General features: G+C 42.7%; 4 protein-coding genes across 10 annotated transcripts in view; 2 read left to right on the forward strand and 2 right to left on the reverse strand.

Annotated features, from left to right (window-relative positions):
• Window positions 1-30,185: 30,185 nt before the first annotated feature.
• LOC110525916 lies at window positions 30,186-40,476 on the reverse strand. Of its 3 annotated transcripts, XR_005052095.1 has the most exons (12): window positions 39,194-40,475; window positions 37,778-37,896; window positions 37,410-37,577; window positions 36,983-37,087; window positions 36,573-36,695; window positions 36,205-36,372; window positions 35,863-35,920; window positions 35,508-35,608; window positions 33,619-33,779; window positions 32,952-33,077; window positions 31,425-31,512; window positions 31,158-31,239 (listed from the first exon to the last, which is right to left on the reverse strand). XR_005052095.1 is itself a non-coding variant. In XM_036980072.1 (11 exons), exons 1-11 carry the CDS (start codon window positions 39,261-39,263, stop codon window positions 31,109-31,111), a joined length of 1,257 nt encoding a protein of 418 aa, XP_036835967.1. In that variant the 5' UTR covers window positions 39,264-40,476; the 3' UTR covers window positions 30,186-31,108. The 3 variants fall into 3 exon arrangements, 2 of the variants coding, with proteins under 2 accessions (XP_036835967.1, XP_036835968.1); XM_036980072.1 differs by lacking the exon at window positions 33,619-33,779 and having other exon boundaries at window positions 30,186-31,239; window positions 39,194-40,476; XM_036980073.1 differs by lacking the exons at window positions 31,158-31,239; window positions 31,425-31,512; window positions 32,952-33,077 and adding an exon at window positions 33,086-33,425 and having other exon boundaries at window positions 39,194-40,476.
• Window positions 40,477-41,666: 1,190 nt separating this feature from the next.
• pnpla7b (patatin-like phospholipase domain containing 7b) lies at window positions 41,667-58,406 on the reverse strand. 2 transcript variants are annotated; one of them, XM_036980074.1, is made up of 35 exons: window positions 58,199-58,406; window positions 57,122-57,174; window positions 56,888-56,974; window positions 56,514-56,610; window positions 56,171-56,244; window positions 55,726-55,823; window positions 55,451-55,591; window positions 54,965-55,124; window positions 54,647-54,727; window positions 54,272-54,400; window positions 53,013-53,093; window positions 52,782-52,908; window positions 52,291-52,383; window positions 51,965-52,068; window positions 51,144-51,302; window positions 50,800-50,877; window positions 50,276-50,481; window positions 49,939-50,070; window positions 49,456-49,579; window positions 49,144-49,333; window positions 48,272-48,421; window positions 48,053-48,116; window positions 47,751-47,919; window positions 47,036-47,218; window positions 46,395-46,513; window positions 45,636-45,792; window positions 45,303-45,419; window positions 45,007-45,076; window positions 44,653-44,769; window positions 44,228-44,376; window positions 43,805-43,957; window positions 43,449-43,565; window positions 43,063-43,147; window positions 42,845-42,969; window positions 41,667-41,874 (listed from the first exon to the last, which is right to left on the reverse strand). In XM_036980074.1, the coding sequence occupies exons 2-35, from the start codon at window positions 57,170-57,172 to the stop codon at window positions 41,830-41,832; spliced, it is 4,032 nt and encodes a 1,343-aa protein (XP_036835969.1). In that variant the 5' UTR covers window positions 57,173-57,174; window positions 58,199-58,406; the 3' UTR covers window positions 41,667-41,829. The 2 variants fall into 2 exon arrangements, with proteins under 2 accessions (XP_036835969.1, XP_036835970.1); XM_036980075.1 differs by lacking the exons at window positions 56,514-56,610; window positions 58,199-58,406 and having other exon boundaries at window positions 57,122-57,156.
• A 230-nt stretch (window positions 58,407-58,636) lies between these two features.
• Window positions 58,637-60,169, forward strand: LOC110525918 (39S ribosomal protein L41, mitochondrial). The gene is made up of 2 exons (XM_021606432.2): window positions 58,637-58,688; window positions 59,520-60,169. Exons 1-2 carry the CDS (start codon window positions 58,652-58,654, stop codon window positions 59,963-59,965), a joined length of 483 nt encoding a protein of 160 aa, XP_021462107.2. The 5' UTR covers window positions 58,637-58,651; the 3' UTR covers window positions 59,966-60,169.
• Window positions 60,170-67,132: 6,963 nt separating this feature from the next.
• The window catches only part of hsd17b3 (hydroxysteroid (17-beta) dehydrogenase 3), a 26,233-nt gene continuing 21,840 nt past the window's right edge, over window positions 67,133-71,525 (forward strand). The window contains exon 1 of one of the 4 annotated variants that reach the window (XM_036980078.1): window positions 67,133-67,416. In XM_036980078.1, the coding sequence (XP_036835973.1) occupies window positions 67,266-67,416 (151 nt within the window). In that variant the 5' untranslated portion in view covers window positions 67,133-67,265. Of the gene's footprint in view, window positions 67,417-67,993; window positions 68,137-71,525 lie in introns of those variants that run through there. The other 3 variants (XM_036980076.1, XM_036980079.1, XM_036980077.1) reach the window with 3 other exon arrangements.

The following is a 71,525-nucleotide window of genomic DNA, read 5'->3' on the forward strand; positions in this document are numbered from 1 at the left end:
GTCTGAAGTCGGTAACATCGATCTGTCAACTTCTGTCTGTAGAGTCCAAAACACTTTTGGCTACACACTAATATGGAAAGGTGAGACTCTCACAAACACCTACATACCCCACAAGCCTCACAAGACTCATCTGAAGGTAACACAGTACCAGTTTTTTTTTAAATATGGAAGTATACACTGAGTATACCAAACATTAAAGTGCCTGTTCAAAGGCACTTAAATCTTTTGTCTTGCCCATTCACCGTCTGAATGGCACACATACATAATCCATGTCTCAGTTGTCTCAAGACTTAAAAATCCTTTGTTAACCTGTCTCCCCTTCATCTACACTGATTGAAGTGGATTGAACAAGTGACATCATTAAGGGATCACATCTTTCACCGGGATTCACCTGGTCAGTGTATGTCATGGAAAGATCAGATGTTCTTAATGTTTTGTACGCTCAGTGTACAGTGAAAATAATAGTGATATCTTTCCCACAGAAAATATGTAAATCAGGCAAAAACTTGTCGGCGTAGACCATTTACAGTTTCCAATCTCTCCAAAAGAATGTGGTGATCAATGGTGTTGAAAGCGGCACTAAGGTGAAGGAGCACGAGGAAAGAAGCAGAGTCTTGGTCTGATGCCATTATAAGATACAGGGGGTAAAAATTGTGTCTCCATTGATCCGAAGTCCTGGCAGTTCTGGACAACTGAGTTTTGGAGAAATACGCATAGTCCGTAATTTGCTTTCTAATGATCATGATCTTTTCGTCGAAGAAGTACATTAATTCATCACTGCTGATGTGAAGGCCATCCTCACTTTGGGAATTTTACTTTTTAGTTAGCTTTGCTACAGTATCATAAATATATTTTAGATCGTTTTTATTTTCCTCAATCAGGTTGGAAAAGTAAGCTGATCGAGCAGCAATAAGAGCTTTTCAATATTGCACGGTACTCCTCTTTCCAAGCTAGTCAGAAGACTTCCAATTTGGTGGGGCGCCATTTCTGTTCCAAATCAAACTTTAGTCACATGCGCTGAATACAATCGGTGTATACCTTACAGTGAAATGCTTACTTACAAGCCCTTAACCAACAATGCAGTTTTAAGAAAAAAAAGAAAAAGTAAGAGATAGCAGTAAATAACAATCGTGGGGCTATATACAGGAGGTACCGGTACAGAGTCAATGTGTCAATGTGTGGGGGCACTGGTCTCGAGGTAATTGAGTTAATTATGTACATGCAGGTAGGGTTATTAAAGTGACTATGCATAGATAATAACAGAGTGTAGCAGCAGCATATGGGAGGGGGTGCAAATAGTCTGATTAGCCATTTGATTAGCTGTTCATATGGCTTGGGGGTAGAAGCTGTTTAGAAGCATCTTGGACCTAGACTGGGCACTCCGCTTGCTGTGCGGTAGCAGAGAGAACTGTCTATGACTAGGGTGGCTGGAGTCTTTTACAATTTTTAGGGCCTTTCTCTGACCCCGCCTGGTGTAGAGGTGGATGGCTGGATGGCAGGAAGCTTGGCCCCGGTGATGTACTGGGCCGTACGCACTACCCTCTGTAGTGCCTTGTGGTCGGAGGCAGAGCAGGTGCCATACCAGGCAGTGATGTAACTTGTCACGATGCTCTTGATGTTGCAGCTGTAAAACCTTTTGAGGATCTGAGGACCATTGCCAAATCTTTTCAGTCTCCTGAAGGGGAATAGTTTGTGTCGTGCCCTCTTCACGACTGTCTTAGTGTACTTGGACCATGTTAGTTTGTTGGTGATGTGGCCGCTAAGGAACTTGAAGCTCTCAACGTGCTCCACTACAGCACCGTTGATGAGAATGGGGGCATGCTCGGTCCTCCTTTTCCTGTAGTCCACAATCATCTCCTTAGTCTTGATCACATTGAGGGAGAGGATGTTGTCCTTGCACCACTCGGTCAGATCTCTGACCTCCTCCCTATAGGTTGTGTCATAGTTGTCTGTGATCAGGCCTACCACTGTTGTGTCATCAGTGAACTTAATGATGGCATTGGATTGGTGCCTGGCCGTGCAGTCATGAGCGAACAGGGAGTACAGGACGGGACTGAGCACGCACCTCTGAGGGGCCCCTGTGTTTAGGACCACCTGGGGGTGGCCTGTCAGGAAGCCTAGGATCCAGTTGCAGAGGGAGGTGTTTAGTGCCAGGGTCCTTAGCTTAGTGATGAGCTTTGAGGGCACTATGCTGTTGAACGCTGAGCTGTAGTCAATGAATAGCATTCTCACATAGGTGTTCCTTTTGTCCAGGTGGGAAAGGGCAGTGTGGAGTGCAGTAGATATTGCATCATCTGTGGATCTGTTGGGGTGGTATGCAAATTGGAGTGGGTCTAGGGTTTCTGGGATAATGGTGTTGATGTGAGCCATGACCAGCCTTTCTAAGCATTTCATGGCTACAGACGTGAGTGCTATGGGTCGGTAGTCATTTAGGCAGGCTACCTTAGTGTTCTTGGGCGCAGGGACTATGGTGGTCTGCTTGAAACATGTTGGTATCGTCTATGTTACAAATTTGCAGAATATACAATATTATATACGAATTTGAAAAACATATGATATGTTACGAATTCCAATTTGTTGTGGCTAACGTTAGCTAGGTAGCTAGGTGAAGATTAGATGCTCAATCCAATCCACATCGCAGTATTTACGCAGTAGCTCCTTCTCCAATGGTCAAATTAACTCACAGATTGGTCTTGGGTACTGTATAAAAACCTACAACTACTACCAGGGCGACCCATCTCACAGGTATGAATTCACTTTTCAGAATTAGAAGTGTGTGGGCATGGGATGAACATAGCCGCAGGATATGTGGATGAAGATTGTAAATAAAGGATTTGAAAGGGATATCTGTCCCATGTGGGATAAGAACTCATAACCATTGATGTATTAAACAACTGTTTTAGCAACTAGTTGATTTGACCACCATTTTCATCTATTTCTTTTTACAATGGATGTACAGTACCAGTCAAAAGTTTGGACACACCTACTCATTTAAGGGTTTTAATTTTTCTACATTGTAGAATAATAGTGAAGACACCAAAACTATGGAAAAGCACATATGGAATCATGTAGTAACCAAAAAAGTGTTAAAAAACAAATCAAAATATATCTTATATTTGAGATTCTTCAAAGTAGCCACCCTTTGCCCTGATGACAGCTGTCATGAATGGCCTGTGAGATTCAGGTTACAGTGGATCACAGTTCTACAGAGATATCTCTCCATCCCGCAGAGGGGGGACGGTATAGAGGGATTGATGGGGGCGGGGGGGTGTTATGACACTTCACGTCCATCGTAAATTCTAAGGCAACAGAATGGAAATGACAGCTGGAATATGAAAATGAATGTCGATTTTGTGATGTCATTAAAAGTTAAATAAGGACGTTATAATGGAAACATTATAACTTGAAGAGTTTCATAATGTGTGTATTTTTGTGACGGAAGAGGCTGATTTTAGTTGTCTAACAAGATCATAGTATATTGTGAGACTTTACCTCATAACTAGCTAAGCCCCAGGGAACCCAGAAAGCGTGTCATAAACACGGAAATGCCCCTTTCTACCCTAGGGTAGAAAACATGTGAGTTAAGAATTTACATATCAGACTAGAGGACCACGCACTGCAGCCAGGGTCCACGATTAGTCACGATCCCAAAAGGCAACACAAGGTTGAGGAAGACAAAGGAACCTCTTAACAATCAATGCTACGGTTGATTACAGTGTCTAGGAAGAGGTGAATTCAAGCAGGAGCACCTGGTTATTCTTTTCAAGTCACCGGTTGTCTACACAGCCCTCCTACCCACGCTAGGAGCATCGACACAGCTGATTAGCCTCCTCAGAAGCCCACTCTCACAGAACGAGTTCCCCATATATCACCAGTAGAACATTTACCATGAATTCCTAGAACTTCTAATCTACAATGTTTGTTACTTTGGTTAAGGTAATTTATTTTAACGCATTCAATATTGTTCCAATCTTCCTGTTCTCATTGTCGGAGTTGACACATTGTTTGCAGATTGCATAGTGGCGATTTTAGCATGTAAATCTTGGTGGGGCAATTTTATTGGGGATGCATGCCAGTAAAACCTCTACACAACACAACACTAAACAATACATGAATTGCACTATAACAGTGAAAAACGGTGCCCACAAACTGTTAGGGCCTACATAAAGTTATCCCAATAGCAGAGTCGCAACAGCAGTCCCATCATCTTACCACTGCTACACCTGGCTCTCAGCAGAGTCTTGTCTGGCAGTGAAACAGTTCATTCAGCCTCATTTACTGCCTTTAAAAAAACACAGCTGATATGGCTGACTTGCTTAAACAAATGTGGTTTCTACTGACAATTGAGATGTACAAACTACGGCATAAGGGGACGTCGAGCGGAAACGAGGCAATCCATGATTTCGATTAAGACATTAATAAGCGAGATAAAATGGACGTAGTCAATATAACTATTTGTTCAGCACTTTTGAAATGTACAGCGAAAGAATTCAGAACATTCCTTTCTTACAGTGTTCTCCCTGTACACCAAGTCAGAACCGTAGGATAAAGAAAGAGGCAATGAAAGCTCTTACAATATTCGATGATTACATTTCTCTAAAACAGGTTAAAGACTACATGTGCACCACCAAGTCAGAACAGAAGGCGAAATGAAGAGGGGAAAATATACCAAATTATTAGGGTGAGGCACATGGGCTACTAACAGTTTACTACACAACATATACTTAGTATTACTTTCTTAGCTGCAGTATACATATCTCACTGGCATATTACATCATTTTTTCAGCAACATACAAAACATTTTTGGACTCACCTTGTTGTGCTGTGCCCACTTGAACAGGAAGGTGGTGCCGAGCTCCTTCGTGGCATCAAACTTTGTCATCAAAGTCTGGCTTTCTCTGGATTTATGCTGCTTCCAAGACAACTGGCAACTCGGAAAAAAGAAGGTTGAATCATGATGACGTCAGTGATCTTCAGATTGTAGCTCTAGAAAGAGGCCCAAGTTCACAACTTACAATTCCTAGTTAGATGACCATTCAAAGTGTATTTTCCCAGTCCGAGCTGTTTTTTTTCCTGAGTTCCCAGTTATCTTGAACTCACTGAAGTCAAATTTCCCAGTTCGGAGTTGTTGTTTTGAGCGTGGCAGGAATCCTGCTGGATGGACAGCATGGCCAATGTTGAATGTTTATAATTTTAAACTAAGAAAAGAGAACCTTAAACCGAGAATTGGGACCACACACCCACTCCACTGAATAGCAGGCTAGTGATTGCTTTGTAATGCTTGCAGTTAGTCACTGATTCCTTCAAAACCACTCATTGTTGAATTTGCGATTTCTAACTTGTTGTGTAATATTCATGTCCATTGGCTGATGAGCACCGATACATTTTATCTATAATTTCTCTTCATTATTTCTCTTCATATAACAAGGATTAAAAAGGATTTGGCAGTAGATTGTCGACTTGATTCACGATGACTGCAAGCTAAGATTTTTTTGTGCATGACACAAGTCATTTTTCCAACAATTGTTTACAGACAGATTATTTCACTTATAATTCACTGTATCACAATTCCAGTGGGTCAGAATTGTACATACACTAAATTGACTGTGCCTTTAAGCAGCTTGGAAAATTCCAGAAAATTTTGTCATGGCTTTAAAAGCTTCTGATAGGATAATTGACATAATTTGATTCAATTGGAGGTGTACCTGTGATTGTATTTCAAGGCCGTCCTTCAAACTCAGTGCCCCTTTGCTTGACATCATGGGAAAATCAAAAGAAATCAGCCAAGACCCAAAAAATAAGAATTGTAGACCTCCACAAGTCTGGTTCATCCTTGGGAGCAATTTCCAAATGCCTGAAGGTACCATGTTCATCTGTACAAACAATAGTACGCAAGTATAAACACCATGGGACCACGCAGCCGTCATACCGCTCAGGAAGGAGACGTGTTCTGTCTCCTAGAGATGAACGTATTTTGGTGTGAAAAGTGCAAATCAATCCCAGAGCAACAGCAAAGCACCTTGTGAAGATGCTGGAGGAAACAGTATCTATATCCACAGTAAAACAAGTCCTATATCGACACAAGCTGAAAGGCCGCTCAGCAAAGAAGAAGCCACTGATCCACAACCGACATAAAAAAGTCAGACTACGGTTTGTAACTGCACACGGGAAAAAGATTGGACTTTTTGGAGAAATGTCCTCTGGTCTGATGAAACAAAAACAGAACTGTTTGGCCATAATGACCATCGTTATGTTAGGAGGAATAAGGGGGAGGCTTGCAAGCCGAATAATACCATCCCAACCGTGAAGAACGGGGGTGGCAGCATCATGTTGTGGTTGTGCTTTGCTGCAGGAGGGACTGGTGCACTTCACAAAATAGATGACATCATGAGAAAGGAAAATCATGTGGATATATTGAAGCAACATCTCAAGAAATCAGTCAGGAAGTTAAAGCTTGGTCGCAAGTGGGTCTTCCAAATGGACAATGACTTCCAAAGTTGTGGCAAAATGGCTTAAGGACAACAAAGTCAAGGTATTGAAGTGGCCATCACAAAGCCCTGACCTCAAGAAAATAGAACATTTGTGGGCAGAACTGAAAAAGTGTGTGTGAGCAAGGAGGCTTACAAACCTGACTCAGTTACACCAGCTCTGTCAGGAGGAATGGGTCAAAATTCACCCAACTTATTGTGGGAAGCTTGTGGAAGGGTACGTGGAAGGCTACCCGAAAAGTTCGACCCACGTTAAACCATTTAAAGGCAATGCTACAAAATACCAATTGAGTAAACTTCTGGCCCACTGGGAATGTGATGAAAGAAATAAAAGCTGAAATAAATAATTCCCTCTACTATTATTCTGACATTTCACATTCTTAAAATAAAGTGGTGATCCTAACTGATCTAAAAATTTTACTAGGATTAATTGTCAGGAATTGTGAAAAACTGAGTTTAAATGTATTTGGCTAAGGTGTATGTAAATTTCCAACTTCAACTGTATATGTATTTGACATTGTTTGCAAACTGATATGTGACACGTATTAATGGCAAAATAACATGCAAAACAGGCAGCCACCCCCCCAAAAATGTTTTATTAAGGGTCGCCACTGAGAGTGCACAACCTGTGCTACACTTGTGATAAACAAGTTTTGGCTTATTTATTGACAAGTTCTGTCAATTTAGTCATTGTCTTTTGTTTGGAGAGCTCCTGTCGATGTTGAGTAAGGACACACACGCATAGAAATTAGGCCTATAGACTACCTGGCCAGCGTGGAAATGTAGGAATAGAAATGTGCCCATATCGGTATCTGATAGTATTTCTGATTGGCTTAACGCACCACCACTAATGACTTGTGGAGCTTCTCAAATGAATGTTTTCTTAACCTCAAACAGCAAGCAAACAAAGTCTGTTTTTACATCCATTGAGAATTACAATAGTTCCTCAAGGTATTTGAAAAATCTTTCCAGCTTTCCCTTTCGATAACCACTCAACATGAGGAGGGAAAAATGTAAAGCTCTGATCCGGTGGAAACGATCCGGTGGAAACGGTGGAAACGTCATAAAGTGGCAGTGCTTGACTTGGACTGAAATAAGTTCCCGTACTTAGTTTGGTTGCTGGTACTGTTTATATGGTGCAGGAGCTCCACAATACTTTTGAGCTAATATTCTATAAGAGATACAGGGGCTCAAGCAGTAGAACCTTTGAGATGCTGCTACTCAGCTCCAGTGAGCTCCTGCCTAAGTCAAGCACTGCTTCTTATCCCTTGTGCAAATAGTCTACAGCTGTGTCTGTCCCGAGCACACTAGCCCAGGAAACTGTGTGCCCAGAATATTTTATACAATGTTGCAAACTCGCTAGTGCAAACAGTGGGCCGAACACAAGTTAATAGTTGATTCAATGTTTCAAGTTCGTTGCAGACAGGCCATGTGAAACCAATGTGATTCATATGATATTTATTTTTAATCAGGATAAAGCTGTCCCAACAGCTTTATGGCTTTATGGCTTTAAGTTGGCTTTTTTAACATAGTTGGCAATAGAAGTTACTTTTTAAGTTTGAATCATTTTCATTTAGATTTGGATAAAATGTTGATTAACCACATGACAATGATTTTGAGATATGAAGATTTTATTATAAGTTAAAGGAAACTGTTTCATGAAAATGTGCATATGAAAACTACAACTGGCACGCAGATCGGTAGAAATGGTAAGTTAAATTGGCATTCCAGATGAGAAGGTTTGCCGACTCCTCGTGTAGTCTATTATCGGCAACTTCAGGGGAGTAATGGCAGAATCTGCGAACGCCAGCACAAGCTAGAGGAGAATAGTTGGGTCAGGTTAAGTATTTTTTCTTCTGCTTCTCTCGAGGCATCAAACTGTAAGTTTAAAGCATCAGACAAGCTCAATGCACACAGTTGATTACACATTTAAACATTTCAAGCAATCGATTGGTCAAAAGAACAGACAACTTTCGGTCCACCAATATTTTTTTAGTCGGGACAGCCCTGATTTACACTGAAAGTGTTTTTCTATCCCAAAAATGTATTCTCCCTCACAAAAACATCTATCTTCAACAACATCATTTGAAGACGCTCCAGCGACTCCATTTGAAAGGAGGAAAACTTTTCAATAACTCATGGAATTAATTATACTTTCATTGGATAGCAGTCTAATTCTACAGATGGATATTAGCTAATGGAACCCGAGACTGATGTGTTTGTCAAACATGGGCCAGAATGGGAACAAGATGGAACCTGTTGACATTTACTGCAAGTGCTTGTTTGTTCATGCATTGATTTGGTGAAAAGGCCAAGCAATTAGATCAGTGGTCACCTTTTATGAGTCAAGATCACTTTCTGAATCAAAATGCAAGCCGAGATCTACTGCTCAGACTTTTTTTTAAAACATGACTTAAAAAATGTAAGCCTATGCAACATTAATCTATTAAAATTAGCAATGAGGTTTGTAGTAAACTATCTGCCCAATACATTATCACTGCATGTTGGCTATGCTGTTGGCTATGCTTGAATTGCCCTGCCAATGTTGTTCTTTGCAGACTATTTCGAAAATATATATATTTTTTAAATGTAGGTATACGATCACACTTGTAATAGATCATTTGTTGTATTACTTTTGAGTGAGCGTAATAATTGTTTTGTTTTATTTTACTGGACTGATGGCCTGCATCTGATGGTCTGTTTGAGGGGAGGGAGAGAGCAGAGGCTGCCTCACTGCTTTCCTTCCATTGAAAATGAATGTGAAACAGTGTTTCACCGCGGGGTGCTGCCAGTAGTATACCTTACCATCCCTCCGCTGAGAAAAGGGGACACTGTCTTCCAGCTGATAGCGAAATTAACACTGTATTATTTCTGCCTCTTAAAGACCTAGTAATATTTTACATCAATAGCAGTCAATATTAATCGTCATCTTAATTCAGTCTCATCTGAAAGTTGTAAATTCTTGGTTGTCTTCACGAACCCTGGCAAACAAGTTGAATCAGCAATACAAAATTGGGTTTCATTATTAATTTACTAAATACCTAACTAATCACACAGAATTACACATACACATAATTAAATCATAACTTGATTACAAATTACGTCATAAAGGAAAACGTCCCTGGCGGGCGGAACAGATATGACAGCTTGTTACACAAAAGAAAAGGGGCTGGGTTTGAGTGAAAGAGCGGGAAGACTGGGGAGAAAAGGGAAGAAGCTGTGCTATCGTAAATACAGTATCTTATGCATTCTAAATTACCGCCCATTTGGAAAAGGAAAATGTAATAAATATTTACTCTGAGCTGCGCTTCGTTAGTTTGGTGGTAGATGGAAGGCCGTGTTGCCCAACCGAGTCCGACCGAATGTCTCTGGTTGTCAATTGGATACGTTGTAGTAACGTCGTTAGGTGATAGACGGGATACTCTGTCTGTTCCTTCCTAACCCTCGTTTGCATCTCCTGCTGCTAACTCAACGGCTAGGAGGTATCACTTCTGTAGTGAATAAGAGTTCAAAGTTCAAAGTTCCTACCATTCGCAATCAAAGCTCACGCTGATGTTGGCTTCGTTCTGTAGGTATTATCTGAACCATTCTGACATCAGACCGTCGTCCTCACATCCCCGGAACAGGAGGTTATATTGTCGTCAAGGCTTTATATAGGAAGGAAGAGGAGGGCGTGTTTGAAAAGTTTTATAGCCCATGTCCCTTCACAGGGGCGGGCCACTGATTGACCAGAGCCCTATCTTATAAAAACCCAAATCTCACATTTTAGAAGCTAAAATCACATTTCATCCCATCACAAATAATTTCATATTCAAACATTTAAATTGAACAACAATTCCATGTGAATCCGATAACTCTGATGTGTAGACTTTCCACTGTAGAGTTTATGTCATCTGATCATTGATGAGAATGTCTCAGATGACAACCGAACTGACATCATATTCATTAAGTACCACCGCATATGTTTCATTGTTCAGATTACCAGAGTATAGTTCATTTCCCCCCACCTTCTGATGTTCCCAGAATCTCTATGTTATTAACCAAGGGTTTTGCAAATGTAACCTCAGTAGGGTAGAGAGAGGAAAAGGGGGGGGGGATTTATGACTGTCATAAACCTACCCCCCCAGGCCAACGTCATGACAACAGGGTGACACAGCTCTATTGTGTGCAAGTAAAAAGAGCTTTACAGTACTATTAGACCTATGATGTGAATTATATGGTGGATGTACTGTTTCTATGTGTTAATGTTTAGGTGTATGCATTTTAATAAACTTCTGTTTTCTAAACCTTGCCCTTGAGACAAAAAAAAAGTGGGAAGGAAACTGTGTTGGGGAGAGAGTTGAGTTATTGACTAGACTGGTGAGGTCGGGCATCCAGGCGGCTCGGGCTGCCTGAAATTTGACATAGAGGATGTCTTAATAAAGACAATCTAACGATAAGTCTTTGTACTTTATTTGAAAGAGTTGTTCATTTGTTAGGCTACTGGCTAAAGGTGCAACACAATATTGACTATTGAATTACCTTTGATCTAGTTCAGTCTGACTTTAACATATTTAATAATGACCTCTTACCTAGCTTGATGACTGTGGGCATTTTTGCTAACTTTTTGTTGTTCTAAATATAGATGGCTAGAAGGGCCATATTAGATTGTGTTGGAATGCAGGAAATGAGTTTCATATAAACCAAAAATATTATGCGGGAGGACCCCAGAAAATGTATGGCTCAGACACTCTTCTGCTTGGCAGAAGGCCTATCTAATTAGCCATTCCAGTAATCCAATTAACTGCCTACACATGATCTGCAGCCTACTCACTGTCTAACCCCCCAACGCAACACAGCCAATGCTGCCAAACATCACCTGATGATACTGATAATATTCCCTCTCCTATCTACCTCCACCTCCTCCATCCTTTCACCTCTTCCTCCATCCCTCTTCTCCTCCAGCCCTCCTCTCCTCTTTCATCCCTCCTCCACTTCCTTTCCTCCACCAGCTCACCATCCAATATAACCCCATGTGATCATTAAACAGCTAAATGACTATCTCAACAGGAGTGTCATCTCATTGGAGGCAGCTGAATGTTTGTATTGTCAGTTTGCCCTTTGATGCCATATTTAAATGGCTTCTCATTACATTGCCGCTGGTGAATTATTGGTATCTTGCTATATATTTTGAGCAAGGTCGGAATACTAATGAGCAATATTGCAAAGCTGCTTGAATGTGCAAATTATACCATAGCTTTGCAATGTTATCATAATACGATATGGTAATTCCCATAGTGGCAGTAAATGGATTCAAGGTCAAGATTATACAATATTTGTATTCTCCTATTCCCTGATATACAACTGACAATGGTTAAGGTGAGTGTGCATGTGTGTTTGTGCGTGTGATTGTATCTGTGCAATTTTTCTCTGTGTGTGTACGGGGCTGGTTTATTGGCTCTCCAGCGTGCGTTTGGCAGGCATGGACAGTGAGTCACAGAGCTGAGTCATGTCATTGCTGCTACTGTACACTACCTTCCAACACACACACACAAATAAAATGTCAGTCCCCCAGAGTGCAGTTATGGCTGCTCTGCTGATGTCAGACATTACTGTTAGGGTGATAGATGTGTGTGTGTGTCTTGGCTCATGTGGGACAGTGCTGTTAGCGTGCTGGATGAACAGTAGCACATGTCCAATGGACACAATGGCTGCATGCTAAACAACACAGAGCCCGAGCCAGCCATAATGGAGGAGCTTATCTAGTATGCAGTACTGCCTGCCTGGGACTACTGTATACCAGACCTGTGTTCCAACACTATTGGGAACCATTTCAAATACTTTAGCTGGGTTTGACTGGTACAATGGAACCAATACAATAGTTGCAAAACTGCAAACCCTGCACATCTGTCACTCCAGGCTGTCTAAAGCAAATGCTTAAAGTCATTTGAAAGATTTCAAATAGTGTTTGAACACAGGTCTGGTATGTAAAGAGAAAGCAGGGAGCAGATTATGTTCCTTCCTACCTCTATTCTAATTGGGTCTGTCTCCATCCATCACCTCTGCACATTACTGGTACCTACAACCTGTTGGGTGGCACACAAATCCTACTCAGTAACAGCTGGTCAGCAGTATTACAGTACAATTGATCCTCAAAGTGCATTTCACAGCTAAATGTGTGGAACACTCACTGCTCTGTCCTCAAGTTTTGAGGAAGTGTGCATTCTAGTGATGCACAAACAAACACTCTTATTGTTGTCATTTAGTTTACTCCAATTAGGGGAGGGGTGGTAGAGTTATGGGAAAAAGAAGGAAAATATATTTAAAACAATTATTTAAAAACATTTATGGGGGATTTGAAATAATGCAGACAATTGATTGATATAATTGATATAATCCGCAATATATCTGCAATATTAAAGCTGATCTACCCTCTAAAAACAAAAACACTCCGGTACTTTGAGAGTTATCTATTGTGACTTGATAATGTGATAGGTCTGTCAGTACAGTACAGTACAATACTGTCATACATTTCGTTTACTGGAGTTATCTTCTTATCCACGCATGCTTGCTAGCTTAAGCATAGACCTCTTTTCATGGATATAAGATACTCACATGGAGACTTGGACCACTCATGACACAACAGTTTAGATTTCCGAATTCATTGTTTCATCTCTGTAGTTATTGATTGAAGTTGTAGGTGCAGTCTAGCTCAGACAGAACGGGAATATCTTGACCGTCCTGACCAGCCAATTTGAGTGTACATCATACAAAGCTATAACAAACCGGATATTATACAGTACATCCTTATATACTCTTGGCTAACAGGAAACGGTTACCAGTAACCATAGTAACCCAAACTAATCCTTGTTACAATACTAAACAGTACAGTAGGTCCATCCTTTCCAACACAAACTGAAGACATTAAATCAGAATATAATTTAAATATTATTGAGAAGATAAAATATAAATGAAAAGGAAACGTTTATGTTCAAACTACAATAATTATTTCATAAATCCTTAAGCCTTCTCTGAAGGTGTAGAAGGTTCCCCACTGCCCTAGAGGATTCCAAAGCTTGCCAAGAGGCATTGGCAGGTTTCTCGGAAAGAGCGTGTCACGGTCACCTCTCTCCACTCTATTCTGTAACAACTGAGGGGGGGAAAGGTAAACAAAAGTAATTCAGGTCTAGCATCTGTAGAATTTGATTGAATCCTAACAGAGTTAGAATTCATTCTATCCGACATTGAAGTGAGTTCAGTTCCGCATGTATTTAAATGCACCTTTATAGTCATAATGTCTCAGAGTCACCTCACCTCCAATGTATTCTGCAACAACAGAGGAGAAAGGCAAACAAAAGTCATTCAGGTTTATGTAAATTACCACAAAATAATCATCATCCTCACCTCTCCTTTTCCCTGCAAATTCAAGTGAGCCATGAAATGAGAGAGAGAAATAGGGATTCTGTAAACAAAAAGGGGAGAGGAACCAGAAAGCGTAACTGTATTGTTTATAAACTGTAGAATAACCTGCCAAAATGTCTTCTTTCCATACATACATTTGAATGCTTGAATTACTGAGATGCAGTTCTGATTGCAGTATGGTTATTACACTCATTCTCCATTTCCAATTAAAGCATATGAGAAGGCATGAAGGACATTTCCCACAGCACGCAACCTGGAGAGTGACAGGGAAGTGTGGAGCCCTGGAGAGTATGTAGGAGAGAGAATGTCAGCGGTGTGGGAGAAGGACACTGCAAATCAGTGTGAGAGATGGTGAGAAAGGATGGAGGAGAGGGGGAAGAGGAGTGTGATGATGACAAAGTATGACCTTTTGAACTTCCATCAAGACCCACAACAATGAATGTAGAGAAAACTAGCCATATGTTGAGATTTCTAAATGTCGTGGATTGTGTCTCCTAAATGTCACCCTATTCGATAGATAGTTTACTACTTTTGACAAGAGCACTATGGGCCTTGGTCTAAAGTAATGCACTATGAAGGGAACAGGGCATCATTTTGGATGGATCCAAATAGAAATGTGAAGAAACGACTGCAGGGTGCAATGAGGAGGAAGAGATTCCCTCCCGGCATATAGCGTAGATGTTTACATTACGTGCCATAGCCTACTAATCAGTATGAGGGTGAGTGTTCACTCATGTGTTGATCACATGGTCCAGTGGGTATATCACATCCTCTCCCCATCATTAAGCACTTTGAGAGCACAACTTGGCCATGTGCCATCGCAGGGCAGAATCCATCTAACCCGAAGAGAATTACATACACACACACACACACACCTACACACACATACGCACACTGGAACACCATCACAGGGCAGAATGATCCCTCTACCATAACATAATCTATCAAACCAACCTTTCCAAACCATTCATCACTCAAACTAGGATATATTTCAGAACCTATTCTATAAAATTGGTTCTGAGTTGCTGAGATGAATAACATACCAATCCCATATGGGCCTTTCTCTGAATTGAATGCACATATTAAGCGCATTATCATAGGGGTTCCATCCTAATTATCTGTACAGTTGTGCGGTAGTATGCACATTGCTCATAGTTTTTACTGGACTTGTAGGGGTGTAAAGCTCAGTGCCCTCCCGGAGTGCAGGAGCTGTTTTTAGAAGCTTCACTGCTCGCTGACGCACATCAGAGGTACATTAACACATACCCTCCCACTCAGCAAACAGCAGCAGACAGAAATAGCTGCACAACGGGACTTAGGTTTGCCCTACAGGCCCAGGCCAAAAGTAGTGCACTATATAGAGAATAGGGTGCCTGTCACGACATCCGCCGAAGTCGGCTCCTCTCCTTGTTCGGGCGGCGTTCGGCGGTCGACGTCACCGACTTTCTAGGCTTTCTAGCCATCGCCGCTCCATTTTTCATGTATCCATTTGTTTTGTCTTGTTCCCTTCACACCTGGCTTTCATTCCCCAATCAATCTATATATGTATTTATTCCTCTGTTCCCCATCATGTCTTTGTGTCAGATTGTTTGTGTTACGTGTATTTTGGAATTGTGGATATTGTTACGCGCATGACTTTGTCTATGTTCCGTGTTTGGGCACATTTTATGTTACTTTGTGCTGTCATTTTGGAACGGAATAAAAAGTGTGCCTGTTCACTACACTCTGCTCTCCTGCACCTGACTTCGCCTCCAATACACACTCCTTACAGTGCCATTCGGGATGCAGCCTCAGTAGGTGCTATTCTTACCTGCAGATCCGTCCATCATCACTCCCTAATACTGGACCAATCAGACCAGCTCCCTTACTGTCAACAAGAGGCCAAGGCTCAGGCCCCGATAGCACCCTACAGTCTTTAAGAATAAAAACGTGCTATCTAGAACCTAAAAAGGTTGTTCGGCTGTTCCTTTAGGAGAACCCTTTGATGTAACTATTTTTGGCCATAGCATCATCACCTGCCAAAGCATTCCATCTGCACTGTAGAGTCTTAAAAAGCTTTAGCTCCATAACTAGACAATCTGCCTTTCCTATTCTGGGAATGTATGTGTGTGGACACCTAGTTCAAGGCTGAATCTCTATGAAAGTATTTATTTCTATATACGGTATAAAAAATGCTGGATCAAAATGGATAATCAACTGCGCTTGCTTCGTATTCCCCATGTCAAGTTCAATAATAGATATTTCAGATTGGTGTTGTCCTTGAACTCCTCATAGACTCTTGAAACATAAGATTCTGTGTAGACAGTCCACACTTAAAATCAAGTTTTCAAAGGTCCTTATATACTCCATCAAAGAAAAACGTTTTATTGGTCGAAAGTAGTGCACTATGGAAAACACTCTTAGGTTATTTTACCTTTATTTAACTAGGCAAGTCAGGTAAGAACATATTCTTATTTTACAATGACGGCCGACCCCGGCCAAACATTCCCCTAACCCGGACGACACTGGGCCAGTTGTGCGGCGCCCTATGGGACTCCCGATTGGAAAAAAACATGCTTATTTTATTTCATAATATACATCATTTAAAACGGCCAAGTTCTATTCACAACGGTATTCAATTGGTAAGAGACAGGCATTCAGTAAATACTAGGAATAGATTGTCCACCATCTATGCGTTATTCAGACAGACAAGAGAAATAGGCAAAAGAACATTTCGATTTAGAGCAATAAAGAAATTGAATAAATTAACTGAGCAAACCAGAAACCTTTCAATATATAAATGTAAACATTATTTTAAAATGATTTAAATATAATACATAGAAATGTTGTTGGACTATAGTAGATGAAGAATCAATATTTTTTAGATTGAGTATTTATTGGGTCATTGTGTTAGTATATATATATATTTTTTATTTTATTTTTTTCTTGGGCCTCTATAACTATATCTATTGTTTTTTTGTTTTTTTTCGTTGTTTTTTTTTCTTTTTCGAATTGGATTCATCCCCTCTACCACACGGAACCCCACTAATCCTACCGATGGAAACGCACGAGGTGGCTAATAACAGACCTCCATCCTATGCTAGCTTGCTACCGATGGCCCGGCTAGCTGTCTAAATCGCCGTGACCCCAACCAACCTCACTACTCACTGGACCCTTTTGATCACTCGACTAAGCCTGCCTCTCCTTAATGTCAATATGCCTTGTCCATTGCTGTTCTGGTTAGTGTTTATTGGCTTATTTCACTGTAGAGCCTCTAGTCCTGCTCACTATACCTTATCCAACCTATTAGTTCCACCACCCACACATGCGATGACATCTCCTGGTTTCAATGATGTTTCTAGAGACAATATCTCTCTCATCATCACTCAATACCTAGGTTTACCTCCACTGTATTCACATCCTACCATACCATTGTCTGTACATTATACCTTGAAGCTATTTTATCGTCCCCAGAAACCTCCTTTTACTCTCTGTTCCAGACGTTCTAGACGACCAATTCTTATTGCTTTTAGCCGTACCCTTATCCTACTCCTCCTCTGTTCCTCTGGCGATGTAGAGGTGAATCCAGGCCCTGCAGTGCCTAGCTCCACTCCTATTCCCCAGGCGCTCTCTTTTGATGACTTCTGTAACCCTAATAGCCTTGGTTTCATGCATGTTAACATTAGAAGCCTCCTCCATAAGTTTGTTCTATTCACTGCTTTAGCACACTCTGCCAACCCGGATGTTCTAGCTGTGTCTGAATCCTGGCTTAGGAAGACCACCAAAAATTCTGACATTTTCATCCCAAACTACAACATTTTCAGACAAGATAGAACTGCCAAAGGGGGCGGTGTTGCAATCTACTGCAAAGATAGCCTGCAGAGTTCTGTCCTACTATCCAGGTCGGTACCCAAACAATTTGAACTTCTACTTTTAAAAATCCACCTCTCTAAAAACAAGTCTCTCACCGTTGCTGCCTGCTATAGACCACCCTATGCCCCCAGCTGTGCTCTGGACACCATATGTGAACTGATTGCCCCCCATCTATCTTCAGAGCTCGTGTTGCTAGGCGACCTAAACTGGAACATGCTTAACACCCCAGCCATCCTACAATCTAAGCTTGATGCCCTCAATCTCACACAAATTATCAATGAACCTACCAGGTACCTCCCCAAAGCCTTAAACACGGGCACCCTCATAGATATCATTCTAACCAACTTGCCCTCTAAATACACCTCTGCTGGCTTCAACCAAGATCTCAGCGATCACTGCCTCATTGCCTGATCCGTAATGGGTCAGCGGTCAAACGACCTCCACTCATCACTGTCAAACGCTCCCTGAAACACTTCAGCGAGCAGGCCTTTATAATCGACCTGGCCGGGGTATCCTGGAAGGATATTGATCTCATCCTGTCAGTAGAGGATGCCTGGTTATTTATTATTTTATTTTTGCCTGGTGTTTTAATTTTTTACATTTTTTATTTTGTAATTTTCTGAAATGCCTTCCTAACCATCTTAAATAAGCATGCCCCATTCAAGAAATTTAGAACCAGGAACAGATATAGCCCTTGGTTCTCCCCAGACCTGACTGCCCTTAACCAACACAAAAACATCCTATGGCGTTCTGCATTAGCATCGAACAGCCCCCGTGATATGCAGTTGTTCAGGGAAGCTAGAAACCATTATATACAGGCAGTTAGAAAAGCCAAGGCTAGCTTTTTCAAGCATACATTTTCTTCCTGCAACACTAACTCAAAAAAGTTCTGGGACACTGTAAAGTCCATGGAGAATAAGAACACCTCCTCCCAGCTGCCCACTGCACTGAAGATAGGAAACACTGTCACCACTGATAAATCCACTATAATTGAGAATTTCAATAAGCATTTTTCTACGGCTGGCCATGCTTTCCACCTGGCTACTCCTACCCAGGTCAACAGCACTGCACCCCCCACAGCAACTCGCCCAAGCCTTCCCCATTTCTCCTTCTCCCAAATCCAGTCAGCTGATGTTCTAAAAGAGCTGCAAAATCTGGACCCCTACAAATCAGCCGGGCTAGACAATCTGGACCCTTTCTTTCTAAAATTATCTGCCGAAATTGTTGCCACCCCTATTACTAGCCTGTTCAACCTCTCTTTCGTGTCGTCTGAGATTCCCAAAGATTGGAAAGCAGCTGCAGTCATCCCCCTCTTCAAAGGGGGGGAAACTCTTGACCCAAACTGCTACAGACCTATATCTATCCTACCCTGCCTTTCTAAGGTCTTCGAAAGCCAAGTCAACAAACAGATTACCGACCATTTCGAATCTCACCATACCTTCTCTGCTATGCAATCTGTTTTCAGAGATGGTCATGGGTGCACCTCAGCCACGCTCAAGGTCCTAAATGATATCTTAACCGCCATCGATAAGAAGTATTACTGTGCAGCCGTATTCATTAGACTCTGTCAATCACCACATCCTCATCGGCAGACTCGACAGCCTTGGTTTCTCAAATGATTGCCTCGCCGGGTTCACCAACTACTTATCTGATAGAGTTCAGTGTGTCAAATCGGAGGGTCTGCTGTCCGGACCTCTGGCAGTCTCTATGGGGATGCCACAGGGTTCAATTCTTGGACCGACTCTCTTCTCCTTATACATCAATGATGTCGCTCTTGCTGCTGGTGAGTCTCTGATCCACCTCTACGCAGACGACACTATTCTGTATACTTCTGGCCCTTCTTTGGACACTGTGTTAACAACCCTCCAGGCAAGCTTCAATGCCATACAACTCTCCTTCCGTGGCCTACAATTGCTCTTAAATACAAGTAAAACTAAATGCATGCTCTTCAACCGATCGCTGCCTGCACCTGCCCGCCTGTCCAACATCACTACTCTGGACGGCTCTGACTTAGAATATGTGGACAACTACAAATACCTAGGTGTCTGGTTAGACTGTAAACTCTCCTTCCAGACCCACATCAAACATTTCCAATCCAAAGTTAAATCTAGAATTGGCTTCCTATTTCGCAACAAAGCATGCTTCACTCATGCTGCCAAACATACCCTTGTAAAACTGACCATCCTACCAATCCTCGACTTCGGCGATGTCATTTACAAAATAGCCTCCAATACCCTACTCAACAAATTGGATGCAGTCTATCACAGTGCAATCCGTTTTGTCACCAAAGCCCCATATACTACCCACCATTACGACCTGTACGCTCTCGTTGGCTGGCCCTCGCTTCATACTCGTCGCCAAACCCACTGGCTCCATGTCATCTACAAGAACCTGCTAGGTAAAGTCCCCCCTTATCTCAGCTCGCTGGTCACCATAGCATCACCCACCTGTAGCACGCGCTCCAGCAGGTATATCTCTCTGGTCACCCCCAAAACCAATTCTTTCTTTGGCCGCCTCTCCTTCTAGTTCTCTGCTGCCAATGACTGGAACGAACTACAAAACTCTCTGAAACTGGAAACACTTATCTCCCTCACTAGCTTTAAGCACCAACTGTCAGAGCAGCTCACAGATTACTGCACCTGTACATAGCCCACCTATAATTTAGCCCAAACAACTACCTCTTTCCCTACTATATTTCTTGTATTTATTTATTTATTTTGCTCCTTTGCACCCCATTATTTGTATTTCTACTTTGCACATTCTTCCACTGCAAATCTACCATTCCAGTGTTTTACTTGCTATATTGTATTTACTTTGCCATGGCCAGGTAAATGGAAATGAGAACTTGTTCTCAACTTGCCTACATGGTTAAATAAAGGTGAAATAAAAATAAAGAAATAATGAAATAAAATATTACGTATGTTTGTAATAGTGTGTTATATGTGAAAATGTGTTCATATTATAAATTGTATTTTAATGTTTAAGACTTGGAAAATTTGTCCAAATGGGGACTAAAAGAGATCCTAATCAAATCAAAAATCAAATCAAATAACTATTTTTGATTTCAGGCAGAGCTCTTTTGGGTTCCATGTGGAACCCTCTATGGTAAGGGTTCCCTTTATTCCTAAGAGTGTAGTTCTAAAACAAAGACTTTGTTGAAGGGCGCCCTTGTCCTCTCCTCCCAGGATGTTACTGAGAATCATTATGAGCAGCTTGTAAACATAAAACTGCACTTATAGCCCAAATTTATTTTTGTTCATGTCTGAATTACCAACATGATCTCAAACATTAAAATTTAATTTGGGTCACAACAAAATTTCAAAAAGATTCCAACTTTGCCAACTTACACTCAAATTAACCCAACACATGAATTATCCATATGTAGCAGCAGACATGATAATTCCTCAAATATAAACCTTCTATCCAACTATCTTGATTCCCACTATGCAATTTAGATTATACTAATATTTTCACATTTGTTATTTAAAGGGGTAAGGGATTTGAAAAAACAACAGAGCAGTCTGTTGTTTTTCGAATCCCAATCAAAGCATTGTTTGATCTCGACATTTCCACTCATCAAAAACACACTAAAGAGAGTTGAAGAATGATTCATCAGAAGTCCACAGGGTCCTCTCTCTTCCAATGGTTTAATATTCCACCTGTCAATCAACCAACCTGTGCACCCGGGTGAAATGTCTATCCCTAGTCAGTCTCAGAGGTGGTCTGGCTCATTACTATGTAAATCCTCTTCATTGTCATAGATTCCCTCTTCCCCACTGTCTGCTTGAAATTCAAAACAACAACAGACATTACACGTTCTGTAATGGCTCTCAATTCAAATCTAAAGAGAGCCCACATTGCTGCCTTTGCCGGCAAGATCTTACAGTGTCCCTTCTAAATTGGACGTATTACGGATGAACGTCTATTTTCGATGCATTCATTCTGTGTGGTGACAGGGGTAAGTCCGCGTGGTTACAGGGTTAAAACTGAAGCAACTCAAAGGTTAACAGTTTAGGTATTAATTCAGAGTGGTTAAGGTTAGGGCTGTGATTCGGGGATGGCTAAACACAATAACGTATTTGTTTCCCTCAACTATCGTCAAGTATTCTCAAGGCTTGTGACAGCACTGCGAATTGTGGTGGTACAGTGGTCTAAGCAGTACATTCCAGTTCTGAGCATAACAAGTTTGCATCGAGCGCGGGGCAATCATTTTTATGCCAAGAAAGGCATATATCAATGTTTTCAGGACCTTTTTAAAACATCAGAAAATGTATATTTCTAGTGATCAGGCTGGTCTGTGCACTCTTTTCATCATGTACAGTATTGCTCTACTTTCAAATACCACATTTCTATATTCATTCTAGTGTACTAGCTATCATGACAACAGCCCACTGGGCACAGATGTCAGTTCAACGTCTAGTTTTGATTTTCATTCGGTTGAGTTGTCAACTAACGCGAATTCAACGTGAAATCAACAACAAATGTCACCATGTCATTGGATTTAGGTTAAAAGCTGGGTGTAATAAATACGAATTGCCCTTACATTGATGACTTTATGCAATTCCTAATCAGTTTTCAATGTTGATTCAACGTCATCACATAATTGAATTTTAAAAAACTGTCTTTTGGCTTGATCTTGTATACATTTAATTAACAATATAAATCATATTTTGGTCACCAGATTGAGAAGGCGTTACTGAGTTGGCTGATCTTTAGTCTTGTGTAGCCAGCTGCCATCTTCTGCTGTTCACTCCAAGAAGCCAGGACATCAAGGCTTCCTGCCTCTGAATAGGTCAACCCAGGTAGTATTAAAGGGGACACAATCACATAACCAGATCTGCGTACCAGGCAGGTAGAAAGCACAGGCATTTATAAAGAAAAACCCAATTTTGCCGCTCAATCATTCTCGCTCTGATCCACCAACATGCCACCTGATGTCGTGTGTGTGTGTGTGTGTGTGTGTGTGTGTGTGTGTGTGTGTGTGTGTGTGTGTGTGTGTGTGTGTGTGTGTGTGCGTGCCTCTCAGCTGCCTCTCACTCTAACCTGCTGTCAGCGGGTTATTTTCCCCATCAACAAGGCTTAATTACTGAACTGCCCCCTAGCCGTCTGGGGACTTGGGCCCTGACCTAGGTGGATGTCATTATCATTACCCATAGACAGACACACACAGACACAGACACATGCACACACACATGCACACGCATACACACACACAGCCCTACTGTATTCTCCTCCACATTGCATTGTTACAAAAAGGACCTTACCATGTACAGCAGGAAGGAGACTGCCACATACCTGGGAAAGGAATTACGTTTTACTGCGGGATGCATCCTAAATGGTACCCTATTCCCTATATAGTGCACTTCTTTTGACCAGGGAACATAGAGCTCAAAAGCATAGGAAATAGCGTTCCCTTTGAGATGCAAGCCTGCAAGGTTCATACAGTATCTGACACGTTATGCCAACTTTGTCTGACCTGTCCACGGTATTAGTCAGTTCAGAGAAGTTAGAAAACCTGGCAAGGTGTGGGTGTGGTGAATCTGTAATGCTGCACACTGAGTCAGGTCTTCACTGTTCATCATTCAGACAAAAGCGTTTTGAAGAAGAGACATAGATCAGCATTCATTACATCTATGATTTGACAAGCTTCAGCTTTGAAACATGTCAAGGTCATTCTCCTGACATGACTGTAAGAGAGAGCGAGGGAGAGATTAAGGACAACTTTAACTATGTACAGACTCAGTGAGCATAGCCTTGCTATTGAGAGAGGCCGCTGTAGGCAGACCTGGCTCTCAAGAGAAGTCAGGCTATGTGCACACTGCCCACAAAATGAAGTGGAAACTGAGCTGCACTTCCTAACCTCCTGCCAAATGTATGACCATATTAGAGACACATATTTCCCTCAGATTACACAGACCCACAAAGAATCCGAAAACAAACCCAATTCTGATAAAGTCCCATATCTAATGGGTGTATAACCACAGTGTGCCATCACCACAGCAATATTTGTGACCTGTAACCACAAGAAAAGTGCAACCAGTGAAGAATGAACACCATTGTAAATACAACCCATATTTATGTTGATTTATTATCCCTTTTGTACTTTAACTATTTGCACATACACTGTATATAGATACAATATGACATTTGAAATGTCTTTAATGTTCACTGTTCATGTCACGACTCCGACCGAAGGTGGCTCCCCTTCCCGTTCGAGTGGCGCTCGGCGGTCGTCGTCGCCGGCCTACTAGCTGACACTGATTATTTCCTCCCCCTCCTTATGTGTTTATTGAGTGCACCTGTTTTGAGTTGGATAATATTAGTGAGGCTTTATTAGTCAGCCGGCCCGCCTGGTTCCTTGTGCGGGATTAATTATTGTGACCTTCTGTTTCGTGTAAACTTGTGTGCACGTCTGTGAGTTACGTGCTTTCCCATTTCGTGGGTTTTTCCTGGACAGTTTAAGTCCCCCTGTTTGGGGCGTTTGTTTTGTATTTCGCCCTGTGTTTTCGTGGGGTTGGCTTATGTTCGCCGTTGTTGTGCATTAAAATAGCACTCCCCTGAACTCTCTGCTTCCTGTGCCTGACTTCTCACCCACTACACTCAGAACGTTACAGTTCATTTTAATTGTTTATTTCACTTTTGTTTATTATCTACTTCACTTGCTTTGGCAATGTTAACATATGTTTCCCATGCCATTAAAGCCCTTGAATTGAATTGAGAGAGAGAGAAATAATTGAGAGAGAGAGAAATAAAGATAAATAAATACAGCAGACTATCAATGTTGATGAATTGATAATCTAGGAGATATCAAGAAGCTTGCTTTTAGTCTGACATTTCTTCCAAATTCCCTTGAAAACGAAGCATGGGTGTCACGCCCTGACCGTAGAGAGCCTTTTAATGTCTCTATTTGGTTTGGTCAGGGTGTGATTTGGGGTGGGCATTCTATGTTTTGTTTTCTATGATTTTGTGTTTCTATGTTTTGACCGGGTATGGTTCTCAATCAGGGACAGCTGTCTATCGTTGTCTCTGATTGGGAACCATACTTAGGTAGTCCTTTTTCCTCCTTTCTGTGTGGGAAGTTGGCTTTGTTTGTTGGCACTATAGCCTTAAGCGTCACGGTTGTTTTTGTATTGTTTATTGTTGGCGTCATCCTAAATAAAGAGCGAATGTGTACGCTCACCATGCTGCACCTTGGTCCAGTTCTTTCGACAGCCGTGACAATGGGATTTCAACAGGCATGCACACACACTGCAGGCTATTCTCTTCCCTAGACTCCACAGTAGTTGGCTGCACCTAAATTGGGGAGGAAGGTCTCGTTGTAATGGCTGGAACAGAATCAGTGAAATGGTATCAAATACTGTATATCAAATACATGGTTTCCATGTTTAATGCCATTCCATTCGTGCCGTTCCGGCCATTATTAACTTATTTGGGATAGGGGGCGGTATTTTGACGTCCGGATGAAAAGCGTGCCCAAAGTAAACTGCCTGCTGCTCAGGCCCGGAAGCTAGGGTATGCATATAATTGGCAGATGGGGATAGAAAACACTCTAAAGTTTCTAAAACTGTTAAAATAATGTATGTGAGTATAACAGAACTGAAATGGCAGGCGAAACCCAGAGGACAAAAAAAATAAAATTCAGCATACCACTGATTTCAATGACTACCACTTTTATAATAGGGCGAAATGGTCCCCGATTGCAGTTCCTAGGGCTTCCACTAGATGTCAACAGTCTTTAGAAAGAGTTTCAGGCTGGTTTTTGGAAAAATGAGGGAGAAGTTGTAGTTTTTCTAAGTGGCTCCCATTTTGGCTGTAGTGTTTCCAAGTGCATGGCCGAGAGAGAGCATTCTTTTTGTTTATCTCCGGTAAAGACAATAACGATTCTCCGTCTTAAATTTGATTGTTTATTTGCATATTAGGGTACCTATGATTTGATTATAAATGTTGATAGACTTGTTTGGATAAGTTTATTGGTAACGTTTGGGATTCATTTTGAATGCATTTTGAAGGAGGGAAACCGAGGGGATTATTGACAGAAGCGCGCCAGCTAAACTGAGTTTTTCAGCATAAAGAAGGAATTTATCGAAACAAAAGGACCATTTGTAATGTAACTGGGACATTTTGGAGTGCCAACAGAAGAAGATCTTCAAAGGTAAGGCATATATTGTATCGCTATTTCTGACTTTCGTGTCGCAACTCCCTGGTTGAAAATGATTTGTTATGCATTTGTGTGCTGGACGCTGTCCTCAGATAATCGCATGGTTTGCTTTCGCCGTAAAGCCCTTTTGAAATCTGATTAACAACAAGTTAAGATGTATTTTTATGTATTGCACTTGTGATTTCATGACAGCTTAATATTTATAGTAATTTAATTTGAATTTGGCGCTCTGCCATTTCACCGGATGTTGGCCAGGTGGGACGCTACCATCCCAAGTATCCATAAGAAGTTTTAAGAGCCTTCCTCCCCTCAGCGGCCTCCTGTGCTAGATACTACACGTTCTCCCACTACACAGACACCAGACAATAAAACCAGTAGTTATCCCACTACACAGACAATAAAACCAGTGAAGTAGTTCCCGCACTACACAGACACCAGACAATAAAACCAGTGAAGTAGTTCTCCCACTACACAAAATAAACAGTGAAGTAGTTCTCCCACTACACAAACAATAAAAACAGTGAAGTAGTTCTCCCACTACACAGACACCAGACCATAAAACCAGTGATGTAGTTCTCCAATACAATACAGCTGAGCCAGCAGCACTGGTGGAAAGATCTTTACAGCTGGACAACTGACCATGAGAGACATTGGAAGAAGTTAGAAGTTCCTCTTAACCAACAGTACTTCAATTTGTGTCAATACGGTATAGAAAATGTCTATTAAATTAAAGCCATGCTTATTGGATGGAGAGTAATCAATACATTGTGTTTTCTGCATACACTTGATTAGGTCAGTCTCTCAAATGGCATCCAATTCCCTATATAGTGCACTACTGTACTTTTGACCAAAGTCAAAAGGTCAAAAGTAATGCACTATTAGGGAATAGGATGATTTGACTGACTGAAGAATTATGTGCTTTGAGAGACTAGTCAAGGACCATATCACCTCCACCCTACCTGACACCCTAGACCCACTCCAATTTGCTTACCGCCCCAATAGGTCCACAGACGACGCAATCGCAATCACACCGCACACTGCCCTAACCCATCTGGACAAGAGGAATACCTATGTAAGAATGCTGTTCATCAACTACAGCTCAGCATTTAACACCATAGTACCCTCCAAACTCGTAATTAAGCTTGAGAACCTGGGTCTCGACCCTGCCCTGTGCACCTGGGTCCTGGACTTCCTGACAGGCCGCCCCCGGGTGGTGAGGGTAGGTAACAACATCTCCACCCCGCTGATCCTCAACACTGGGGCCCCACAAGGTTGCGTTCTCACCCCTCTCCTGTACTCCCTGTTCACCCACGACTGTGTGGCCATGCATGCCTCCAACTCAATCATCAAGTTTGCAGACGACACTACAGTGGTAGGCTTGATTACCAACAACGAGGAGACGGCCTACAGGGAGGATGTGAGGGCCCTCGGAGTGTGGTGCCAGGAAAATAACCTCACACTCAATGTCAACAAAACAAAGGAGATGATCGGAAACAGCAGGGAGCAGCCCCCTATCCACATCGACGGGACAGTAGTGGAGAGGGTGGAAAGTTTTAAGTTCCTCTGCATACACATCACAGACAAACTGAAATGGTCCACCCACAGTGTGGTGAAGAAGGCGCAGCAGTGCCTCTTCAACCTCAGGAGGCTGAAGAAATTCGGCTTGTCACCAAAAACACTCACAAACTTTTACAGATGCATAATTGAGAGCATCCTGTCGGGCTGTATCACCGCCTGGTACGGCAACTGCTCAGCACATAACCGTAAGGCTCTCCAAAGGGTAGTGAGGTCTGCACAACACATCACCGGGGGCAAACTACCTGCCCTCCAGGACACCTACACCACTTGATGGCACAGGAAGGGCAAAAAGATTATCAACGACAACAACCACCCGAGCCACTGCCTGTTCATCCCGCTATCATCCAGAAGGCGAGGTCAGTACAGGTGCATCAAAGCGGGGACTGAGAGACTGAAAAACAGCTTCTATCTCAAGGCCATCAGACTGTTAAACAGCCATCACTAACATTGAGTGGCTGCTGCCAACACACTGACTCAACTATAGCCACAAATTGATGTAATAAATGTATCACTAGCCACTTTAAACAATGCCACTTTTTATAATGTTTACATACCCAACATTACTCATCTCATATGTATATACTGTATTCTATACCATCTACTGCATCTTGCCTTGCCTATGCCGTTCGACCATCACTCATTCATATATTTTTATGTACATATTCTTATTCATTCCTTTACACTTGTGTGTATAAGGTATAAGGTAGTTGTTGTGAAATTGTTAGATTACTTGTTAGATATTACTGCATGGTCGGAACTAGAAGCACAAGCATTTTCGCCACACTCGCATTAACATCTGCTAACCATGTGTATGTGACCAATGAAATGTGATTTGATTTGAGCAGCGTGCCACCGTCATCACCACATCTTAATTACTCGGGGGGCCAATTGGCCATTTATGCTGCACATATCGCATGTGAGCCAGAGGGGCTCTCTGACTGGAGCTGCTTGCTGCTGCGCTCTGACCCACATACCTGCCTGGCTGCCTGAGGGAACTGCTTTGTTTTCCCCTTAAAAATTGATGATATGGGAGGCTGTGATTTGGAGGAGAAGATGGAGGAGGGACGGGGGATGAGGAGAGTGCTGTGAGGATGGGGGGGCACATCAGATAAATAATTATTTGAAAACGGGAGGAAGGCGGGCCACAAAAAAAATGTAATATTGCTAGCTATCGCTACTGCTCTCTCAATCATTATTTTTTGACTTTCTCTACCAGGGGTTCTGTATGGACTTTATACGCTTTATGATCAAGTGTGTTTCTCTTTCTTCTGAAGGCTGACATACAGTATTCACACCCCTTTTACTTTTTTTCACATTTTGTGTCACAGATCTACAGAGATCTGATCCCGATGCAGCTGCATCTCAGTGCTATAGGCGTCACTACAGACCCTGGTTCGGTCCCGGGCTGTACCACAACCGAATGTGAGAGGCTGGTCTGAGGGCTTGTAGGCGGCATTGTCACAGCATCATCGGACTGAGCTTATTGTCGTTACAGGCAATCTCAATGCTGTGTGTTACAGGGAAGACATCCTGCTGGTACCCTTCCTGTAGGCTCATCCTGACATGACCCTCCAGCATGACAATGCCACCAGCCATACAAATCAAATCAAAGTTTATTTGTCACTTGCGCCGAATACAACAGGTGTAGAACTTACAGTGAAATGCTTACTTACAGGCTCTAACCAATAGTGCAGAAAAGGTATTAGGTGAACAATGGGTAGGCAAAGAAATAAAACAACAGTAAAAATACAGGCTATATACAGTAGTGAGGCTATATACAGTAGCGAGGCTACATACAAACACCGGTTAGTCAGGCTGATTGAGGTAGTATGTACATGTAGATATGGTTAAAGTGACTGTGCATACATGATGAACAGAGAGTAGCCGTAGCGTAAAAGAGGGATTGGCGGGTGGTGGGTGGGACACAATGCAGATAGCCCCGGTTAGCCAATGTGCGGGAGCACTGGTTGGTCGTCCCAATTGAGGTGGTATGTACATGAATGTATAGTTAAAGTGACTATTCATATATGATAAACAGAGAGTAGCAGCAGCGTAAAAAGAGGGGGCGGGGAGAGGGGGGGGGGGCACACACTGCTCGTTCTGTGTGTGATTTCCTGCAAGACAGGAATGTCAGTGTTCTGCCATGGCCAGCGAAGAGCCCGGATCTCAATCCCATTGAGCACGTCTGGGACCTGTTGGATCAGTGGGTGAGGGTGAGGGCTAGGGCCATTCCCCCAAGAAATGTCCAGAAACTTGCAGGTGCCTTGGTGGAAGAGTGGGGTAACATCTCACAGCAAGAACGGGCAAATCTGGTGCAGTCCATGAGGAGGAGGAGCACTGCAGTACTTAATGCAGCTGGTGGCCACACCAGATTCTGACTGTTACTTTTGATTTTGACCCCCCCTTTGTTCAGGGACAAATTATTCAATTTCTGTTCGTCACATGTCTGTGGAACTTGTTCAGTTTATGTCTCAGTTGTTGAATCTTGTTATGTTCATACAAATATCTTACACATGTTAAGTTTGCTGAAAATAAATGCAGTTGACAGTGAGATGAGTTTGCTGAGTTTATGTATATATATATACACACACACACACACACACACACACACACACACACACACATTCTATTCTGACATTTCACATTCTTAAAATAAAGTGGTGATCCTAACTGACCTAAGACAGGGCATTTTTTACTAGGATTGAATCAAGAATTGTGAAAAACTGAGCGTAAATGTATTTGGCTAAGGTGTATGTAAACTTCTGACTTCAACTGTAGTGCACTATAAAGACAATAGGGTGCGCCATTTGGGATGCAGCCTTAGTTTGGTTAGTTCCAGATACAGAAGCTCCCTAGTCGCTGTATCACCTGCCTCAACCAGTTTCGGACTCTATGTTTCACATTGATCTACTCCATGCATGACCCAATTACAGTATTATATTGACCCCTTGTTCTCAGTCACATGCCAATCCATGTCTCCATCTCTCTGATCCAATTTCACCTAAATAACTGTCTATCTAATCAAAGTTCTGTTTGTATTGTGTGCTTTATTCCTGAGGGGGAATCATTACTTCTGTATGTTTATAGCCTTATAAACAAAGGAAATATCAAACCGAGCCATTACGCAAGATGACCTCTTCTTTCAACTCCCCTACTAGTTCATCTCATCACCAGATTCTTCCATCACTTTCATATTCTTCTGCCTTTCATATTCAACCACGGTTCCATATCCCCCTCTCCGTCTTACACACTCAACACTTCAGAATGTTCTGCTTAGTGCCACCACCCAATGGTTTATGAGAGGTGCAATCGCACTCCAGCGCACTGTTTTTCCACGGTTTGAATATATCCCAGATGATGTATTTTATGAATTGCCGTGTCAAAGTTTGCAAGTGTTACCTAATTGCAGAGAGGGCGGAGAGATTGTAAAAACATAACTTTGTGTTAACTAGACCGTACTCTAATCTCCCTGATCCTTAACATAGCTGTAAGAAACTCAGGTATGAAGTAGACAACAAAGAAAGTCATAAAACCATACTATGAATGTTTATTATTCCTCAGCCTTACTCCCTGTAGGATGTAGAGGGCCACAGCTGTCAGGCTGTCTGGTCCTTCTCTCTGAAACATGCCTCTAGCTCTTCTTGGTGCCCCTCGGGGCTTTCTTCTTGGGTTGGTGGGCCTCGATCAGATGGATACTGCGACGCTTGATCTCCTCGCGGGACAGGGTGCAGTCTTCCTCCAGACTGCGGAACTGGAACGTGTCTGAGACGGAAGAAGGGAGCAGGTGATAGAGGAGCTATTAGACACAACAAACCAGAAAACACTATTAGCAAAGCACTAAACAGCCATTATGCAAACATGCAGGAATGGATACCAGCTGTTAATAAGCTGTTATTTACAATAGACTTAAAGCCATGCAGAACAATACATCCAAGAAAAAAACATACCTTCTGAGACGCTGTTGTACACTGGGCTGCTGGCCCTTTTGAGGTTTCTGGGCTCCATCATGATGCTCTGCTCCAGGAAGCTCCACACCTGAGGTGAGAGGTAAGAGACCAGGGGGGTGAGACCAGAGGGGAGAGACCAGAGGGGTGAGACCAGAGGGGTGAGACCAGAGGGGAGAGACCAGAGGGGTGAGACCAGAGGGGTGAGACCAGAGGGAAGAGACCAGAGGGGTGAGACCAGAGGGGTGAGACCAGAGGGGAGAGACCAGAGGGGAGAGACCAGAGGGGTGAGACCACAGGGGTGAGGGGTGAGACCAGAGGGGATAGGGGTGAGACCACAGGGGTAAGAACAGAGGGGAAAGGGGTGAGACCACAGGGGAGAGGGGTGAGACCACAGGGGAGAGGGGTAAGAACAGAGGGGAAAGGGGTGAGACCACAGGGAAGAGGGGTGAGACCACAGGGGTAAGAACAGAGGGAAAAGGGGTGAGACCACAGGGGAGAGGGGTGAGACCACAGGGGAGAGGGGTGAGACCACAGGGGAGAGGGGTGAGAACACATGGGAGAGGGGTGAGACCACAGGGGAGAGGGGTGAGACCAGAGGGGAGAGGGGTGAGACCACAGGGGTAAGAACAGAGGGGAAAGGGGTGAGACCACAAGGGAGAGGGGTGAGACCACAGGGGTAAGAACAGAGGGAAAAGGGGTGAGACCACAGGGGAGAGGGGTGAGACCACATGGGAGAGGCGTGAGACCACAGGGGAGAGGGGTGAGAACACAGGGGAGAGGGGTGAGACCACAGGGGAGAGGGGTGAGACCAGAGGGGAGAGGGGTGAGACCACAGGGGTAAGAACAGAGGGGAAAGGGGTGAGACCACAGGGGAGAGGGGTGAGACCACAGGTGAGAGGGGTAAGAACAGAGGGGAAAGGGGTGAGACCACAGGGGAGACGGGTGAGACCACAGGGGTAAGAACAGAAGGAAAAGGGGTGAGACCACAGGGGAGAGGGGTGAGACCACAGGGGAGAGGGGTGAGAACACAGGGGAGAGGGGTGAGACCACAGGGGAGAGGGGTGAGACCAGAGGGGAGAGGGGTGAGACTACAGGGGAGAGGGGTGAGACCAGAGGGGTGAGACCACAGGGGAGAGGGGTGAGACTACAGGGGAGAGGGGTGAGACCAGGGGGGTGAGACTACAGGTGAGAGGGGTGAGACCACAGGGGAGAGGGGTGAGACCAGAGGGGTGAGACTACAGGGGAGAGGGGTGAGACTACAGGGGTGAGACTACAGGGGAGAGGGGTGAGACCAAAGAGGTGAGACCAGAGGGGAGAAGGGTGAGACCACTGGGGAGAGGGGTGAGACCAGAGGGAGACGGATAAGGGATGAGATTGAACAGTATCTGAGGTGAGACCAGAAAGAAAAAGTGAGAACTCGAGCTTTGAGGGGAGAGTTGAGAGACTCGGACTCAGAGAAGAGGTAGACAGAGATGAGAGCTAGGGGAGGACAATCAGGGCTAAGGAAGGAAATTAAACCAGTGTCACCTTCTCATGGTCGGCAGTGTTTTCCTCAGTCTTCTCTGAAGCTGTGGCCTGCAGTGTGAGCAGACGGACACCGATTTCCCTCAGCTTCTCGGTGGCATCCAGATCCCCCAACTCCCTGGGAGAGTCCTAAAGCAAGATAAAAACATTTGCTTTAGAATCCTCTCTATTCCTGAATAACATCACCAAGGGCTAGTTTCTATAATGAGAACAGTAGTGGTCCAAGAACAGAGCCTTGAGGAATGCCCAAACACATTTTCTGGCTGATAGGTGACCAGGGGATTGTTTTCCTTGGTGACCACGAAAGGGCCAGATGAGACTGAGCTGTCCATCTAAAATGACTACCATGACATGCACACAGCTAATGCTGAAGAACAGGTTGTTGACACCCTGCTCCACCCCATGCAGCACAGATTGGGCCTTGCCCAGCTTGGCTTCCCATTGGATTTCTGCATTTCCTCCTTCAGCTGCTCAAACCTTGAGAAAAACACAGAGGGTGAATCTCAAATGTGTTTCCTCGATTCCTGACATGCCCTCTCCTCGCCTCCTTTTGTAAAACCCATTGGAGAAGAAGGTCTGAGATCTGAGATCTGAAGGACCTTCAGATCTTCTCCTCTATTTCTATGGATGATACAGAAGTATTTTTTCTTCTTCTGTGGCTCGACTGTACCTGTCGGAACCGGGTCCGGCGCTGAACTTGAGTTGGGCGTACTGGAGCTCAAGGGTAGCCAGAGTCTCCATGCTCTTTCTGACCAGCTCCTCACACTGGGTTATCTGGGTGTGCAGCTGCTCCCTGGTGGCCTTCTGAGAGGCCAGCTGTGTCTCCAGCTCCTAGACAGACAGGTGGAAAGGTAGACGACACATACTCAGCCTTGAGAGACTACCGGCACCAGTATTTCTAATATTGAGTTGCAGCTTTTGCACTCAGAACAGACTCAATTCATCGAGGCATGGACTCTACAAGGTGTCGAAAGCCTTCCACCGGAATGCTGGCCCATGTTGACTCCAATGCTTCCCACGGTTGTGTCAAGTTGGCTGGATGTGCTGTCGGTGGTGGATCATTCTTGATACACTCGGGAAACTGTTGAGCGTGTAAAACCCAACAGCGTTGCAGTTCTTGACGCACACAAACCGGTGTGCCGGGCATCTACTACCGTACCCAGTTCAAAGGCACTTAAATCTTTTGTCTTGCACTTTCCCCCACTGAATGGCACAAATACACAATCCATGTCTCAATTGTCTCAAGGCTTAAAAATCCTTATTTAACCTGTCTCCTCCCTTTCATCTACACTGATTGAAGTGAATTTAACATGTGACATCAATAAGGGATCATAGCTTTCACCTGGATTCCCCTGGTCAGCTATGAAAACCCAACTGACATTTACTCCTGAGGTACTGACCTGTTCCACCCTCTATAACCACCTTGATTATCTATGAACGCTTGAACATCTTGGCCATGTACTCTTATAATCTCCACCCGGCACAGCCAGAAGAGGACTGGCCACCTTTTAGAGCCTGGTGCCTCTCTAGCTTTCTTCCTAGGTTCCTGCCTTCCTAGGGAGTTTTTCCTAGCCAGTGTGCTTCTACATCTGCATTGCTTCCTGTTTGGGGTTTTAGGCTGGGTTTCTGTATAAGCACTTTGTGACATCTGCTGATGTGAAAAGGGCTTTGTATATAAATCTGATTTGAGTCAGGCTATGCCGTGGATAGAGCACGTGCTCCTAATGTTATGTACACAGTGTATATATGCAGTTAAAGAAAATGACTTTTTACTCCAAACATTTTCCCTGACACCCAAAAGTACTACATTTTGAATGCTTAGCAAGACAGGAAAATGGTCCAATTCACACACCTAGCAAGAGAATATCCCTGGTCATCCCTATTGCCTCTGATCTGGAGGACTCACTAAACACAAATGCTTGGTTTGTAAATTATGTCTGAGTGTTGGCTGCCGGTAAATAAATAAACACGAGAAAAATCTGGTTCTTAAAATTCTTAATACAAGGAATGTGAAATTGTTTCTACTTTTACTTTGATACTTCAGTATATTTGAGCAATTACATTTACTTTTGATACTTCAGTACATTTCAAACCAAATACTTTTAGACTTTCACTCAAGTAGTGTTTTGCTCGGTGACTCACTTTTACTTGAGTCCTTTTCTATTAAGGTATCTTTACTTTTACTCAAGTAGGACAACTGGGAACTTCTTCCACCACTGGCAACGTGTGGATGACCTTTTTGTTCAGCGAGACTGTCAGGTCAGGTACCAAGCCTAGGGTGTGTTTGAATACCTTTGTATTTTCTGTCATGTCAAACCTACCGTAAGTGCTCCAATATATTACATTTAATAAAAACTACAACACCCCAGTGTGGTTAGACATTACTGCAACGTAACTCAACAAAATGAAACAACTACATCAATGCGTCATGGGAAATAACAAAGGGCTGTTTGCAACAGTGGCTTATATTAAAACGTTAGATTAATGATAGGCAACACACGCTGCTTATTAGAAGTTGTGTATATAGTAGGGCTAAATGATCCACGTGGGCAACCATACCTGCAGATCAGTGCAGCTGAGGGCTTCCCTCAGAGCATCAATATCCTCCACCAGTTTGAAGACGGACTGTGTCGTAATGGGGGCCGCGATGGTCTGCTGGGCTGCAGGGGGAGAACACAACACAGGCACACATCATTTCAGCATCAATCCCAATGCAGAACATGGGGAACTACAATGTGAGCACCTGAAAACCGGCAACACGATGAATATGGATATCATTACATATTGCCTTTGCTCATGTATGATTCAGAATACTACTGTCTTCAAGATAGAATACTATTTGGACATCGGCGAACTGATATTTACTGTATTTAATACATAAGTGTCTGTGGTGTAAGATCATCTGATGTAATACCTCTGATAGGGGATGTATCTTCAGCCAGTCCTTCTCTGGTAGACGACCCTCTCCAACCCTATAAAACAACAACACTCACTGACTGCAATAGGCATTTAAGTGTCCCTCTTGACTAACATGTTCACTTTCAATCTTTTCTTACATTCTCCTGTTCTCTCGCTGTTTCCCACAGGTCCATCCCTCTCACTCTTTATTTGTCTCTCTCTCTCTTTGTTTCTCTGTTCCACACAGGCCCATCCCTCTCCTTCCCTTTCCCTCCCTATTTCTCTCTTCCTCCATCTCGCCCTCTGTCTCTCCCTCCAGCTCCCCCTCCGTCTCTCTCTCCGTCTCTTCCTCTCTCACCTGCTCTTTCAACTTCTGAGCTACTCTGCTGCTCCGTCGCTCTCCCTCCCTCTCTCTCTCCAGCCGACCCTCCACCTCCTTCTCTTTCGCTCCCCTCCTTTCAGTCAACTCTTTCTCCATCATTCTGCATTCCACCATTAGCTGCCTCTCCACGTGAACCAGCTGACTCTGGTGGCGAAAGACAGACAGACACGTCATACAATTGTAGTGGGAAAATACATACTGGAATTCATGATGAGTCATGGCTGGTATTCAGATGAGCCTGACCTTCTTTCTCTTATTTTCTTCCCAATCATACAAAGACAAGTAAACAGCACACAATAGGCAAGTGGGAGCTAAAAGTTAACGGTCCCCCAGATTTGCCTTACCTTAGTGCAGTCCACTGCAGCCACTGCGGTGTAAGACATGTGCACCACCTTTCCTAGCTCTGACTGCCCGTCGACCACTGAGTTCTGCAGCTGATCCAGAGCCATGGGCATCTCACACACCTCCTGAACCAGGAACAAATGACCCAAACACGGGTCATAGTGGAACTACATTTGTCTGCTTCCCAAATGGATTATATTCCCTATATAGTGCACTACTTTTGACCAGGGCTCATAGGGCTCTTGTCAAAAGTAGTGGGGTCCCATTTGAGACACAACTCTGCCAGTCCTACATAGTCACACTAACTGCAGCATATCTCCCAAGGGAGACTTGAATTCAATGTTGACAATTTAATTAGATTTAATGTCCACAAAGAAGGGCTGATATCTGTGAATGTGTAAGTGTTGCACACCCGATGTAGGTGGTCGCAGACTCGCAGGTAGGTTTTTTGGATCCTCTCAGCCTCTGTGATTTTGATGGTCATCTTTTCTAGGCTGTTCTCCAGCTGTCTCACACGCTACCAGGGGACAATAGAACAGAAACGTCAACACACAAGAAAAATCTTAAACATGATGTCTAGAATCTAGGATCCAAGACATCATTCACTTGAGTCTTGTAATAAGTCAAGGTCACTCAATGTCAACTTTAAGCACCATGGACAAGGCCATTCTCACACTAACTCCCCTAAGCAGTCAAAACTGTGTGTGGTGCTGTCCATGGTTCTGAAAGATCACACTGCTTTCTTCCAAAGTAGGTTTTTGGGAACAATTGAGTCTGTGAGATGCTAGCTCTTTAAAGGGGATGTCGCAAATGGCACCCTGTCCCCTATATAGTGTCACCTGGTCGTAGTGCTGCTCGTCATCATCCAATATGGAGTCCAGCTCCAGGACCTTCATGTCCGGCTCCATCTCCAGCTGCTGTGACTCCTTGGCCCTGACAGCAAATCTCAGCCTGTTGTGCTGCTCTATCAGACTACACTGTCGACACTTCTCCCGCTCCACAACACTCTACACGCACACACACACACACACACACACACACACACACACACACACACACACACGCTGGCATATTATATACAAGTTGATATGTACAACTGGGCTATTAAAAAAATGAGATGCCTTCACAAAGCTAATATTGTCTATGTACGGGTTACTACAAGCTTGCCACCTCTCTCTCTGCCTGAGCTCAAGTTATGTAGGCCTACCTCCATTGATGGTCCAGGCTTGGGCAGTGACCTGCCCAGGGTGCATCTACCTTGTGGAGCTTTCTGATCATTCTCTAAGATCTCCTTTGCAGCATGGTACTCTGCCTGGGTCTGCAGCTCTGAACCCAGGTGGATATCAAACAACATACACAAGAGGGGTGATAAATATAATCACTGCAAACTATAGAGCATTTCATGGGCAACAGAGTACATTTTATGTATTATATATTCTGCAATACAATTATGTCAAGGTGTGACTGATAGCCATTCTCTCCATTCTCTCTCATATATACACAGTGGGGCAAAAAAAGTATTTAGTCAGCCACCAATTGTGCAAGTTCTCCCACTTAAAAAGATGAGAGAGGCCTGTAATTTTCATCATAGGTACACTTAAACTATGACAGACAAAATGAGAAAAAAAAATCTGGAAAATCACATTGTAGGATTTTTAATGAAAATCACATTAATTATATGTGTATATATATATATATATATATATATATATATATATATATTATATATATATATATATATATATATATATATATAATATATATGTGTATATATATATATATTCAACTGTAATATATATGTATATATATATATATATATATTTATATATATATATATATATATATATATATATGTATGTATATATATACGTATATATGTATATATATATATATATACACACATATATACATATATATACATATACATACATATATATATATATATATATACACATATATACATATATATACAGTTGAAGTCAGAACTTTACATACACTTAGGTTGGAGACATTTAAAATCGTTTTTTCAACCACTCCACAAAATTACTTGTGTCAAGCACAAAGTAGATGTCCTAACCGACTTGGCAAAATTAAAGTTAAAGTATTGGTTCAACTGATCGGATCAAATGCATTAAGAAGGAAAGAAATTCCACAAATTAACTTTCAAGAAATGCATTCCTGGTTACTACCTCATAAAGCTGGTTGAGAGAATACCAAGAGTGTGCAAAGCTGTCATCAAGGCAAAGGGTGCTACTTTGAAGAATCTTAAATATAAAATATATTTCGATTTGTTTAACACTTTTTTAGGTTACTACATGATTCCATATGTGTTATTTCATAGTTTTTATGTCTTCATTACTATTCTACAATGTAGAAAATAGTAAAATAAAGAAAAACCATTGAATAAGTAGGTGTGTCCATTCTATTGACGGGTACTGTATATATACACAGGAGATAGACTACAGTGGTTTGTGATAGGACTTCACGAATAGTAGAGTAGGCCTTTTATATTTTCAATGTGGAATATTACATCACTAATTCTTAATTATATTATATGTACACTAAACGTGTCCTTTATAGAACTATTCGAAATAACGGTGGACATAACTAGCTATGACTTTACCTAATTGTTGTACGCAGAGCCGCTGCTCTTGCAGAGTCAGTATCTTTGCCTTTGTATCCTCCGACTGCATACTGTCCTGCCTTTCGCTGTAATATGCATTTTTGTTTTATCGGCGCTTTTCAATAGATTTTTGTCACGCATAGAAGAACCGTGTCATGGATTGATATAGTTCTATTTCGACGTCATAATAAAACACAGATACGTTTTATTACTTCCGGCACGTGAGGTAGTAATGTAAAGGAAACAGTAGCCTATCTTTCAATTGTATTATTTATCAGCATGTGACTAAAACTTGAGCACTAATAGGAATACGGATAAGTAGAAGTCAGTGCAATTTATTAGTCATTACATATCTCACACATGAATACTAAATAGGCTACTGACAGCATAATCTCGTTCCCAGACAACTTTTCCCAAATGCACAATAGCATGAGGACGAGGTTACCGGTAGTTTAACATAGTGAAAGGCTTTAAACAGAGTAACAGCCTATCGGTCGACATTGATTGTTAACTCGTTTTTGTCACTAATATATCAAGGTTTTATTATTAGTTAGTCTGCCTTGTACACAATCGCAGCTAAAAGCTGAATTGCAGTAGACAAAAAAGGAGTTAACAGTTATTTGAAGAAGAATATTAGGTCGCCCATTTAGTCAACCAGTAATTAATTCATAATGTAATGAATTCATAATCAAGTCATTATTATTTTAAATCGGTTTTCAAATCATAAAAGACTAAACCCACTGGTCACAGACGTCAATTCAACAACTATTCCAAGTCGTTTCAATACAAGTTCATTGAAATTACGAACATTGAAATTACAAACAGAAATGTGAAAGGCACATATGGCAACTGAAAAAAGGGAGTATAAAGATGCACGGATATGCTTACGTGACCATGATCATCTGGATTTAGTTCATATCGTTTCACGATGTAACCACAGTATACTGAATGAAATGTAAATGCAATGACCTTGATCATAATACAACCTAACCTAAACGTAACGGCTGAGAAATGATAAATAGTGTAACGACCTTAACCCGACACCAAGAGGCCACCCCCGAATTCGCTACAATAGGGTTTTGATCAACAGCATGTTGGATCTGTGCAAACAGCAGCACATTAGAGAAGTGCTCTGACTGTGTATATGCAGGTGAGTTTGTAAGGATGGGACCCAGTTTATTATAGTATAATACAGTTGAAGTCGGAAGTTTGCATACACTTAGGTTGGAGTCATTAAAACTTGTTTTTCAACCACAACACACATTTCTTGTTAACAAACTATAGTTTTGGCAAGGTGGTTAGAACATAAAAAGAAATCAGCCAAGACCTCAGAAAAAATATTGTAGACCTCTACAAGTCTGGTTCATCCTTTGGAGCAATTTCCAAACGCCTGAAGGTACCACGTTCATCTGTACAAACAATAGTACACAAGTACTATTGGACCACGTAGCCATCATACCGCTCAGGAAGGAGACGCATTCTATCTCCTAGAGATGAACATACAAAAGTATCTATATCCACAGTGAAACGGGTCCTATATCGACATAAACTGAAAGGCCGCTCAGCAAGGAAGAAGCCACTGCTCCAAAACCACCATCAAAAATAAAAAAGCCAGACTACAGTTTGCAACTGCACATGGGGACAAAGATCACTGGTCTGATGTAACAAAAATATAACTGTTTGGCCATAATGACCATCGTTATGTTTGGAGGAAAAAGGGGGAGGCTTGCAAGCCAAAGAACACCATCCCAACCGTAAAGCAGCACGTGGGTGGCAGCATCATGTTGTGGGGGTGCTTTGCTGCAGGAGGGACTGGTGCACTTCACAATATAGATGGCATCATGAGAATGGAAAATTATGTGGATATATTGAAGCAACATCTCAAGACATCAGTCAGGAAGTTAAAGCTTGGTCGCAAATGGGTTTTCCAAATGGACAATGACCCCAAGTATACTTCCAAAGTTGTGGCAAAATGGCTTAAGGACAACAGAGTCAAGGTATTGGAGTGGCCATCACAAAGCCCTGGCCTCAATCCCATAGAACATTTGTGGGCAGAACTGAAAAAGCGTGTGCGAGCAAGGAGGCCTACATTTCTGACTCAGTTACACCAGTTTCTGACCCACTGGAATTGTGATACTTGAATTATAAGTGAAATAATCTGTCTGTACACGATTGTTGGAAAAGTGTATTGTTTCTAGCACAAAGTAGATGCCCTAACCGGCTAAAAACTATAGTTTGTTTACAATAAATTTGTGGAGTGGTTGAAAAACAAGTTTTAAATGACTCCAACCTAAGTGTATGTAAACTTCCGACTTGAACTGTATGACTTGTGCTTATTTTGGCTCCCCTACATGAACTCACAATTCACATTGTACATTCCACACCTCCCCTCTAGGTGTGTATATGATACGATATTATTTGATATAATATAAATCTCTGCTCCCTGATTGGGAAAATCCTTTTTGATGTCAAAGAGGACAAAGTGTACATTTGTCCTTCATTCATGTTTGGACATACTGTAGAGCATCTGCTAAAATAATGTTTAAAAATAGTGCATTTTGAAAAGTCTAGACTGGCATTGAGGACCACTGCTAACTGGACGGATGCATCATCAACACAGTCTGACGGTTTGGTGGTCATGCGGTTTGGTGACATCGGATCTTGATCTGAATCTCTTCATCCTGAGAGAGAGAGAGAGAGAGAGAGAGAGAGAGAGAGAGAGAGAGAGAGAGAGAGAGAGAGAGAGAGAGAGAGAGAGAGAGAGAGAGAGAGAGAGAGAGAGAGGAGGTAGAAAGAGAGAGAGAGCGAGTGAGGTAGAAAGGTAGAAAGGTAGAAAGAGAGAGAGAGGTAGAAAGAGAGAGAGGTAGAGAGAGGTAGAGAGAGAGAGAGAGAGAGAGAGTGGTAGAAAGAGAGAGGTAGAAAGAGAGACGTAGAAAGAGAGAGAAAGGTAGAAAGAGAAAGAGAGGTAGAAAGAGAAAGAGAGGTAGAAAGAGAAAGAGAGGTAGAAAGAGAAAGAGAGGTAGAAAGAGAAAGAGAGGTAGAAAGAGAAAGAGAGGTAGAAAGAGAGAGAGGTAGAAAGAGAGAGAGAGAGGTAAAAAGAGAGAGAGAGAGGTAAAAAGAGAGAGAGAGAGGTAGAAAGAGAGAGAGAGAGGTAGAAAGAGAGAGAGAGAGGTAGAAAGAGAGAGAGAGAGGTAGAAAGAGAGAAAGAGAGGTAGAAAGAGAGAGAGAGAGGTAGAAAGAGAGAGAGAGAGGTAGAAAGAGAGAGAGAGAGGTAGAAAGAGAGAGAGAGAGGTAGAGAGAGGTAGAAAGAGAGAGAGAGAGGTAGAAAGAGAGAGAGAGAGAGGTAGAGAGAGAGAAAGAGAGAGAGAGGTAGAGAGAGGGAGAGAGAGGTAGAGAGAGGTAGAGAGAGGGAGAGAGTTAAATCAGCCTGGTCTCTGTCTACTGTAGAAGATCAAACAACACAACATCGATTGTGTAAAACTGATCTCTTGACTTTTGTTTTTTTTCATCTCTGGAAGATTCCTTGGTATATTGTTTATTTACTAGTTAGCATAATTTCCCTAAAGGTAATCCTGGATCCTGCTTCAGTGGGTATATGTGTGCGTCCCAAATGGGAATAGGGGGCCATTTGGACTTCAACCTTGTACATACTGTGTCTGCAGTCTCCTCCCCCTCTGTGTGTTCCGCTCCACTGTTGGGATTAGACATGTCAAAGTCAGAGAGAGCACTCTCTATAGCCTCCTCATCATAGTCTGTTTGGTATTCATCTGATAACTCTGAGGGAGAAAGGAAGACAGAGAAGGTGTAGAGAATAACACAGGAACCAAATAGGTACAGGAAGTGTGTGTGTGTGTGTGTGTGTCCCTCACCTTCCACCAGGACTGGTTTGACAGGCTCAATTCGAGAGACAATCTCTGCCAGGTCAGTGAAGGAGGCATTGGGACACGTGACCACCTGAAAACACACACACACACACACACACACACACACACACACACACACACACACACACACACACACACACAAACGCCAGTGAACAGTCTAAAGGAACATTTATTGGCAACTATAAACATAACTGCTAGTATTGGAAGCAATCAGTCAAAAACGACACACAAAAAAACATGTTAAAAAAAATCCTGAACCAATGAGATGTGCAACCAAGTCTGAAGTGGGATTGGAATAGCTGCTGCAACATCTGAAATAGAAACAAGGTGTGGTGCAGTTGAGAACCGGTCTGTGTAACTAGCTATCTCACATTGCCGCTCTTCGTGTTATGAAATTCCTCTTGATGTCTGTCTTTCATCATCTTGTCCACAACCCCACTACGACTCCACATGTCAAACACTGTCTTACAGTGCTGGTAGCCCACTTCCTGAGACAGAGAGAGCGAGAGACAGAGGGAGAAGGGGGGGGGGGGGGGGGGGGGGGGGGGAGGATTAGGTGAGATTATGATGAGACAAGACAGATGGAGAGCCATGGAGACAGTGTCTGAGTCCCCAATGGCACCCTTTTCTCTATATAGTGCACTACTTTACGGGCTGTGGTCAAAAGCAGTGCACCATATAGGGTATCATTTGGGACGCACTCAGTGAGAAAAAGAGGGCTACTCACGGCGATCTCATCGAACTTGCCAAACTCTAAGGTGCCGTAGTGATCAATGGGCGGCCGGATGTACTCGCAGTACTCGCTGTCTTTAACTAACTCCAGCTGACGAACGCAGCACACATACGCAAGCCTGGTCTGGATCTCAGCCATGTTCAGGACCTTATAGAGGATTAGAAGAATACAGAAATAGACCTGAGTTCAGGTAGGCCTCCGTGCCTCAGCAAACAAAGGAGAGTAGCAGGTTGTCCTCAACAACAATAGGGCTTACCCAGGAAAAGCATCCAAAAAGGACTAATATTGTCAACAGGAGTTGGAGCACTCTAAAACAGGCTAGATAGATCCGTTGTGATCAGCAGATATTAATCCTAGTGAACTAAATGATGTATTCTAGGTTGTGAGCATGTTTTTTTTTACATCCTCCTGACTCACCTGGACTTTCTTTGCCAGGGGGTTGAAGCGTTTCCATAGCAGCCACCAGCCAGACAGTGAGTCACCGTAGTTGGTGAGGTTAGTCTCGTCCTGGCTGCCCACATCGATGGCTATTACTACTTTGGCTCCCATGGAGCGAGCTACATCAGCTATATAATATAAATATATATATATATATATATATATATATATATATATATATATATATATATATATATATATATATATATATATATTATATATATAAAGTGAAGGTGAGAGAGAGAGATAGAGAGAGTGACAAACACTGACCAATTGCCATGGCATCTACTGTGTACATCACATGCAAGGTAATGTCTCTAACTTGTACAGTATAACTAGACATGTATGCTGACTTTTAACGTCATGTTTTATAGTTGTTTGAGACATGGCATATACATACTGACCAGGTAGGTTATTGATGTAGCCACCGTCCATGAGTAAGTGTCCGTCTTTGGGATCACAGAGGGGTGGCAGGTACCCAGACAGTGACATGCTGGCACGCACATACCTCCATAGGGAACCTACAAGAGGAGGGCATGCCGAGGTTCAATACCTCAACAGAGTCAAAGGTCCCAAATGGCAACGTATTCCCTACATAGTGGACTACTTTTGACCTGTATCAAATGGCCTCCTTTTCCCTATACAGTACACTAGTTTTAAACCTGAGCCCTACGGAACCCTGGTCAAAAGTAGTACACTATATATATATATATGGAATAGGGTGCCATTTTCGACATTGAGAATAAAGCCAGACAGACCGTCAGTGTGAACCCTCATGGATGAAGCAGTGATATCTGTGGTGATGTTGAAGTAGGGGATCCACAGGTCCTAGGAGAGTAGCACGCGGGGGAAAGAGAGAGAGGAGAAGAAATGTTTAGCTGATGAAAATAAACTATGAGCTGACCCGGTATTGTCGAGATCATGTTGAATGGATGTCATAAGTCAGCAGTCATAAGTATTGGTCAAATCTAGGGATGAATAAATAATCCGGATTTTTAAACTGATCACTCAGGCCTAATTAAAACCATCACTATTCGTAATGGGATCCTCTCACCTCAATCTGTTTGCCCTTAAATACAGCGCTGACGCTGTTGTTAAAGGAGGCCCCAGAGAACATGGAGGTCACCGGGTACGTCAGGTCGAACACCTTCTTGAAGATGGACCTCATGTCCTGGTGTTGGAGAGAGGTGGAGAGATACCTTACAATCAACTTCTCTGGAGCCAAAGACAACGTCTACGTCTTTAAACCCTATTCCCTATTTAGTGCGTTACTTCTGACTAGTGCCCTGGTCAAAAGTAGTGCACTACATATGGAATAGGGTACCATTTGGGATAAGGACAACATCCTCTTATGCAGCCCAGCTTCGGCCGTCCTGTATCTTCTCACCATGGCCCACTCGCGAGCGCGGACCCTCATACGGCTGTTGCTCTTCTCCTCAGCGTACAGCGCCCCCATCAGGGAGCCGATGGAGGTGCCGCCCACCATGTCCACAGGGATGCCCGCCTCATTCAGCGCCCGCAGGATGCCAACCTGACAGCAACCCCTGGAGGGACACGGACCACAGGTAGGTTACACAGAGTCCAAAACATGACACTGGACAATAAAGCACAGTCGGTGTGTGAGTATAAGAGAGGGGACATTTAGCCTAAGGAAGCGTTTTAGTGGACAGTCAGAGGGAGCAGTGTTGACGGGACTAGAGAATATACCCACCGTGACCCAGCTCCTGGACATGCCATAGCAAAAGGGAACAAGAACAGAAAGCAGAAAAGAAAGACAGAAAAGCCATTATCGAAAGACAAGAGGCCTCATAGCAAGGTAGACAGAGGCCTCATAGCAAGGTAGACAGAGGCCTCATAGCAAGGTAGACAGAGGAGAGGCATCCAGAGAGAACAAGGACACAAAACAGCCACACACTCTCTATACTAGAAATATGAAAATTATTTAAAGTTGGGCAAAAAACAGGAAAACCATAACCAGGGACTATAATCCTAAAAGAATGTTTGAATAATTGCAGTTGTAAAAATCTGCGGCGTAAAAATCGTAATGTGACGACTGCAGATGCCAGATCTAATCCGCTAAAAAGGTCCTACTGATAGTGCAGCATGTTACATTGGAGTGTGGGGTCTGGAAAGAGATTAGCAGCACCTTGCACCCCCTCCCCCCAGCACCAGGGCGATGGTGTTGCCTGTCAGGACTCTGGCCAGACGGCTGAAGTCAGAGTGGCGGTCTGGAGGCTTCTGGAACACACGCTGGTACATCTCTCTCTGAGGACAACCACAGCAGGACCACAGGAGCACAGCACCACAGGAACAGAGGTAGAGGGGAAGAGTCAGCAAATGTGTGATTCGTCTCAATTGGCACCCTATTCCCTAGTGCACTACTTTTGACCAGAGAGCTATACATTATATAATAAATAGGGTGCCATTTGGGAAGCAGCCTAGGTCAAGATTGTTTTCGGAAAGCTCAGTAATGTTATCTAAAAGCTTCCTTCTGAGACGTGCATCATACGAGCTTTGAGGCAGAGTGAACCAAGCTGCAGGTCAAAAGCCAAGATTGAAAAGGTAGGTTGAATACTGTCTAGTCAGTGAGAGGAGCTATGACTATTCTGGCTGAGGTGTGTGTGTGTACTAGCATGGACAGGCTACTACTGGAAAATACCACATTTGGGCAGGACAGGGGGTATGTGTATGTATGTGTGCCTTCCTGCCTGCGTGTGTGTGCGTGCCTGTCTCTGTTCCTGCCTGCGCGTGTGTGCGTGCCTGCGTATGTGTGTGTATATAGGGTACCAGTTTAGGCAGGCTCCTCTTGGAGAAGACCCTGTGTGGACAGGAGAGGTGCAGGTGTCTGGAGATCCAGCTCCTCATGTTGAGCCACTCCACAGTGCCCTGAGGCGGGGGACCGTCCTCCCTGTGCAGCAGGATCAGCTGCTTCTGGGCCCGCACGGCACTGCCCTCCAGCATCCGCTCCAACTAGGGGACAGAGGCCACAGCAAAGGGACAACAGTGTCACACCCACAGTGGAGGAGGCCTAAATTAAGGGTGAGTCCCAAATGGCACACTATAAGTAATGCACTGTAGAAGAGGGATTGGGTGTCATTTGAGATTTGTCCTTCATGTCAATCAGACAGCAGAGTCTGAAAGAGACAAGCCTTGTTTCTCTTCTTCCTCATTAAGCTTCAATCATTTAACCCCTAATAAACTGTCTTACTAATAGGGGTTCATCCTAGCGAAGCTAATTAAGAAGCTTAATCCCCACATACACTCAGTAGGCCAGTTATCCCACTTCATAGACACTGCATTAAACGAAGTAAGCCCTCAACTTTCCTAAAACCCATTAGGCAGATAGTGTTCTACAGCTATATGTTGTTTTTTATTGAGCTGCCCCTGTTGGCCAGGTCTCCCTTGTAAAAGAGGTATTCTGACCTCAATGGGACTTCCCGGATTAAATAAAGGTTCAAGAAAAAAGGCAGAGGTGTTGGTGTGCATTTTTTTTATTTTATACCTCGCCCACGGTCGGCTCGGCCTCTCCCAGTCCCACTATGATGATGCAGTCGGCCTGGCGGATGCAGCGCTGTGTCCAGGGGGTCAAGGTATCGTCTGATTGGTAGAGAACGATGCGGTGGATGTCCTCCTGCTGCCCCAGCCAGCTGGACAGACGGTACTCATGCACACTACAGAGGAGAGGGTTGAGATGTGTGTATCCTTTCAAATGTTTCCTTCAACTCTGACAACCAGCTGATCTTGACACAAATATGCTAACGCAGACAACAGCGTGCATGCCTGAAATGATTACGTCATTCCTACCTGTCCAGTGCGGCAGCACCCAGTCGCTGTTTGATGATGTCACTGGTCAAGAGTAAGGTGGGACCTAAAAGTCCAACAGAAATAAAATAGTACATACTGAATGTAGACCAGCAAGCTATAGTGAAAAAAAAGTATTAGTCGTAGTTCACTTTTTAGTCCAACGACATCTGTTTGTGTCACCGGGAGTGGTGAAGCAGGACTAGTAGTAATGATATGTACCAATGGCACTGAGTGCATGCTGCAGCTCCAGTGTGAAGGCTGTAAGAGGCACCTCCTCTGACACAGGCAGGATGGTCACAGTGGACAGGTTAGAGGCCGGGCTCCCTGAATCCCACTTACTGCTGGGGGGTTGTAGCGTCAGGCCACGGGCTACAACAGAGGCAGGAAGACAGAGGCATCGCTGAAACACCATGGGTGGTTGACACAGACAGAATACAAGAACACACACACACTATCCCCCTGACACATACATTTTAAATCTACACCTCCGTTCAAAAGATTTGGGTCACTTCGAAATGTCCTTGTTTTTGAAACAAGAAAAGTCCATTAAAGTCCATTAAAATTGATCCGAAATACAGTGTAGACATTGTTGATGTTGTAAATGACTATTGTAGCTGGAAATGGCTGATTTTTATGGAGGCCCATTATCAGCAACCATCACTCCTGTGTTCCAATGGCACGTTGTGTTAGCTAATCCAAGTTTATAATTTTTAAAGGCTAATTGATTATTAGAAAACCCTTTTTCAATTATGTTAGCACAGCTGAAAACTGTTGTTCTGATTAAAGAAGCGATAAAATTGTCCTTCTGTAGACTAGTTAAGTATCTGGAGCATCAGCGTTTGTGGGTTCGATTAGAGGCTCAAAATGGCCAGAAACAAAGACCTTTCTTCTGAAACTCGCCAGTCTATTTTTGTTCTGAGAAATAAAGGCTATTTCATGCGAGAAATTGCCAAGAAACTGAAGATCTTGTAAAACGCTGTGTACTACTCCCTTCACAGAACTGTGCAAACTGGACAAAAAAAAAGATTTTCTTTCCAAAACAAGGACATTTCCAAGTGACCCCAATCTTTTGAACGGGAGTGTACACTAACCTGCCAAGGGTCCGTGAACCTGCTGCATATTTCCAAGGATCTTCTGTCCCAGCAGATGGATGAGTCTGGTCACTACCTGCGGATACCTCCTTTTGATGGAGCTGAGGGCCCCCTCAGGCAGCTTGGCTAGCTCAGAGTCCCTGATGGCGTGCACTGTAGTGGCTCGGTTCATGTGGGTCAGGGCCTCCACCTGAGGACACCACACAAGTTCTATGAATAACAGTTAATTGACATGATAGCACAAACAGGTCTGGGACCAGGCTAAAGTTAAATACATCAACCATAAAGAATATGGGATTATAGAGCACTCACCACCCCTATGAGGTCACCGCGACCATACTCTCCGGCCAACTCCTTCTTCCCATCATCCTTTGCGATGACAGAGCGCAGGCGGCCACTGAGGACGATGAAGGTGCTGTCCGACTTGTCTCCCTGCCTAGGAACGGTTGGATGCAGCAGTTAGACAGAGAAACAGATAGACCAGACTATTCAACTCTGACCCTATGAGGTCCAGAGCCTGCTGGTTTTCTGTTCTACCTGATAATTCATTGCATCCACCTGAAGTCTCAGGTCTAAATCAGTCCCTCATCAGCGGGGAAGAATACAAATAAAAAAAGCATTGGAACTGGTTTCGAGGTCCAGATTCAAATTTGAGGGAGATAGAGGAAATGAGACCATTCAGCATAGAGATCCTATAATTCCCTGACCAAGATGGATGTTTTTGTTGTCATGTTGCTAGGATGCCTATGTCCATTCTAGTGTTCTATATGTACTTCTATGCTATTCAGCAGGTACCTGTAGACAGTGCGGCCAGCCTCCACAGCCATCCAGTCCAGAGCAAAGTCTATCTGCCTGACGAAGCCTGACACCCTCTTCACCACGGTGTGAGCCACATTCAGCACCACCCTTGGCTCTTCGCGCATGATCCTACATAGACCCACATTCACATATTCAGACAGCAACTACTGTGCACAAAAACATGCACACCAACAGGGTGTGGGACAACAGGGTCTGGGACAAATATGAGAATTACAGTAACAATACTGTCATCAGACATCGAGTGTGTGTGCGTGTGTGTGTCTCTGTGCCTGCATCTGTGTGTCTGTGTCTATACACAAGGAAAATGGCATACTCATAGAAGGCAGCTTTAGAGATAGACAGGAAGGTGCAGTCCCTGTGTGCTCGGACGCTGAAGATGAGGGGTTCACCAGTCAGCACGGCCAGATGACCCACCATCTCCCCTGGGTGAGTCAGAAACAGCAGGGTGTCCTCCTCGCGGTCGATCGTCCGCTGGTACACATGGAGCGCCCCCGAGATCACAAACTGCACACTTGCATCCTACCAGAGGGAACAGACGACACAGGGAGCTATACATAATGTCAATGAGCGAGTCCCAAATGACACCCTATTCTCCATATAGTGCACTACTTTTGACTAGAGCCCTGGTCAGAAGTAGTCCACCCTATAGGGAATAGTGCCTTTTGACACACATAAATGAACCACTTATAAAATGACGCAAAATGACAAATGACGTTGACCGTTTCTGTCCGTGCTGCTGACAGAGAAGAAGCAGATGTTTTACTGAGGTGAGCTTTAGCCCCAGGGCTAAAGGCTATGTCTACCACTACCAGGCAGCATGCAGACAGACTGACTGACCTGGTCCCCCTGGCTGTTCAACACACAGCCAGCTTTGACCTGACGCAGAGTCACCCTGCCCTCCAGCAGACTGGGGTCCTGACAGAAAGTGGGAGAGAGATAGGGAGGTAAGAAGAGGGTCAGAAAATATGTCAGGAATGTCCAAACTCCTGCAGTGTGTGCAGCTTCTGTTCCAGCCCAGCTCTTTGATGAAGAATAAATAGTCTTCCATTTGGACTGTGATTAGTTGAATCAGGTGTTAGTTCTGGACTGGAACAAAAGCCTGCACATACATTGGCTCTCCGGGGCCAGCCCGCTGGATGTGTTCTAGTTTATACGGAGACCCAGAGAGAGCCATCCAGTACCTGTAGTTGTATGAGGCGCTGCAGGTCCTTCTTGGCAGCCTGGAAGATGGCGTTGACCTTGCTGTGGTGGATGTGACCTGACTGACCTCCTCCAGCCTCAGAGTAGTGAAACACAGCAGAGGGAGTGTGCACCATGGTCACACTCTTCTTCAGAATGGACTGATGAATGAAAGGGAGAAAGGGGAGCGGGGTGAGTATGGCCTTGCTATTGAGAGAGGCTGCCATGCATCTTCTCTTGAGAGCCAAGTCTGCCTATGTGCCCACTGCCCACAAAATGACGTGGAAACTGAGCTGCACTTCCTAACCTCCTGTCAAATGTATGACCAGATTAGGCACACATATTTCCCTCAGATTACACAGACCCACAAAGAATTTGAAAACAAATCCAATATTGATAAACCCCCATATCTATTATGTGAAATTCCACAGTGTGCCACCATAGCAGCAAGATTTGTGACCTATAAATAAATCAACTGTACGTATCTCCTTATTTATTGTTACAACAGTGTTACATAGCCAATAATATAATGTTTGAAATGTCTATATTATTTTTTTAACTTTTGTGAGTTTAATGTTTACTGTTCATTTCTGATTAATTAATTTCCCTTGTTCATTTCCCTTTTGTTTAATTGTCAATTTCACTTGCTTCGGCAATGTAAACATATTTTACCATACCAATAAATCCCTTTGAATTGAACTGAATTGAGAGAGGAAGAGTCAGAGAGAGAGTCAGAGACATAACTAGGAATGTCTCTGCCTATGTATCTTATGGAAGTTGTTACACTGACATGTGTCTGGTAAATCTGCAGTGCATCACAGACCTTGTGTGGGACCTGGGGACTTGGTGGTGGTGTGTCTGCTTTAGCTGCTTCTTCTGTTATTCTGGCTCGCTGATATGCCATGTTGAGGTCAGCCGATGTGGCACCTCAAAGAGTGTGAGGAGAGAGACAAAAAGCATTCAGACACACGGACCAGGGTTTGTACAGTACAGGGCCGGATTCACAAAACACTAAAAAAAAAGAAGATTGTTTGTAAGTGCAATTCCTCAACAATATCTTAAGATTTACAGTACAGGTCACTACTATGTGGTCTGACCAGTGTGTGTGTGTGTGTGTGTGTGTGTGTGTGTGTGGTAATGTATGCTTACTTGACACTGCCAGAGGAGTGGACTGGGAGCGAGACCTTTTTCCTTTAGTGGTTGGGCTGCTATTTGAAAGACAGGACTTCCTCTCTCCAATTTCTGAAACAACACCATACAGCTATGCCATGAGTATGTCCTGCTTTCCAGCAAGCCACCATTCTTCATAGTGACATAACATAACAACCTCCACACTTATCCATCTGGATTCATATTTTCATGATATGGTAATCCAAATGTAATCCAGACATAATGCAGACTAGGGTTGCACATTTCCAGTAACTTTCCCCAAATTGCCAGGTTTTCCAGAAACCCCACTTGGAGGATTCCCAGACATCCTGTTAATTCCCTCCTGATTCCAGGAATCTTCCAAATGGGATTTGTTTTTTGGGGGGAAAGTTACCGGAATGTTTGGAGCCGTACGCAAAACCAAAGCTAGAATTAACATTGGTTTCTATGCTGGCATTTACCAGTGAGATGACCATCCCATAATAACTGACCTGTGTCGCTGGGCCCCTTCTCATGGCCAGACTCATCAGATCGAGATTGATGTCTGTCTCGACCCCTGTTCGGGTTGGCTTCACCTATCACACTGTGTACAGCCACAAGGGGGACCGCCTGTCTCTCCTGAACAACACACATGGAACACACACACAGAACTATCAGGAGTATACATCCCCTTCAAAGATTAAATACCCAGTCGTGTGTGTGTGTGTGTATGTGTGTCATACTGCATTGAAGAGCTCTGTGGTAAGGCCTAGGTAGTTGTGAAGGGCCAGGAAGGTGACTCTCTGCAGGCGTACCATGATGATCTAGAAAGGACAATAACAAAAAAGCAACAAATGACTCCACTGTTTTAGTAAAGAGAGCAGAACCCTGAAAATGTCTGAAAATACAAAATCCTCAGTGATTTAGTTTTTTGGGTTTAGCTGTGTAACTACAGAATAATGTCATAGTTGCCTACAAACCAGGCAGGAGGTGTGATCTCCAGTATTTGAGTGATATTATATAATGGCTGATTTCCCTGGGTACAGACCACATCCCAAATGGCACTCTATTCCCTTTTTAGTACATTACTCTTGACCAGAACTATATGGGCCCTGGTCAAAAGTTGTGCACTTTACAGTGCTTATAGAAAGTCTACACCCCCTTGAACTTTTTGCACATTTTGCTGCCTTAAAATTCAATCTAAAAAATGATTAAAACAGATTTCTTTCCTACAGATCTACACAACCTACTGCAAGACAACATGGCAAATAAATTAACTTTTTGGCTTAAATTTAAAACTACAAGGTTGGGTCAAATCCAATATTGTGGTGGTGGCAGCAACATGTTATGGGTATGCTTGTCATGGGCAGGGACTGGGGAGTTGTCAGGATCAAAATAAATATGAAAGGAGAAAACCTGCCCCAGTCTTCTGAAAACCTAACTTTGGGATAGAGTTTTTTTTTCCAGTGAGACAATAACACAAATTTGAATGCAAAAAATACACGCCAGAATGGCTTTCCAAGAGGTGTTGAGTGATTTAGTCTCAGTCCTGAATTAAATCTGCTTAAATAAAAAATCAGAGACAAGGTCCATCAGTGATTCCCAACCAAATATTATGAGCTTCAGCAATTTCGACAAAAACAATGGATATATGTTGCCCTAAGAGTTGTGCAAAGTTGGTAAAATCTTATTCCAAATGATTCACAGCTGTAATGGCTGCTTAAGGTTTTTCCACCAAGTATTAACTCAGGGGGGCGGTTTATCAATTATGCTATTTCCGTTTTTTTAAATTGTATTACTTTCACTTTGAACATGTGGAGTAAGTTGTGTAGATCTGTAGGGAAAAAATCTAATTTAATACATTTTTAGATAACATTTTAAGGCAGCAAAATGTGAAGAGAAGAAGATCAAGGGGGTCTAGACTTTCTATAGGCACTGTACAGGGAATAGTGCACCATTTGGGATGTATCCTAGGTCAGTCTGTCACTGATAGTAACAGTACCTGGATAACACGGACCAGGGTCTCTGGGTATTTCTCAAACACAGAGTGGAAGGCAGCAGCTGGAAGACGCAGTATGGTAGAAGGGGTTGCAGCTCTGGCAGATACAGTCTTGTAGGGGGCTGAGTGACCCTAGAATGCATAGGGGGGTAGAGGACGAGAAGTGGTGGCTGGTCTCACTTTAAATCGGAGGACAGGCTCATTGTAATGGCTGGAATGGAATGGTCTCAAACACATGGTTTTCCATTCCAGCCATTACTACAAATCGTCCGCCCCTCACCAGCCTCCTGTGTCTTAGGTACTTATCAGAGTGCAGTGGATACATAAACACGCGCTAGCTGAATCAGAGGGTAAATGAGAGTGGAAAGCGTAACGTACAGTGATGACATCCAGGATACTGAGCAGACTGTGGACACTGTCTCCTGGAAACACCTCCTTTACCACCACATCTGTCCCATCCTGTAACAACAAAATACATCTTACTTGCATTTGACTATCAAACTTTAAGTACATAATACAAGTAGTTGTAAATCCAGCGTAACGGGTGAGACCACGTCCCCTGATGATCTTTTGGGCAAAACTTTTGTCAAAGATGGAAAACAATTTCCTTTCTATCTGAGTGCGGGCCTTCTTCATTTTCCTATTCATGATGAGGTTGCTTCAGCAACAGATAGATATAGCATGTAGGGATCTTACACTCTCACGTATGCAGAGCTCCAGACGGCCGTCTTGCACCACGTAGATGCTGTCGTCGATGTCCCCTGGACGAAAGAGTGTCTCCATCTCGTGGAGCTGCACAAACACCATGTGACGGCACAGCTCCAGGAACAGAGGCTTCTCAAAGTGGCCCAGGACCCTGGACACAGCACACAGACAATAGTGGGATGGATTACACAGGGGTTATCATTTATAGGGCTTGCTAAAACAACTGTTGGTAATGCAGCGCCTTACAACATGACAACCTATCATTTACTCAGTCTAGGTGAGGGACACTCAAATCTGAACCTCGGGTCCAGTTACACTTCTGGTTTTAGTTTTTACCTGGTAGTTAATTGCACTCACCAGGTATCCTGGGTCTAAATCAGTCCCTTACTAAAGGGTAAGAATGAAAAATCATCAGTGGAACTAGACTGGAGGTCCATATTTGAGTGTCCCTATTCTGGGTGTTTACGGTTCCCTTACCTGACGTTCTTAAGCATGTAGAGCACCTCAGAGGGCAGGTGAGAGTTCTGCACGTCAAACTCTGTGAGGTCAGCCTCCAGCAAAGAGGGAGGGGGCTCCTTAGCCACCAGGGTGGGGGGCTCCCTCCTAATGCGCAGTATTCTGGGACACAAAGTGTTAGGGTGGTGTTTAAATGTATCCTTAAAACATACAAAACTCGTACAAACTGTTCACCATCAGAAAAAGAGAGGTTATCACTACAGGTATCATCGGAATACAGTGTAGTCATGACTCACTTTCGCGCTATAGACAGGACTTTAGTTCTCTTCCTGATTCGCTGCTTCTGTGACTCAGAGGTAGAGGTAGGGGTTGAGGTAGAGGACAAGGTCTGCACCTGGTACGGTAAAAAACAGGGAGAGATGTTTTAATTGAAATCAATTCAGTATAGCTAGCCTAGTGCAACCAGCCTGATCTCGTGATAGCTCACATTCTAACGAGTGAAGTGAAATGAAACCTGGTCAGTCTGCTTAACCAGTGGTCAGTGAAACCTGGTCAGTCTGCTTGACCAGTGGTCGGTCTGCTTAACCAGTGGTCGGTCTGCTTGACGAGGCTACAGTAGAGCCTAACATACAGGTAATTTACTGTCTCTATGTGCAATTTATATTGAAAATTACACAAAACAATTATGGGAGACACGCTAGACAAAATGTGCGAGGGATTGCCTGATGGTGTGGGACTGACCTTTCTCATGATCTTTCTGCCATAAAACATAACTTTGTCTCTTTTCCTGAAGCGATAGTGAGGCTGCTGCTCCTCTGAAAAAAAAACATACAGCACATACTGTCATGACACATAGGCCTATATGGCTATTAAAGCTAAATTACTTTCTTTGTTTTATTACAACTTGACGAACTTGAACAATGTTCACTATTTTACTGGTTTGAAATATTTGCCTGTATATATTATTATTATTAGTATTTTATAGATAAAGGTAGGTCGGTACACCAACTGATTCTAAATAAATACAAACAAATAAATCAAATAGTTCTTAATTTATGAGAGAATGGAGGCAGGAAGTACTGACTGTACTGTTTGTATCTTCTGTAGAATAAAAACACAACCATGCCGATGAGAGACACTGCCAACACAGTCAGTACAGCTACGACCAGCACACCAGTCCACTGGGAGGGCAAAAGAAGATGATTATTAGACGTGGACCAAACCACAGCCACAATGACATCTAATATATTGGCTAGGAGTTCATCCCAAATGGCACCCTATTCCCTATATAATGCACTGCTTTGGACCAGAGCCTTAGTAGACCTATACTTTATAGGGAATAGAGTGCCATTTTGGATGCAGCCTCAGTGGGCTGCTGGCATGGTGATCTAAGAACAGTCACAACAGCACTGTTCACAGAGTCAGTGCTGGAGAGGAGAGTGCTGGGTAGCTACCTACCAATGGCAATGGCATAGCAGTCTCTGTTCTGTCCTCCATCCAATGTTGCATCCTGGCCTTAATTTCACTGCCAAGTGGCACCAGGCTCTACAAAACAAGCAGGAAACCAACATTCAACAGATGTCTATTTATGACCGGGCATCAAGAAGGTTAAGCCTAGATGGAGAAATGGAATCGGACACTGTGGTAGTAGACCTATTGAATTGGTGGGAGACTTAGAACTGGTTTTATTACCGGGTATATACTGCAGCTGTCCTCATCTTTGTCATCCAGCTTGTCATCCATTCCTAGTCAAAAAAAGGCAAACAGTGTACATGCATTTTCCAAGTCAGAGTGGAAGAGACTGTAAAAAATAAAATAAAGTATTCTTCACACGGTTTGAGAAATGGAACCAGAGGGCAATGTCCTAATCATTCCACACACTGATAGGCCTAATCAAAAGGAGCACTATGTGAATTCTTGAAACCCTAAAACCAATATGCCAAAACATCCCCTAACAAAACAGACACAAATGAGAATAAATAAATATTACAAATGAGAACACTGGATCACTCACAGACTGTAGTCACAGAGTGTACTGCCAGTGTGTCTGTCTGCACCTGGTCTGCACTCTGTAACCAGAGACACCCACTGGCCACTGCACACGCATACTTGAATAGACTCACCCACAAGCAAGTAGAAAGTCTAGGCTACTACACTACACACCCTGAACCTGTATGTGTGCGTTAGAGACATCTCGCACAGATATAAGTTCATACACACCCCAGTAAACAGATTGTTCATGACAGGAATCAAATAGGGCCTAGTTTCCTGAGTATATCAAATTTGCCTGATCTAGCCTAGATCATTAAATACTGAGCAGGTGCATGGCCGGCTTGATTTCAAGATCTGGATGTATGGTATTTTCCTCTAACTGTGCCCTTATATTGATAAACAAACCCATCACGGACAGACACACAGTCAATTCGCACAGGTATGACATTCTACTAACGTCGCCCTTGCCTTAAATAGCTATAATGTATCTACGACCTAAATATGGAAGAATACGAACACATTTCCAATTAGTTACGTTTAATCACAGTTATTAAATTGGTGCTCATAGGTTCAGGCAGTCGACGGTTATATGGCCAGATTTGTATCACTGTCACATAGATCTAAATGGGCTGACAGGCAAACAGACAAAGTCCCGTTATTCTGACTTGCCCAATGCCCATTGACACCCCCGTCTGCAGCCATGCAGTCAAATAAACACAAATTATTACACTGCACTACAAGGTTAAATGAAAATATTAGCTACAATAATATACTTACTGGCTCGTATTACCTAACGTTCCACTATCTCCACTGTCAAAGTTTTATGTACACATGCATGTCTTTCTCTCCCCGATGACTCGCTGCCAGTATCTGGAATTACAATTGGCTACCACTGACTGAATCAAACCAATCGCAAAACGTTTTATTCTGACGTCGGGCTCTTCGAATGTGTCTATCTTGCTGTTGGCGCTGTTCAAGGTGAGTGTAGCTATAGATTTGACACATATTATCGCTAAAGTTATATTAATCGCCATGTAGTGCTTATCTTGCTTTCTACTTCCACAATGACCGTACAGCTATTTAGAAACGGAGAGTCAAAGTGTCGTTGACCCATGTGTTTTGCTAGCTAGCGAACTACTGTAGTGCTAGCAAAACACATTGGTCCAAAACCAAGCTAAATAACCTTAGCTAGCTAACAACAGCTACCAACAAAGCTATGCGTAGACAACAATGCTCAATACGTTTTTCGCAATGAATATGTCTTCAGGTAGCAACAATTACAATATGGAACGTGTTTGATAAGTGTCATGTTTACAATAATATTGTGTATAAACCCTGGCTTGTTAATGCTATATATTGGCCAGTGACAGGCTTTGAAACTACCGTATTGGCACTCTCCAGAAGAAGCCCATGTTGACTCCATAGGAATTAATGTAATTCTACACTATTTCAATTAGTGGCAATATGTAACTTTTCGGTCGACCTGGTCAAATCTGCATAGACATTTTAGTTTTAGATAAATCATTCTACTTGAAAGCAAGTCTAAGAAGCGGTAAAGCTGTTCTATGTTCAGTATTTCTATGCTACCGTTAAGTTTTGTGTTTGCTCTTTTACCTTTGTACACCAGCTTCAAACAGCTAAAACAACAATGTTTTTGGTTATGGAAACTATATTTCACAGCGGTTTAACTGGTACAATGATTATCTACACTATACTAGTTTATGTAGTGTTGTGGTGTGTGTCTCATCGTGATGTGTGTGTGTTGTCCAATATTTTTATTTAAAAATATTTTCATCCCGTCCCCGCAGGAGTCGTTTTTGCCTTTTGGTAGCCATCATTGTAAATAAAAATATATGTTATCTATCTTCCAACAGTTTGACTCACATTTTCACACAGGGGTTTCAAACGGTCAATAGTTCAAATGCTTATTTTAATCTGTTTCTTCATCCCAGTCTCATTTTACTTGATTGAAACGAATGTGAAAGAACTGATAGAGGTAGGTTCCTAGCAGTGAGGAAATAGTGAGTTAGCTATGTTTACTGTTGTTAGCTACCAAAGTACCCATTGTAATCTCACCCATTTCATTGACTCCATACAGATTTGCCCAACAGTTTGAGTCCAAAACTCTTCGATGCGATGGGTGTATTGAATGCTCTTCGACGGGGCATTGTGAGAGGAGCTGATCGTATGGCTGAATTCACCAGCAAACGTGGCTCAAGGACTCACTACAAAGGCAGAGGGGCACAGCCAACAGGAGTACTAACCTCCAGCAGAAAATTTGTTCCAATACAGGCAATGATCCCCCAGTTTGTGGTGCCTGACTTGGAGGGATTCAGACTCAAACCCTACGTGTCGTACCGCACCCCGGTTGGAACGGAGCCCGCTGTCACCCCTGAGGGTCTGTTCTCCGAGGCTGTGGCCCAGCAGATCCAGAAAGACTTTGAGGAAGGCTCATTTGATAAGGAACAGCTGGAGAAATACGGATTTGAGCCCACGCAGGAGGGAAAGTTATTCAAACTATACCCAAAGAACTTTATACAATAAAAAGGCCACCCAATCTGATCTATCTGGAACTCTGACTTAGTATCAAGGATCGTTAACAAATTTTGTTTGTGTTGGGAGGTCAAGTTGTTGCTAACCATTTGAGACCGCTGAGCTGATCATATGTTACTGGACCGTGGTGTATTGTGAATGTGCTTGCTGAAAGTACTAGTATGTGGTATTCTAATTAAAAACAAATGTATTATATGGAGTTTTACTACTTTATTTATTTTTTAAACAATCAATACACATGTTGGATACATGTTATTAGGATGGGTTTTGCACTAAGCAAAATCATTATGGTCAATTGATCATAGTACAGATATATACGATGATATCCAACTAAGCTTAGATGTTTACCAAATAGGCTTTCACAATGTTAACAGAACAAGAGAAGCCTGGTGATCCAAATACAGTAAATGTATTGTTCAAAAATGATATACAGTGCATTCGGAAAGTTACAAGTTACAGCCTGATTGGAAAATGGATGAAATAGTTTTTTTCCTCATCAATCTACACACAATACCCCATCATGGCAAAGCAAAAACAGTTTTGATAATTTTACAAATTCGTAAAAACATTTAAAACAGAAAAAAAAACGTTTACATAAGTATTCAGACCCTTTACTTCAGGCTTGGACAAAGGCCGGCCCCCGGAATCATGCTCAGATCACAAAATAATTTTGTGGTAATGATAATGTTTTGAAAAACGTATTTGTTATTCAAATTAAAAGGCCAATGAATACTTTCCTTTGTGTAATGATGTAACTCCCTCCGCTTGTGGGACATTTATTTTGAAGGCATGTAAAAAAAAATAACTGCACAAGGACGGACGGTGACTTGACGGTCTGACACGTTAGTTAGAAATAGTTAGCTACAAATTGCGCAAAAAAATGTTTGCAAAGAAAAGGAAAGTAGACAATGACCGTAGGGTGTTCCAGCAAGAGTGGACATTGAAATATGTCTTTATTGAGGAATCAGGGAAAGCTGTGTGCTTACTAAGCAAAGAGAGCATCGCTGTCTTGAAAGACTACAACTTGTCCCGACACTTCCAGACGAAGCATGCAGAGAAATATAGGAGTATGTCTTCTGAGCAGAGCGCAAGTGCATCGAAAGAGTTGCTCTCTCGGTTACAAAAGCAGCAAGGACTTTTCACAAAACTGCATTCAGCAAACAACGGAATCGCGAGAGCTAGCTATGTACTGTCCCACAAAATTGCTAAACATAGCAAGCCATTCGCTGAGGGCGAATTCATTAAACAATGTTTAATTGACTGTAGCAATACTTTGCCCCGACATGAAAGAGCATGTTGAGGTGACACGGCGTGTTGAGGACATCGCAGAGAATATGGAACAACCGTTGAAAGACATGGTAAAGGATTTCACCTATTTCTCTTTGGCACTGGATGAGAGCAGTGATGCACATGACACGGCGTAGTCGATATTCTTACGAGGCCAGACTTTGAAGTTACAGAGGAGCTTGATTCAGTGCAGTCAATGAAGAGCACAACCACGGGGAAATATTTATTGGAGGTTAATAAGTGGCAAAGCGGGGACTGAGTTTTGAAAAGTTATGCAGTGTGACCACTGAAAAAGTTATGCAGTGTGACTGCCCAAACTTGACAGGAAAAAACCATTGGCCTTTTGAAAAAGATCAAGATCAAGTAGCTGAGCTGAACCCAGATCAGAATATTTTTTTCCTGCGTTGCATTATTCATCAGGAGGTGATCCGTTAATGTGTTCTGAAAATGAGCCATGTTGTGGATACAGTCACTAAAGTTGTAAACTTCATTAGCAAAAGCTTTAAATCACAGGCAGTTTGTCTCACTGTTGGAAGAGACTGAGTCGGTTCATGCAGATCTCCCCTACCACACAAACGTGAGGTGGCTGAGTTTGGGGAAGGTGCTTAAAAGAGTGGGGGACCTGAAGTCAGAGATTGCTGAGTTTTTGCAATTGAAAGGAAAATATGTGAATTTCCCTCAACTGCAAGATATTATTAGCTCAGGCCTGCTTTACTTAGTACTTTGTTGAAGCACCTTTGGCAGTGATTACAGCTTTGGGTCTTCTTGGGTATGACGCTACAAGCTTGGCATGCCTGTATTTGGGGGGTTTCTCCCATTCTTCTATGCAGATCCTCTCAAGTGCTGTCAGGTTGTATAGGGTGCGTCGCTGTTCAGCTATTTTCAGGTCTCTCCAGAGATGTTCGATCAGGTTCAAGTCCAGGCTCAGGGACATTCAGAGACTTGTCAAGGATCTCTCTGTACTTAGCTCCATTCATCTTTGCCTCGATCCTGACTAGTCTCCCAGTCCCTGCCGCTGAAAAACATCCCCACAGCATGATGCTGCCACCACCATGCTTCACAGTAGGGGTGGTGCCAGGTTTCCTCCAGGCGTGATGCTTGGCATTCAGCCCAAAGAATTCAATCTTATTTTCATCAGACCAGAGAATCTTGTTTCTCATGGTCTGAGAGTCCTTTAGGTGCCTTTTGGCAAACTCCAAGCGGGCTGTCATGTGCCTTTTACTGAAGAGTGGCTTCCGTCTGGCCACTCTACCACTCCACAGAGGAACTCTGGAGCTCTGTCAGAGTGACCATCGGGCTCCTCGTCACCTCCCTGACCAAGGCCCTTCTCCCCCGATTGCTCAGTTTGGCCGGGGGGCCGGTTCCAAACTTCTTCAATTTTAAGAATGATGGAGGCCACTGTGTTCTTGGGGACCTTCAATGCTGCAAAAAATGTTTTGGTACCCTTCCCTAGATCTGTGCCTAGACACAATCCTGTCTCGAAGCTCTACCGACAATTCCTTCAACCTCTTGGCTTGATTTTTGCTCTGACATGCATTGGCAACTGTGGGACTTTTTATATAGACAGGTGTTTGTGCCTTTCCAAATCATGTCCAATCAATTGAATTCACCACAGGTGGACTCCCAAGTTGTAGAAACATCTCAATGAGGATCAATGGGAACAGGATTCACCTGAACTCAATTTTGAGTCTCCTAGCAAAGGGTCTGAATACTTATGTAAATAAGGTATTTCTGTTTTTTTTATTTGTAATACATTTGCAAACATTGTCGTTATGGGGTATTGTATGTAGATTGATGAGGAGAAAAATGTATTTAATACATTTTAGAATAAGACTGTAATGTAACAAAATGTGGAAAAAGGTAAGGGGGTCGGAATACTTTCTGAATACCAATGCTTTTCCTGGAACATCATTTCTCAGCACAACAGTTGTAACAAATCCATGATGCACTCATCAGGGAAGCCTAAGTTAAAGGGATAGTTCACTCAAACATATTTTAGTATTTTGTTCATTTGTCCACTGTTGATATGGTTGCCAACAATGGGGCCATGTCGGAAGTAATGTCTCCAAGATATAGCACTTTCAGTAAACATCTACATGTGAATATGTATTTTCATCACTCTTTTTGCTTTTTACCAAAAGTGTTCCATCTTGAAGAGTTGACATTTTCAAAAAAGCAACAAAAAAAAGAATTGGTGCTGGTTGTTTTGTGTTTTTTGTTTTGAACATTGAAATAAGTGAGGCAGGTAGGTTCGTGTGAAATATAATATGCATTCTTCTGCCTCTGCCTCCAGAGGGGTGTACTACAAAGTGGGATCAATGAGTTAGCCAGCTAACTTGAATAAATATTCGGAAATCACTTTTTATTTTTTGAAAACTAACTTGATATGGCCATGGTCTAAGTGACCCATCCAAAAGCACATACAGTGCCGTCAAAGTATTCAGACCCCTTGACTTAGTCCACATTTTGTTGCCTTACAGCATGAATTATAGATTCATTAAATGCATTTTTGTATCACCCATCTACACACAATAACCCATAATGAGAAAGTGAAAATATGTTTTTAGAAATGTTAGCAAATTTCTAGAAAAATAAATACAGAACTCTAATTTACATAAATATTCACACTTGAGCCACTACTTTCTGGGTAAGTCTCTAAGAGCTTTCCACACCTGGATAGTGCAACATTTGCCCATTTTTTTTCCCTTTCAAATTTCTTCAAGTGCTTTCAAATTGGTTGTTGATCATTGCTAGACAACCATTTTAATTTCTTGGTAAACTGCTCCAGTGTAGATTTGGCCTTGTTTTTATGTTATTGTCCTGCTGAAAGGTGAATTAATCTCCCAGTGTATTCGTCTAGGATTTTGCCTGTGCTTAAACTTCATTCCGTTTCTTTTGTTATCATTAACAATTACAAGCATTATTTGGGCTTGCCATAACAAAGGGGTTGAATACTGTTTACTTTGTAAAAACATAATTCCATATCGTGTTTTTGTGTAGGCCAGTGACAAAAACATCTACATTTAATCCATTTTAAATTCAGGCTGTAACACAACAAAATGTTGAAAAAGTCAAGGAGTGTGAATACTTTCTGAAGGCACTAAGTTTAACTTAATGAACCAGAAAATCGATAGTTTTTTCTGGTTGTTTGTTAAAGTTAGCTGGCTAACTCATTGATCCTGCGTTATTATACCCCTTTGATATTGTGGGCTTGACCAATGACACAAAACAAGTCTCAAAATAAACCTGGTGGTCGTGCTCCTGCCTGGCAATTGTTGCCCTCGTCCGTAGCTCCTCTCCCTCTCTCATCCCCTGGGCCTTCACGGTGCAGGCTACCTCCTTTGGTGCAGGCTACCTCCAGTACCAGCGCCATACATGAAGCATGTGGTCATACAATGAGCAGCTGGCTATTAGGCAGGACACTGCAGTGCTGTCTTCTGAAGGGTTGGAATAAGGAGGTGGGCCTCCCACAGAGCTAGCAGGTGGCGGGGATATGGGCCCAGGTATGTAATGTCCTGCGTCATCCTCCAAGGAGGTGTTGAAGCTGGTAGCTGGAGATTTATACCTAATCCTCATGGCTCTCTGTCTTTGCTCTGTGGTCTACAGATGGGAGCAGGGAAGGAGGCTGTTCCAGGGACAAGTGAGACCAGTCTGCCCCCGTAGGCCAGGTAGTTGTGTAGTAGGCTAGGACGGAACATGCTCTTCTGCTGCCCTCTAGAGGAACAAGTAAAAAATCCATGTTTGACACAATGACAAAACGTTACCAGCTCTTAAACTACAATTAGTTCTATAAACCTTTTCTGTTGGATTGCCCCTTTAAAAACAATCAGACATGGTAGTTGTAAAGGGTTAAGTTTTCATGTGAGCATCATGACACTGTCTAGCCTCAGCTCTCACGCTTCGCTCAAATGTTTGGTGAAAGCCTGTGCAGGCTAGCCCCGTTCAGACTCCCCAGGGCTTGCTTGCCTGGTAGTGAAGGATGTGGCAGTCGCAAGTGCTCATGGGTAGGATGCCACTTCAGTCACCACACTCCTCCACCCAGGGCATTCTCACTGAGAGGCTGGCACGTGCCCTTCTCGTCCCACAGCAACACCTGCTTGTCATAGATACAGATACAAGATCATAGAATACTATAAGCTTGCTATAGAAGACTTACACTGAGTGTTCAAAACATAACCCCCCCCCCCGCCACCAGAACAGCCTGATTTCGTTGTGCCATGGAGTCTACAAGGTGTCAAGAGTTCCACATGGAAGTTAGCCCATGTTGACTGTATTACTTCCCACAGTTGTGTCAAGATGACTGGATGTCCTTTGGGTGGTGGACCATTTATTTTTATACACACGGGAAACTGTTGAGTGTGGAAATACCCAGCAGTGTTGCACAAACCGGCACTTATATCCAATCCATGTTTCAAGGCTTAGAAATCCTTCTTTAACCTGTTTCCTCCCCTTCATCTACACTGATTGAAGTGGATTTAACAAGTGACATCAGTAAGGAATCATACTGTAGCTTTCACCTGGATTCTTCCGGTCATTCTATGTCATGGAAAGTGCAGGTGTTCTTAATGTTTTGTACACTCAGTGTATAGTTTCCTATAGGAATCCCATAGTGCTTTTTCGTAAGGGAAGTTGCGTTTTGATGAAATAGCATATTTTGTTGCCACCAGCAGCTACCTTATGATTGAAGACAATAGTATTTAACCACAAGATTGAGATAATTAACTATTTCCCATTTTAGAAATACTGATATGTATTTTGCAATTACAGTAATTAGTACTGCATGTACTTACCATCTTCAGTATAGAGTAGTGTAATTGTTTTGTTTTTTTTGCCTACAAAAATACATTACAGATGGGCTATTGTCAAAATGGTCCCTTAAATTGATAAGACTCAAGCACACAAACCTCAGCCATCTTGATCAAGCACTTCCCAACTCAAGTTCTGCCATTGACCTACCACACACACACAGCCTTTTGATGAACTGTGGTTCAGGGTGACAAAATGGCACAATATTCCCTGTTATCCATGGATAAAATGGGTCCACAAGGAAAGATGTCAAAAGATCAGTGAATCAACTGTCATATGATGTGATCTATGTGGGAATGTTGGGGAGAGTGTGTGAGAGTCCGAATAGATTATTCCCAGATGTTAGGTCACCTGTAAATTACACTTATTTTCTTGTTTGTGCCTGCTGCATACAAGCACTTGCATTGGGAAAATGCGTGGGTTTGTCTCTGTTTTTTTCCATTTACTATAGTCTCCTTGATGCATTCTTAAGAAGGCCAATATGCATTTTCAAACAGTACAAATAAAGCAGTTAAAGTCCGTGCCTGTGCACAGCTGTGTCTTCTTCAATGTGCTGGTGAAACTGAGTATCCAAGATAGAGGTCGACCAATTAATCGGAATGGCCGATTAATTGGGGCCAATTTCAAGTTTTCATAACAATCGGAAATTGGTATTTTTGGGTGCCGATTTAAAAAAAATAAAAAAAATAAAAAATACAAAATTAAAATGTAGACTCGTCCTATTCCCAGTTGTGATTCCTGGCAATCTTGGCTGTTTTTTTTCTATGTAACTCATGTCAAAATAGCTTACATACAGTCCATACCATATGGGTAGCACTAGGGCTTTTTCCAGAAAGTTGTTTTGATTCAGCAAGAAGGCAGCTGGTAGGAAATGCACAAGAGCCTTTCTACTCTAACTCAGTCATCGGAATTTGATACAGAGAGGCAGAGACGACATCTGACAAATTGCATGCTTGGTACTAAACTGAAAGGGGAGGTGTAGCTTGATTTGATGTGTGTGTGTGTTTGCTTTGTGTAGCCTACAGGAGAGGTGTGTGTGGGGGGAGTGGCTATGGATTGTCTGTTCCCCCTGACACTCCCCAGTGTGTATGTCTGGGCTGAGGAATTGTGTTGTGGTCAGAGCAGACGTACACATTCTCACACACAGGCCGAGTTTGTTGTTGCAGCCAGACAATCTTAAAGAGCCAGTGGGTCTGCCATGGATTTAATGGAGCTGTTCTTTGTCTGCCTTGGTGCTGCAGTCGTAGTCTTTTATGGAGTGAAAATGGTCCACTTCGCTAAGATGCTTTATCCCAGAGTTTGCTTCCCGCAGCCAGATTCCTTCTTTACATCAATGGGAGAGTGGGCAGGTGAGCTCTCTCTCTGTCTGTGTGTGTGTGTGTGTGTGTGTTTACCCAGAATAAATAACTGACATGCGCTGAAGTTACATTACTGATTATAAGTAACTTATTAGGAAGAAGAATCTGTAAACACGTTTCATGAGGTTTTAAAAACGAACGATGTAAATTCAGTCTTTGTATGAGCACTACATGACAAAGTCCTACTTCAGTCCCTGTTCCACCTTGTGGTCTCAACTTGCTTCTAAGGTATTGTACTGGATGTAATGAAATGTGGCAACTCGTGACCCCACTGTGCAAATTATACTGAAGAACAAAGAGTTATATCTGGAACGGGATAAAAGCCCATTATTAAAACATTTTCCAGATCTTTAAATGTCTGGGAAACACTCGATAAGGTCACTCACAGCTAGGTGGATCAGTAAGGAGACTTTATAGAATATAGGTGGGTAAATGAAGGTTGTTTTTTTACACCACAGCTATCAATGCCATTTTATTATCACGTTGATGTTATGTTGACACATATTATCTGGCGGGGATAAAGTGTGTCATCTGACAGGGTCACCTGGGGAGATTATCGAACTGACTGACATAGAGCCCAGGAAAAGCAAGCATGATGTCTACACACTGTTAAGATACTTTAAACTAAGTGTAAACGGTGTATGGCAGGGGTCTTCAACCTTTTCCTACCCAGGCAAACCGGCGACCCAGGGACTTCCATCATATTATCCGGTGAATGATGATAAGTAATCAATATTTTGAAATGAAATTTGTCAATAGTTTTTCATTATTTTGACCTGCCCACATTAACATTGAAAGAAGTGTAAACTCTTACATACCTTTCTAGCTAATAGGCTAACTCTAAACTAGGGCTGTGACGATTATGGAATTTTAGGTCATTCTTAATTGTCATGAAAATGCATTACAAGCGCCATTTAAAACATTTTAAAAAATGTCCATCTTTGAAAGCGATACCTAATGAATACAACACAGCTTTGGTGACACCAGTGTCTCAAAAAAAATAACGGGTTTGACTGTTTATAGAGCTTTTGGAAATGATGCTTCCCCTTCAACTTTACCAATGTTATATACAAATTAAAAACTGCTATTGGTTAAACTTTATCTACTTGAATTTAATGTTGACTCCCCCTTCTCCTAAAATTAATGTATTAAGATGATTATTATACAATAATTGTGCCAGGCCTACTCCAAACATGTTCGCTAATTGCAGCTGTTTAGCTGGTTTAACAAAGGTTAGCAATATGTTGGCAAAAATGTAATTCCAAGTCAAGAAAGAGTGCCAGCAGACAGCGTAATTTGCCATGACTGGTACTCACGGGTACTTTTTCAAAGCCTATGTCAGATACTCCAGTGAGTGTAATTTGCTCAATATTAGGAGGTGAAACAAAGTTATCATTAGAAATAAGATATTCCCCTCTTTTCTACTGTTGGCAGAGAGGAAGAGGCAAAGGGAGAGGTTTCACTCTCGCCAAAATCTGTCCAAAATAAACCCAATGTGTTTTTATGGGTTTATTTTGGACCTAATCTTGTAGTCTGCCTTTTCGCCTTTGGGACAACGACTCTCATTGTTAGGGCGGAGACAAATAAGCATCTCGCCATTATATTATACTTTTTTTTAATGTATACAGTACCAGTCAAAAGTCTGGGCACCTACTCATTCAAGGGCTTTTATACATTGTAGAATAATAGTGAAGACAAACTATGAAATAACACATGGAATCATGTAGTAGCCAAAAAAAGTGTAAGACAAATCCAAATATATTTTTACAAATGACAGATTTCCACCAGTCTAATGTCCATTGCTCGTGTCTCTTGGACCAAGCAAGTCTTATTTTTAGTAGTGGTTTCTTTGCAGCAATTCGACCATGAAGGCCTGATTCACCCAGTCTCTGAACAGTTGATATTGTCCTAAAACATTAGGATCACCTTCCTACTATTGAGTTGCACCTCCTTTTGCCCTCAAAACAGCCTCAATTAATTTGGGGCAAGGACTACAAAGTGTTGAAAGCATTCCACAGGGATGCTGGCCCATGTTGACTCCAATGCTTCCCATAGTTGAGTCAAGTTGGCACAAGAAACTGTTGAACGTGGAAAACCCAGCAGCGTTGCCGTTCTTGACACACTCAAACCAGTGCGCCTGGCACCTACTGCCATATCCCAGTCAAAGGCAGTGACATCTTTTGTCTTGCCCATTCACCCTCTGAATGGTACATACACAATCAATGTCTTAATTGTCTCTCGGCTTAAAAATCCTTATTTAACCTGTCTAGGACTGGGATTCCGCTAGCGGAAATACAAATCAACAGAAATCTCATGAATCAAATTTCTCAAACATACAAGTATTAGGCACAATTTTAACGATAAAAATCTCGTTAATCCAGCCACAGTGTCTGATTTCAAAAATGCTTTACAGCGAAAGCTCCACAAACGATTATGTTAGGTCACCACCAACTCACAGAAAAACCCAGCCATTTTTCCAGCCAAAGAGAGGAGTCACAAAAAGCACAAATAGAGAGAAAATGATTCACTAACCTTTGATCTTCATCAGATGACACTCATAGGACTTCATGTTACACAATACATGTATGTTTTGTTCGGTAAAGTTTATATTTATATCCAAAAATCTTATTTTACATTTGCGTGTTATGTTCAGTAGTTCCAAAACATGCATTATTTTTGCAGAGGGCCGCATGAATTTACAGAAATACTCATTATAAATGTTGATGAAAATACATTTGTTATACATGGAAATATAGATAAACTTCTCCTTAATGCAACTGCTGTGTCAGATTTCAAAACAACTTTACGGAAAAAGCATAATCTGAGTACGGCGCTCAGAGCCCAAAACAGCCAAAAGAAATATCCGCCATGTTGCGCAGTCAACATTAGTCATAAATAGCATTATAAATATTCACTTACCTTTGATGATCTTCATCAGAATGCACTCCCAGGAATCACAGTTCCACAATAAAAGTTTGATTTGTTTGATAATGTCCATAATTTATGTCCAAATAGCTTCTTTTGTTAGGGCGTTAGGTAAACAAATCCAAACACGCGTTCAGGTCCAGTCGGACGAAAAGTTCAAAAAGTTATATTACAGTTCGAAGAAACTGTCAAACTAAGTATAGAATCAATCTTTAGGATGTTTTTATTATAAATGTTCAATAATGTTCCAACCGGAGAATTCCATTGTCTGTAGAAAAGCAATGGAACGAGAGATACCTCTCATGTGAACGCGCGTGACTGAGAATGAGGCTGCTGCCAGATCCCTTAGTCAAACAGCTCTCATTCGCTCCCACTTCACAGTAGAAGCCTAAAACAACGTTCTAAAGACGGTTGACATCTAGTGGAAGCCTTAGGAAGTGCAAAATAACCCATATCCCACTGTGAATTCGATAGGGGCTGAGTTCAAAAACTACAAACCTCAGATTTCCCACTTCCTGTTAGGATTTTTTCTCAGGTTTTTGCCTGCCGTATGAGTTCTGTTATACTCACAGGCATCATTCAAACATTTCTTGAAGCTTCAGAGTGTTTTCTATCCAATACTAATAATACTATGCATATATTAGCATCTGGGACTGAGTAGGAGGCAGTTAACTCTGGGCACACTATTCATCCAAAAGTGAAAATGCTGCCCCCTATCCCAAAGAAGTTAACCTGTCTTCTCTCCTTCATCTACACTGACTGAAGTGGATTTAACAGGTGATATCAATAAGGGATCATAGCTTTCACTTGGATTCACCTGGTCAGTCTATGTCTTGGAAAGAGCATGTTCCTAATGTTTTGTACACTCAGTGTATATTTTCGCAGACCCCCTGCAGGACCCCCGGTTGAATAACCATGGTGTATTAGTATTGTCCTTTCCTATCACATGTAATTATATACTGTATACCCTATATCCCTCCAATTCAAATCTGGACCTCGAAACCAGTTCGACTGCTTTTTGTCATTCTTCCCCTACAAGGGATGGATCGAAATTTACAGAATGTTTACCTAGAGGAAATTGGGGGCGGGTTAGTAGGCTACATACAGTGCCTTGCGAAAGTATTCGGCCCCCTTGAACTTTGCGACCTTTTGCCACATTTCAGGCTTCAAACATA

This window comes from Oncorhynchus mykiss, chromosome 6 (assembly GCF_013265735.2).
Source record: "Oncorhynchus mykiss isolate Arlee chromosome 6, USDA_OmykA_1.1, whole genome shotgun sequence".
Taxonomy (NCBI): domain Eukaryota; kingdom Metazoa; phylum Chordata; class Actinopteri; order Salmoniformes; family Salmonidae; genus Oncorhynchus; species Oncorhynchus mykiss.

Coding starts and splice junctions, on each gene's coding strand:
- LOC110525916 (XM_036980072.1), bottom strand. CDS start 39,263: ATGCAGTCGGAGGATACAAAGGCAAAGATACTGACTCTGCAAGAGCAG. Junction 37,088..37,409: donor ACGAGCAGCACTACGACCAG/GTGACACTATAT, acceptor GTCCCCTGGTAG/CGTGTGAGACAGCTGGAGAA. Junction 31,240..31,424: donor GTACAACAGCGTCTCAGAAG/GTATGTTTTTTT, acceptor CTTCCGTCTCAG/ACACGTTCCAGTTCCGCAGT.
- pnpla7b (XM_036980074.1), bottom strand. CDS start 57,172: ATGGATGACAAGCTGGATGACAAAGATGAGGACAGCTGCAGTATATAC. Junction 46,514..47,035: donor AGAGGAGCCTGCCTAAACTG/GTACCCTATATA, acceptor GGTTGTCCTCAG/AGAGAGATGTACCAGCGTGT. Junction 44,770..45,006: donor CATGAGGGTTCACACTGACG/GTCTGTCTGGCT, acceptor CTCCTCTTGTAG/GTTCCCTATGGAGGTATGTG.
- LOC110525918 (XM_021606432.2), top strand. CDS start 58,652: ATGCTCAATACGTTTTTCGCAATGAATATGTCTTCAG. Junction 58,689..59,519: donor CGCAATGAATATGTCTTCAG/GTAGCAACAATT, acceptor GACTCCATACAG/ATTTGCCCAACAGTTTGAGT.